Here is a 72,089-nt window from a genome sequence, read left to right on the forward strand (position 1 = left end):
ATTTATTTTCTTTCTCCCCCTGTCCACAGTTGTGCCTCTTCATTTTTTTCTTTTTGAAAGGTTTTGGGAAATGAATCCCACTGTGTGATTATTTATCAAGGTTCGTGGTCAGGAAAAAATGTGAGGTTGGAGGTTGGGGGGAGATCTAATTAAGCTCAAGTCTGTCTGGTTCTCAATCCTACTGCCGTTGACAGCTCACTCCTAGGAGAAAGAGGTCCCAGTTGGTCTCCACCACAAAAAGGTTTTTAATAAAATATTCAAGATAGCCGAGGACCTTTAGAATGGGTAATTTTATTCAACATACACTATGATCTTCCTGCTGGTTGTGGGCTCTGGACCAATACCCAGGAGCTTCTGTGGAAGTGCATGACTATTATGCATTATGTCAGAGAATTCTGTGAAAAGTCAATTTACTCGGAGTCAGATACACCATATTTTAACTTTGAGACTAAAATTGTCTCTGGGGTTTAGTTTGCTGCCACGATTAAATTTTTATTCTTTTGCAAATCCTAGATTTACTTTTAACTGTTTCAATGCTATGTTTTTAAGACAAATGAATGGTTAAAAAGAAAGAGAAAAAAATGCAAAAAAAAAATCGAGGATTCAGGAAGAATACTCTAATAAAGTTCAGGCTTTCATTAAATACTGCCTGTAGTGAGTTTACCTGCCGTTGGCTTTGCCTCTGGTTTTGAGAGCCTGCCTACCCAGGACCAGGACTTAATGAGATGGCTCCCTTCAGTGTCACAGGCCCTTAGCTCTCAAAAATCTCTATCTACAAACCAATTTTTCCCATCCGTTACAAAACGAGCAAGAGAAATTGAATGCATGGGTTGAAATCCCTGTTAATCAATTGGACTACTCCCCTTGGGCTGTGGTTAGAGAACAAATTTTCATTATCTCCAATAATTAGCATCATCTTTTTTGAAATGAGCTGGATGGACTGCCACAGTAATCTGCGCTGGAGATGGCATATGCCTTTCCGTTATTAACTTTTTGGAGGGGGTGCGGGCAGGAAGGAGTAAGTAGGGGGAGAAATGGACTTTGGGAATTTTTTTTTTCTTAACTCAGTGGCATTTTAGAGGAGCAGGTAGGGGGCGGGTAGGTATCTGTTTTAAATGATCTGAAGGTGTCATGAGTATGAGCTTTGGACACGTCATCGACAGCTCGGGTCTTGTTCCGACAGCTTACTTGGTGAGTGAAATTGGACAACTTCCTTATGTCCAAGCTTTTAGTACCTTCAGAAAATGAAGGAGATCATAATGCCTTTCTAGTAAGGTAATCATGAGAAGGAGAAGGTTATGATAAAGACTGAATGAGAGACTGTGCATAGAGCACTCAAGTTACCAGTGCATTGGTTATTGTATGATTATTCCGGCTTTTTAATTTTATTTACTTTTTTAGTTTTTGCTCTAGGCATTGTCCTGTTCTATGGAAATTCTTTGCTGTTTATTAGATCGTGATGGCTTCCGTTGACCATAATACTAAAGAGTGGCCAGGCGCCGAGAGGCACATGGGGTGAACCCCTTGTCCACACAGGGAGTGGGTCAGATGTCACCAGAAGTGATGGTGGCACAAGGTGGGAGGTGACAAGTGTGATGGAAGATGAACAGGGTGGAGTCTGGCACAGGCCCGCTGATGGGAGCTGCTCTTCCATGGAGAGGCTGCCAGTGGCAGAGGAGGCAGTACCCTTGCGAGGCAGCTCTGCTGGGTGATTTGGGGTGTGGTTCCTGTCAGCAGAGCTGCTTTCTTTTCAAGGAAGTTACCACTAAACGTGTGTGTCCATCCAAAATCCATATGTTGGAGCCCGAAGCCCCAGTGTGGTGGTGTTTGTAGGTGGTTAGCTTTAGATGATGTCACAAGGGTGGGACCCCCACATTGGTATTAGTGCCCTTGTAAGAGGAAGAGAGCCCAGAGCCTGTGAGACACAGCAAGTAGGCTGTGTGTGTGAGTTACCAAGTGAACTCTCACCAGGAACCAGTCTACTGAAATCCTAATCTTGGCCTTCTCAGTATCTTTCTAAAGCTCTGAGAAGTGAATGTTACGCTGTCCAGTCTCAAGTATTTTGTTACAGCAGCTCAGCTGACTAAGACACGGGACTTCTGTGACCTTCCTGCTATCCCTGAAAGAGCTCCTTTTCTCTCCCATCAGCCAGAGTCTGCTGCTGGTTACTGGGAAGCCAACCATCACACCCTCAGGAGCAGGATCCCTCCTCAGCCTGTGGCACAGGGCCAGTCTCTGATCCTCCCTGCCTCCCCGTTTTCATCCTGCTCCAACAGGTGCCTTTGGGGTCTCCATTCAGCTTTGGGAGAGGGGGGTCAGATCTGCCTTGTTAATCACTATTGGATGGTGTGACATCAGACCACCCTGAGGGGCTCCGCTCAGTCTGGAGATAGGATTGCCCTTGCTCTGATGAGGAGGAAAGATGCACTCTTTGCACCTGGGCCAGTGCCAGCTTTCCTTAGCATGGGGGCAAGAAAATGACAAGTCCTTGGCAAGGCACTGGAGTGAGGTAAGCACCATGACTGCCTTTGCTAGAGCAGCCTCTCCAAATATTATAAAGCAAGGTGCAAGCTCATGAGACAGAAGGGAAAATCCAGGGCTGGCAGGGAGTCCTGGGAAAGGTTATCCGACAGGAGCCAACGCCAGCTCTTCCTCAGATGTTACCTTAGTTCTGATGGCTTTTCCTGGCAGTGTGCTGTCAGCTGCACTGCCGTAGAATACTACATATTTTTTTACTGCATAATTCTCATATTCGACTTATGTTATTATCTGTCTCTACTTTCCCCTTTCTGTGAATTCCTTAGTGTTGGGAACCAGTTCCGAGTATGGAGTCGGGTTTGGAAAAGCTCACATGAAGTGGGAAGTTGACAGCCCTTGTAAGAAAACCCTGGTTACTGTGACTTAGAGCGTGGGTGGGAGTTTATTTCCCACATAAATGTCCTGATGGGAGTTCCGCCCCCCCTTTAGGCAGGAACTGGGGCCCCTCTAGGAGCCGACTTCACTGCCTCCCGCGTGTGCCTCTGAGGCTCATGCCTGTCTGCCTTGGAGTAGGAGAAGGGTTCTGCGTGTGCAGCTTCACAACCTGGCCCTGGAGATGATCGCGTCACTTCCACTTCACACGTGATTGAAAAACATGTAGAACACAGTCACAATTCAGGGAAATGGGGAAGGGTCAGCCTCACCTGAGTGCAGGAAGAAAACGATGCGGGCTTGGCACACATCCTCTGGAATCTGGGCGGGGCCTCAAAGAAGAAGGAGGATTTCAAGGACAGAGCCGAGGTGATGACATTCCAGAGAGAGGCCGGCATACAAGAACTGCAGCGTGGAGAACAGGAGTGCAGGCGGGTGGTGAGGGGCTCAGGGCAAGGCACTCGATCCTCCCACCCTGGCAGTTTCCGCTCTGATTTCAGTACCTCAGGTGCAGCAGAGTCCAATGGGCCCCACTCACCTGGCCCAGGATGCCTGGTTCAGCTCTCAGCTCAAGCTGATGAGCAGTTCACTTGCATACTCTTCGTGCTTTGGTGTCCTCTTCTGCAGAAACGAAGACACCACAGAAACAGAACCACAAAAGTAATTTTTAAAGGTGGGATGATAGAAATAGTCCCTACTGCATAGGCATGGTGGAAATTAAATGAGTTAAAGCCTATAAAAGATTTAGAGGTGTGCTTGGCATTTGATAATTCAATAAACATAGTACTTTCCCTCTTTCCTGTATTCTATAGGTGTGTGCTCGTGAGTGTGCAAATTATAACAGCACCAGGACAGAGATATAGTAACATGTGGGTCAGAGTAAGAAGGGAGGAAGGTCAAGGGATTTGACTCCAGCTTTGTATTTTGGCTAATAATGTCCCAGCGCTCTTATTAATCTTAGTTAGCGCTTTAGACAGTAGTGCTGTCTTCTGATTGCCTTGCTGTCCCACCAATTATCAATCGGCTCTTCAGTGACATTTGGTTTTGCGGTTTGTATTTTGTGTTATGACGTAAATCTTTTTTCTCTCTCTCTCTCCTACCTTTTGTCTGAGATCTGGCTCCTTGGCACGAGGACCACAATGACACTCATTAGTATTGGTAGGACCTCGCCGGCTCCCTTAGAGCACAGCTCTGCTCGTGTGGGTCTTTGTGTCAGTGTGTGCTGGCTGTGCATGCAAGGTCATTGCCAGTTTCTGCATTATTTCCTCCTTGCTCTCTGTGTCCCTCTGGCTGCCCATGGGTTGCTTCCCACAGTCAAAGGATACCTGCACCCACTCTCCGTGCACCAGGGCCGCAAGTTCCTGGGGTCCTGTGGCAAGGTCTCCCAGCCAGCCTAGCAGCTGCCCCACGTACCGAGTACAAATCTGGCGGCCACTCCCTCTCCAACTGCTGGGACAGGTGATGGGTAGTGAGCGCTGACCTTTGATGAACTACCTCTGCATTCTTGCTTTATGGAGAGGCCAGGTGGGGCGATTTAACCAAGTCGCCAAATAAGAAAACACTGCACTGCACTTCGCAATCCAAAGAAAACTCGCTGGGCAACTTCTTGCATGGGGCTCACGCACCTTGAATGTCTGTCCTGGTGCTGGTAACTTGCCTGGCCAGTGATGGCCACTTTCAGCGGCATCCTGGGGGACAGGATTTGTTCCGTGCCTTGAGGGCATGCCGTCCCAGGTCAGCAGATGGCATTCTGATTGCTATTTCCAGCCTGGCTTACCTGACCATTCCTTCCCAGTATGAACAGCTGTTTCTTTCACTCCAGTTGCTGCCCGGCCGGATTGGTGATTTTTCTTCTGCCCTTTTGTTTGCGCGGAACATAAATCTTTTTCTGTTTCTGACCTGGCCTGCAGTTCCGTCCACCTGTGCCTGCCTTGAGCAATATATAACTCTCGCCAGGTTCCGTTTCCTTTGCTGGCTTCAGCCTATAAACCAAACTTTTTCTTGCCTTTCCTCCCTCTTCTGGGCTGATTCAGCACTCTCTCAGCACCCGGCTGCTGGTTAACACTTAAACACAAAACGTGCATTATTTTATGGGCCTGACCTGAACTAGCGGCTGGCAGAATGAGATGCACAGCAACAGACAGCTCAGTCCCATTTGTCTCCTTCCTCTCCTCTCCTTCAGTCCAAGGAGGCTTACTTTACACTAAGTTAGCAGCAAGTGTGCAAAATGAAAATGAGTTAATTGAATAACTGGTGCTTACAAAAGATTTTGTGCTGTCAAAGTACAGCCGGTCAACGGAGTCAGTCCAGTTAAATATTTAACAATGATCACAACAGTTGGATATGAATTTAAGAAAATCGTAAGAATCTGAGCTCTCAGGAAGTCACTCTGAGGATTCCAGGACATCACTAGTCAAATGCTATCGAATTTGCTAACTGTGGCAGCTGTTTCTCTGGTGTTTGGTTTGATAAATTTATTTTGGCTTTCTGGATTACAGAAGAAGTTCTCTATATGTTTTTCTTTTGCCTGTTTTAAAGGAGCGATATGATATTCTTAAATCACTATGGCTCACCTCTGGCTGGAAATCAAGATTAGCAAACTCTTCATGCAAGAAAGGTTGTAGCAAAAATTTAGGCAGAACGAGAGTACTCAGCTAGGGTTATAACAAGCTCTGTAGTTAAATGAATACTATCCTCATTTTATTAGGGTCCAGAGTCTTTTAAACACACACACACACACACACATACACACACACTCATGTAACTTGTATGTTATAGGTGGTAACTGGTGGGGAAACCTTAGCTATCTTCCCATTTCTTTTGAAAGGCAAGCTTCTAGGCTTGCAAGAAGGATCTCTTTCCTACCCTCCCTAGGTTTTGCTTGCGGTGGGTCAAGATTTGGTGTGTAATTAAAACCTAGGAATCTAAATGATGCGGAGAACCTATGCTACATACGCGATGTCATCAAACCGACGTAGGCTGCGTCAGCAGGCCATCAGACACCTGGATGAAAAATTCTGACACTCCAGCCCCTTTCAGAGCTGGCATGCTGAATCCCTTTTCAATTAACGGATCATCCCATTTCTTTAACAGAGCAAAGTAACACTGCGTGGTATTTGTATGCTGGTTTGTATCTTTTAATGTGTTTTCACATCTGTTGTCTTCTTTGATCCTCACATCAAAAGAGGATAGGAAGCATGGTGCACGGGACAGATGGGACTTGCCCATTTGTAGAAGAAACAACCAGGCATGCTTGGTAGTAGAGTCTGAGGGTTTGTGTCTCTGGTGCTGAGCCCCTGGCACCCTCCAGATCCTAACGTGCCATCCAGGCACTGAATCAAGTGTCCATTCTGCACCATGTAGCTCTGGGTGTGAATTCCAGTGCCAAGAACCTCTTTTCCTTGGGTCTTTGTAGTCCATCGATGGTACTAACCCTGTTTGCCAAGGAAATAGAGCATTTGGTTACTCCAAACACCTCATTTTCAGGAGTGTGGTTGTTAGTGGGTAGGAGTGTTAAAACTTGAGATGGCCAAGAGGAGTACCATCTACAAAGAATGATCAAAATACACACTGAATACTAATTTAAAAAATTTTTACATTAAGAGGCAATTGACATTAATCCCTGCAAGTACTCTCCTCCCCCCACACACACTTTAAACACACTTACTGTATCTAGGCATTCTTGCAGCTTTCTCAAACAGTTCCAGATTGGTCTTTCAGGATTGTCTTTTTTGGGTAAAATAAAAGATACAGCGAGTGCTGCTAGCAAGTGCCGTCCAACAGAAGGGCCAGCTTGTGAGAACATGGTGCTGTGTCCTGATGCACCTCAGTCACTGGATCTGGAACCCTGTGACTTCTGGCTTCCCCCAAAAGCCAAAGGGAGCATAAAAGGTAAACGTTTTTAACTGACCCAGGGTGCTGAGACACGAAAGAGCACTTCCAGAACTGCTTCAGACAGTGGCAAGGATGACGGGATAAGGGTGTTGGAAGTAAGGGGGCGGAGTTTGAGGCTGACTAAAGGCAATGTGTCCTGTACTGTAATATAGTTTTAAACATTTAAGGATTCACCATACTTTGCAATCACACCTCAGAGCTGAGTCTACTCACGTTAAAACTGTGTCGAAGCCCATTGGCTGCCTGCTGGTCACAGGGTTACGTCAGACACGTGAGGCCACACCCACCGCAGGGAGGGCGGTAGGAGCCTTCCCAGGGAGCTCTCTCACAGCGACCTTGCAGATAGATAAAGTCACGTTGTCTACATGGCTTTCAGCAAAACTAAAGACCTAAACACAGGTGTCCTTAAAAAAAAAAAATATGTATTATAAATAAATAAATAAGTAAACATATATATCTGTTTAAAAACATGAAATTCAGAGAAATGATGCATTCTCAAAATATTTAAAATAATTGTAGAAGCAATGATATTCTTTTCACCTGACTCCTCTGTATTGAGGCTTATTTAATAATTTGTGGATTCTTTAGGAATTTAAGACCAGTAAACAATTGGTTTGGGAGTTGGCCTCCTGAACCCACTAATCGCATTGTGCTTAAAATAATGGCAAATCTGGAACAAGAGATTGTTGCAGTGAAGCACTCTAATTACTTTTTTCCATTGATTCTCTCAAACTCCTTAGAAAGTTGGTATCATTGTGATCTCATTTCACAGATAGCGAGGCGGAGCCTCAGGGAACCTGGTGGCCTTACCCTTTGTGAATCAGTCTTGGTCTAAACAAACGAACAGAATCTGAGTCCAGAACCTGTGATTTTAAACACTGCTATTCTGCCTTCTTGTTCATATTTCATGATGAATGTTTGTGCGTTTGGATTTCTCGGATAAGCACTGAAATGAACTTCCAATTAAAAATATGGTAAATTCCTGGGCATGGTGACACATGCATGTACTCCCAATACTTGGGAGGCTGAGGCAGGAGGATCACTGTGAGTTTAAGAGCCTGGGTTACACAGTGAGTTTGAGACCAGCCTGGAAGACATAGTGAGCCCCTGTCTCTACAGGAAAAAAAATAAATGTACATATGTATATATAGTAAATTACTCGAAGTTTTCTTCTAAAAACATCTGGATTTGGTAATTGTGTAGCGCCTTCCTGAATTCATGTGAGAGGGCTCTCCAAGGTTGCTGATCACAGGACATGCCTTTAGAAGGACTCCTGGGTATGAAACTTCTGTAGCGAGTTCTATACCTTTAAAGAAAATTCTGAGCCTGCATAAACTCCTTCATAATTTGGGCTTTCGGACTAGAGCATAATGAAGATATATACTTAAAAAGATAACGAGCAGTGAGCAAATGATTATTAAACTGGGTCTGAAAGCCCGGTTATGTTTTCGCTTGCTTCTGGGTGATGAATAGGGTAGCAGGTTATGTTTTTTCCCTGCTCATCCATTCTGTAATGTCACCCACCAAATTTCGCTGGCTGATCAGTGCAGATTGAGTGAGAATATCACGGCACCAGCAGGCTTTCCTCGGGTGAAAGAACTTGGAATTTTTGATTTTTGAATCTGCCCCCTTCCCCCACTTAATAAAGGTGAACCCATGGAGAGCTTAAATGACCGACCTCAGGATGTCTCCTTTACAGCTCCTTCTCCCCTTGACTTAGCACGGGCTCTTTCAGTAAACAGCAACTTACCAAAGGAAATGCTACATAAAATTTTATACTTATATTCTGTTTCCCTTTTTAAGTTGCAAACTGTAGACCTTACTGCACTGCAATGGAAAGACCCCCTCAGGCAAGATGCATACAACGGAAAGCTATTTATAAGGTTTAAATTATCCATATTAACATACTTCAGATTCACCAGAGTGGCTCCTTGATGCCAAATCCAATCCACAGTGAAGCCTCCACACTGGGTCGTGTCGTCCACTACACAGATTCTCCCAGGGAGAAAGCGTCAAGGGAAACCACAGCACTACAAGATCCCTGCAGGAGTTAACCAATCTACCCCCTGCCTCTGGCAGGGCCAAAAGCAAAACCCATTTGGGGATCTATAGAGGCCAGTGTTGCTGCCTTGTTTGTAAAATCTGATTGGTTCCATCTCTTTCCATTTTTTAAGCGAAAGCTGTAGGCAAAGTATGAGAAAAAATGATTTATATATAGACATCCGTGTCTACAGCTGGCTCTTGATCATTAAGTATTTATTAAAATTCTCCCATATGTAAAGGACAGCATTAAGTTCTCAAGTTAACTCAATGCAGGGAAAAGTATGTGCACAATAGAGTTTGGTTAAGCGGACAGGATGTCCACCGGAAATGTTTATATTCCCACGGAAGGTGACACTTGATCGTGTGGACGTGAGTATCAGAGGCCTAGAGGACACCAGCACACGCAGTTCTGGTCACATTCCCCTGGACTTCTCGCTCTGTGCTTGCACATGCAGGGAATTTATTCACAGCGTTTCCAAATTATAAAAACTTAATTTTAGGGAGGTTAGAGACATCTCATTTTCCTATCTTGAATTCTTGCCAAAAACATATCTGCTGTCTGCTGCCGTTTGGATGTAAAACCCAGAGCGGCCGAGCTAAAGACTCCGCGCAGGGAAGAGGAGCTCAGCTTTCCCCTGAGCTAAGGGGTGGGCTTTCTCAGGGGAGAAAAGGGCTTACTGGTCCCTCACCCCCAGGGCTCCCCAGTTACGACTCCTGTATGAAATTAAATAGAAGGCTGGGTGGGACAGTCGTCTTTCACTCACCTGTGCCCTCAAAGAACTATTACGGGTTTCTTGTCCTGAAGCAGTATGTGACAGGGGCCCTTGTTTGTGAAGAGCCCCTGGTAATCAAGTCCCCAGCGTGTGGTGGTAAAGGGCAGTAATGGAGGCAGGTACAAGGTGTGCGGTGGAGGCTAAGAGGGGAAGACATCACTCAGCCAGGAGGTGAACAGACTGTTTCATCATTTGTGACATCTAAAGTGGGCTTTGGAGGATAGCGGGGTGCCCCAGATGGAGAAAGTGTGAGTCATTCTAGGCAGAGGACTGCGGTATAAACCGGTGGCCCCTGGAGACGAGTGGTTATAGAAGGACAAAGTGGAAGAGGGCCCATGAAGAGTCCAAGGAGAGGAGGCTGGGGTAGCAGCTCGATGCCACATCAGAAAGCCCCGTTGGTGAAACTAGGTTTGGAAGTTCAGAAGATAGAGGCCACGGGGGTCAGCTAGCGACCCCAGGGAAGGACACGCGTGGCTCAGGTGAGAGAGTGAGGGAATCCCGAGGTGGGGAAAGCAGAAGGCGGTTAGTCCGGAGGCCACGGTTGTTGTCCAGGTGGCAGAAGATGAGGGTTGGCCCTCTGTGGGGAGAGGGGGACTTGGCGATTGTTAGCCACAGAGGAGATGATTGGGACTTAAAGAGTGGGACCCTGTGGGCAAAGGATGGAGCAGCTGGGGACATTCTGAGCTGCTTTTGAGATCAGTGCGGCTCATGAACCTGAGAAGAGTATCACATTTAGAAGGAGTGGGGTCCGGAGCCTGGGAGTTTTTGAAACGAGTCGAATTGTAAGCGTGTTGTGTTTGTGGGATGAGCAGCCACAAACATGTTGTGTTTTGGGTGACCGGGTGATAGTTTTGAATACTACCCCTGATGATGGGCAGTTTCCCTGTCTGCACCCGCAAAGATAGTTGTGAGACCACTGACCTTGGCCACACTGTAGCTGGGTCACTCATGTGACCAGGCTTGTCCAACTTGCCATCAAGATGCCTCTAGCGGGGAGACTAGGTCTGGGGGCCAGGAGAGAGTTTCTTTCAAATGTCTGTTTTATCTGAAAAAGATGTCTAATGTCTGAATTCAGCTACATAAAAGATGTGTGTGCGTATATAAAGTTTTAAATTATTTACCAGTAAAGTTATGTGTATTAACCACTCCTCACCCAAAGGTACACATGTCCAGGGCTCCGAGCCCCCAGGTCTGCAGCTGCCCATACTCCTTGGAGTGCAAAGCACAGATCTAGAGGAGATCTGATTGTTACACTGTTGGATGTTCAGAAAGAGCCTCCTGGTCCTGCATGTTGGCCTCTTGAGTTTTGATATCCCAGAATTCCTTCGCTAAACCCTTGGGCAGAATCTGAACAAATACCAACTTTGTAAAAACAAAAACTAAAATTCAGAGCTGGTCTTCTTTCTTTCTGGAAAAAAACAAAAACCAGAACAGCTCCCAATACCAAATTAGATTCTTTTTCTTTGGCACTGGGGATTGAACCCAGGGCATTTGACTTTTATAAATTCACAAAGATAGGACACAGTAGGAAAAAAAAATCAAAGAATACACAGGTGCATAAAATATCAAGCAGGCGTTCACTGTCCTCTGTCTCCTTCCCTCCCCTCCCACCTCTCCGCAGGGCACCTCCTGGGTGACTGTTCCAAGGCCCTGAAGCTCACGGCAAGGCCTGGGTGCTGCCATAGCAATCTCTCCTGGGGGAGGCTAGGAATGCAGGCACACGGCCGACCCTGCTGGGTAGACAACCCACGTGATTGTTATCACCTTCCAGTCTGAGGATCAAACTTCTTGTACAACAAGGCGAAGGGAAAATGTACCTCCTCTCCCTTCACTCTAGAAATTAAAGTTTTTCTGTATTCCCCTTCCTGCTCCCCTGCTTGGTGTCCGTGCCTCACTGCTGAGGGAGGCAGTTAGTTCTGCATGCCTGGTCATGCAGACTTTGCTCTACCAGGATCAGTTCCCCTCTGCACTGAAGTCCCCAGCTCACCTGGTTCTTTGCAGAACCTTTCTGCCCTCAGACTTCCTAGAAAACTAAACACAAAATGCAGCACCAGGAAGAGTGAATCCAGATTCAGTGAGCCCTCTTAGCACCCTTGGGTGTCACTCTGAAGCCACTAGGGAAGCAGGCATGCTTGCTTCTTGTGACGAATAGCTCAGCTTCTGGGTGCCACTGATTGAGCCCCCCCACTTCAGGCTGTTGGGAGCCCTTGCTGGATGAGGAGATGTGGGTGGAGATATAGAAAAGACAGCCATGTTTTTTTTTTTTTTATAAAATTGGGCATACAAAACCAGTGCAGTGGTGTACATCTGCAATCCCAGAACTCTGGGAAGCTGAGGCAGGAGGATCACAAGTACAAGCCCAGGCTGGGCAACTTAGTGACTTAGGGAGACCCTGTTCCAAAAAAAATATACACAAATAAAAAAGAGCTGGGGAAGTAGGTCAGTGAGAGGGCCCTGGGTTTAATACCCAATTACCCCCCTACCCCCGCACACACAAAGAACAGAAAAAATGCATACCAGAAATGTTGGCCCAGGCCCAGGGCACCAGACACTCAAGCCAGCCTTCAGGTCTGTTACTCAGGCAGGAGAATGTGCTGGTCACACTCCTAACAGGTTTCAGAATCAGGCACTCTGGTCTACCTTTCTCCTGTGAGGAGGTTAAGTTTCAGGGAAGCTGGAACTTTCCAGGGGGCTGGAAAACATTATCAGAGTTAAGTTATGCCAGTGTGACCATGCCTGACCCTGCGGAGGTAGAGGGGAGGGATGTGGATATAAGTACACGTGTATTCAAACGACTGTGTGAGCTAGCTCAGGCTGCCACAGCTGGTAACACAGACTGCGTGGCCTGCACGGCAGACGCTTCTCACTGTTCTGGATGCTGGAAGTACAGCATCAGGCCGCACGCTGGGTCCTGTAAAAGGCTCCCTTCCTGGCTTGTAGGCAGCCCCCTTCTTCCTGTGTCTGCACACAGCAGAGAGAAAGATCATATCTTGTGTCCCTTCTTCTAAGAGGGCCCAAATCCTATTCAAGAGGGCTCTGTGCTCCAACTTCATCACCTCCCAGGGTCCCCTCTGAGGCCAGCATTCTGGGAGTGAAGGCTTCTTTCTACACAGCGGTTGGGCTGGGGATGCACTCACTCACTCCATAGTGACTACTAAGAGGATTATGTAAATTAGACACATTGCTTTGTTTACTCACTTGACATATAAATCGGACAGGGGACAGCTTAGTGTTTTCCAGTCTAAGCTTCATTTTGATATATCTGAAACTCCCCCCTTTGGTGCCGGGATTCTGATGCCTTTCTTATCTCGCTCTCACCACCTCTGTCTCCACTGCACATCAGCTAATTTTTAGACTTTAGTTTCTATATTGTGAAAGTAATGTTTTTTTTTTCATTTTCTGCTATAAGAGCATTTGCTGAATATATTTTCTCAAATGGCACACTATCTCCAGGCCTGAGGAATTTGATCCATCTCTTTGGGACAATGTGCTCCTGGGAAGGAATATCTTAGGAATTTAGTGCAGGGGCAATTCTGGAAATACACTGGTACCTCTGTTCACAGAGTTCATTCTTCAGTTTGCGACCACAATTCTAGTCGCAAACTGAATTGGAGGAGAATTGAATCACATTCAATGTTTAGATTCAATGTTGATGTTATGGAGAAATCTGATTCAGTTCTCCTCCAGTTCAGCTTGTGACCATAAACGTGGAAAGAATTAATCTCATGAATCAAGGTACCACTGTAATTATTTTGCAAAGATCAAGCTGGAAATGTGGGAAAAACAAAAAGGTAGCTTCTTCTGTGGGAGGAGGTGAGATAAAGTAGCAGGCAGGACAATGGATTTGGGGATATGATTGGTGTTTCTTTGACCATTTCTCAAATGTACTTTCCCGCAGATCTCTCCATGGGTCAGATATGATTCTGAGAAGGTATTTGGCTATTTCTAATTTTAGATACAGTTTGGAATTTCTTTAATAAGGAACTAATTTTTTTTTTCAGTGAAAATTAGCCTTTTTAGAGACTTGGGAGATGCCCTTCAGACAAGAAATTCCTACCAAAGTGTAGAGAATTGATGTGGTCATTCCTTAAAGTAGATTTTGATATGGGGTGGAGAAAGAACATGAGAATTTCACGGCCCTGAAAAAAATGGGGTGAAGAAGCCATAGGCAGGGATGGTGCTGATGTGGCTGCTTTAGCTGTTTTGCAGGAGTTTCAGTGTTTGAATGGCCTTGGACAGCTCCTGTCCATGTAAAGGTGGTGAGATACCAACGTGATGTTTCTGCTCAGTATCCCATTGGCACTGGACACATAGTAGATGCTCAGTGATGTTGGCTGAATAAGTGAATTCTTAACAATATTACTTGGTATTCTTCTCTAACTCTTGCTGCCCGTCACAAGTGAGGTAATGCCTGGTGGGCAGGTGGTTTGTAACATCCCAGAGCCTCAGTCTGCTGTATGCCTTACATCTGGACATCTTAAGAGAATGTTCTAGAAAATAATAGCTTTTGCACAATATCTGTAAGGCGCTACAGCTGTTATGAGCAAGTGTTGCAAGCCTGATCTTAAGTTTGTCAATATTACCTCGTGACAGTCTTCATGCCTTGGTTTCTCACCTGTCAAAAAAGAGATATAAATGTCTCATAGAGCTGCTGTGAGGATTGAGTGAGATGCGTGGGGTTGGAGGCCCAGGCAGGGCCCTCTGTGGGTGTTAAAAAAAATCCAGTTATCCTAAGTCTGTGATAGCAAACCTTTTAGAGCTGATAGAAGCAGCCTGCTGCGGGACTCGGGCCATAGCTTCTTCAGCACTGTGACCTAAGTCAGTGATGGCAGGCCTACAACTGGGTGGGGGTTGACATCTGCTTTTAGGTCTGTGGATTGTTTAAAAGTGGTGCATTTTAGAAGAATGATGTAGTCCTTTATGGAGACATTGCCTGGTTCTCAGGGTAGGGTGGAATTGCTGGGCTTTGACCCAACCAGAGATGCGGTTCAGAGTCTGTTCCCCCTGAGAAGCCTCTTAGATCCATGGCAAATTTTGTCACACTTTTCAGGAGCAATGGACTCTTTGGGTTGGCCTGGTGGCCTCAGAGCTAAATGTTCAGGTACCCGAGGCCTGGACATGAGCTTGACGGAGGCCAGGGCCTGTGACTTTTTCTCTGTAGCTGAAGTTTCTAGCCAGGGCCATGTAGGGGCAGGTCAGCACTTGCTGAGTAAATGGATGAATGAAGTAACACCCAAATGAAGTCTAGCCAGAGAAATGAGCCAGAAAAGTGAAAACAGCAGACCTGGAGAGTCGCACGCTTGTGTGGATGGAAACAAGGTTGGAATGTCACAGATGTCACAGGCAAGGAGCAGTGCGGATGGTAGGCCAGTGCAAAGGCCATGCCCTGGCCAGTTCCCACGATGTCTCTGTGTTGGTGGCACCCCAGATTGCACAATCTGTAGGCAAGCTATAGTTTTCTTAGTGGATATCCCGTTAGGCAGCTTGGGCCAGGCCTGAGAGCATGCTGGGCTCACCTAGGGAGCTGACTTGAACAGAGAGCATGGATTAATCCATTTTCTATGGTCAGTAACACCCTATCACAAACCTCGCAGTAAGGATTACATTCCAACCTATGGACCCTTGAGGGCACTCAAACCTGATCCAAATCAGAGCAAGCTGAGTTGGGGTCACCTTGGGTGTCACCTTGGGTGACAATATGATAAAAGTCTTAATCTGACTTTTGCGAGTGCGCACCTCCTGGTTGGAGTGGGGACAGAAAGTCTAAGGTCTTGTGTGAGACGCCTTCAGGCTGCAGCTGGTGCTTTTCTGCATGGTGATCCAGAACTATTGCACAACGCACTTGATCAGGTTTTTAGCAGTCCATTTCTCCTCCGCCTCCTGCTCCTTCTCTTGGTTCTCCTCTTCCTATTCTTGTTCGTCTTCTTCTTTCTCATCCTTTCTTCCCCTCTCCCACCCCTTCTCTTACCTTGAGACCTATCACTTCGCCCTGGAAGCAGCCCTTGGCCTGGTTTCCTGGGTACAGGAGACTGGTGAGCTAGGACTTGTGTAACATTTACTTGTTTATCCTCAAACACATTCTAGTAGGGAAAACACGACCCTCCCAATACGCATGAAATAATGATCTGTTCCCACGCATCAGCTCTTCCTACCCTTTGAAGCAAATCTAGACGCAATATCATTTCATATTCTCGGGGTTCAAAATGGTCATACCTCCACCATCAAAGTTTCTTCCCTTGACAATATGATAAAAGCTATGGATTTCTTCACCAGAAATAACGACCCACCTGCTTGCACTCCAAAGCCTGAGTATTAGTACAGGGGCATCCATGCAATGCATGAAACCCTGCCTGGACACTATGTTAAGTTCCCTGCTTTGAACTGAGGTGTGAGCTCTCGGGTTAATTCTTGGGCTTCCTTCAGTCAGAAGGACGCTTGCTAGGCCAGGGACAGTGTGGTGTTGTGCAGCAGAGCCCTGAAGCAAAGGTCTTTGCAAAGATAAAGTCAACTCTATCCTGGCTTATTATTTTAGTCCATCTCTGAAGAGTCACTTGCATGATTCTGAAACCCTAATTATTATTTTCATTGAAGGTGGAAGTAACTCAAACCCTTTAAAAGTGACACTTATGAATGTGTTATAAAAAGTTAGTCTGGGTTTATTGAAGTAGAAAATACTTTCAATGACTGTTAATGAAGGAATATGAGACTAAAGAGATATAGGGTTATAATACCAATGAACCAAAATTGAGAAAGATAAATTTTGACAAAAATGATTAAAATAATTGACACTAATATAATTTTTATATGTTCCAAATTTTTAAGGGACACGAAATTGCTTTGGAATTCAAGGTCAGCAGATTACGTGTTTAAATGCCAGCTCAGCTCCAACTCTGCCATTACTAACTTCCACGAAGCACTGAAAAATCTATGTGGGGTCTATTTCGATTTCCCAATTTTGCTCTTTCCAGGAGAGAGAAGTTAAAAGGGGAATCCATCACCAGCTTGGTATTTAAGCCCATAATCAAGATGACCAGCATAACATTTAAGGTACAGGCTGCTGAAAATAATTGATTGTCTTATGTGCAGTCAGTCTCATTAACATAGGACAAAGACTGCATGCATGGGGGAGTCAGCACAAAATCCGCTCGGTCAAAATTACTGAAAACCACATCATCAGGGAACTAAAGCAATGTCTTCTTTTCAGGGGCTGGGAAGGGACTTCCTTCATTCTTGTCAGCTGCCTTCACCCTGCCAACCCCAGCGTCCCCTCCTCCTCCTCCAGCCTATGCTTAGCTGTTAGAGAAGTGGAGCTGGGTGATCACTTTATTAACGGCCACTGATTAAGTCACTGTTCCCTGGGTGGCTTGACCTCATGCACCTTTGGGGATCCTCATCTATTTTCTGGAACTCTACCATTTTCAGCCTACTTCATTTAAAAGGATTATGGATAAGCCTGCTAACTTCTGACGTCTGTGTACCTCTCTTTCTCTACACACACACACACACACACACACACACGCACACTCACTTCCCCTCTGTGGAAGTTCAGAATTGCATTAAGGAATAACGCATATCCAGCATTTTTAGATATTTTGGTAGGAGGGTTTTCTGCTTGTCTTTACTTTGCCGTCTTTCCAAAACTACAAGGTTAGCCTAATTTTCTTCTCTCTCTGTCCAGCCATGTGTAGCGTTGGCTTCATCCGCAGGGTTCACAGCATAGTTTTTAGAGGGTTCTTGGCTTGCTACCAAGATGACACCAAGTTCCAGATCGGCCCTGCGATGAATCCAGAGGGAAAGTGATGCCCCCTTGTGGTAGCTTTACTAACAAAAGAAAGCATGTCACTTGTCTAGAAGCGCTTGGAGCCTCACTCACACACATTTGGGTTGATGCCACATTTGAGCTCTCCCTTCCAGTTGGGGACGGTATATACCAAGTGGCTGAAGGCTTCCCCTCTACCTACAGTGGTGGCCTAAACAGCCCAAGTCACATGGATGATTATGGACAAAAATTCAGTGTTGTTGTCCAGGACCAGAATTGTGCAGAGTCACCATCAGATAATACCTCAATTTCCTTTTTGCTCCTACCTGGCTCTATGTTTATTGAGATGTGTCCAATTCTTATACAAAAATATGGACTTTGCAGTGTGGGGTCAGCAAATGGGGATCAGAAAGAGGATACTGTTTCACAGTGTGTTTATTTTTATTTTGTGGCACAGAAGATAGAACCCAGGGCTTTTACATGCTAGGGATTGTGTTTCCCCTAAAATAAGACCCAGCTAGAAAATCATCAGCCTTGAAAACTAGAGTTCAAAAATGCCAGCCTGTCTTAGTTGCTTTCTCATTGCTGAGACAAAATACCCAACACTCAAAGTTAAAGGAGAAAAAGCCTATTTCAGCTCATAGTTGGTAGAGGGTTCAGTCCATAGTTGGCTGGTTCCAAGACAGGGTGGTATGGCAGAGGGGCATCACAGAGGAGAAATAATACATGGTGTGGCAGGCAGAAGGCAGCAAGCAGCAAGCAGCAAGCAGAAGCAGCAGCAAGCCTGCCTTCTTTCTGGTTTTTGGTTTATTTTTCCGGTACCGGGAACTGAACTCATGACCTTGCGCTTGCCAGGCAGGCGCTGTGCCCTGAGCTAAATCCCCAGCCCCTCTGCCTTCTTTCTGTCCCTTGATATTCCATCCAAGCTACAAGCCTATTGACAGGTGCCATCTATACCCGGGCTGGGGCTTCCATTAGCCACACCCTTAATCCCAGCATCACCCCCTTAATCCACATTCACAGATCATAATCCAGTCACCTTCGAAACTCCCCAACTCTGAGCCCATGAGGCTTTTTGGGGCCATCTAGATAGAAACCCTAACAGCACCAATGGCCTATCCTTGCCTTACAGAGAAGCCACCAAGCAAGAGAATAATGGTGTCAAGAAGTCTTTGAGGGGGCTGGGGCTTTAGCTCAGCGGTACAGCACCTGCCTGGCAAGCGCAAGGTCATGAGTTCGATTCCCGGTACCGGAAAAAAACAAAAACAAAAACAAACAGACAAACAAAAGAAGTCTTTGAATAAGGAATAAGTCTGTTATAAGAATTTAAAATTTTCTTTTTTTTGTTTTTTTTTTCTGGTACCGGGAATCGAACTCACGACCTTGCGCTTGCCAGGCAGGCGCTGTGCCGCTGAGCTAAATCCCCAGCCCCAGAATTTAAAATTTTCAAAGCCTAAAAGTCAAGATAAACACCAGGGAGTTTTTAATACCAGAAGTTAGTGATACTATTATAAATAATAACACTAATATAGTTATATAGCAATTTACCATTTACAGAACATTTTTGCACTCACTTGCATTTAATGGCATCTGTGAGGCTGCTATGAATTTCATTCCTAGTGGCAGAATCTCCGCAACCCTACCAAATAATCTAGTGATTTGTAGAAGTAACAGCTTGCTCTAAAATTAAAATGTTATTTTGCCATGTAAGTAAATATGTGCTTCAAATTACAGCACCATGACCAAAAATTTTATGTACAAAGATATTTCTAATAACAAAAAATTAGGAACTGCATGCATATACAACAGTATTAAAATGTTAAATAAGTCATCGTGTATCTACTGCATTGTATTGTGGGTGGATGATTTTAAAACGATGCCCTCAAAAATGTCTAAAGACAGGAAAAGTTCATCATTCATATGTGATAAAAATAATTTAAGAATCTGAATGAAACTGTGTTTGCAAAAGTAAACACATAGCGATGAGTAGTATATACAGTCATGTGGGGTAACGTGAAAAACATTTAGCAATATTTATGACAGATTACCAACCAAACAGAATGGCCACCATCTATTTTTAATTGGTGTGGTCATGTTAATGGTTGCAAAGTCTTTATCCTCAAAAGTTGACACTGTTTAGATGATGGGGGTAATTTTTCTTTTCCTCTTTTTTCTTTTAAAAAACTTGCCTCTTTCTCTGCCTTTAAATTCTAAAATAAGGGTGCTGAGGATACAATGATATGTCACACTTTCATTCACACACAATGCATCTACCACATGCCCAAAGGAATTAAATTAATGCTTAATAGGTGATAATGATATTTCTGATTTTGAGAGGTGCCAGGGTTACAGGTACCTTGGCATTAAGCTACATCTCCAGCTCCTTTAAAAAATTTTTACTTTCAGACAATGCCTCATTAAGTTACTAAGCTGCTCAAGCTAGGCTTGAATCTGCAGTCCTCCTGCCTCAGCCTCCAGAGGCTGGGATTATAGATAGGCATGCACCATTGTACCTAGCAAAGATACTTAATAGTATTCAATACGTGTTGCCATTTAAAATCCTTCAGGAGACAGTATCCGTGTGCTTGCTCTCTCCTTGCAGCCAGAGCTGTGAACTTTATGCCTCAGTACTATTCTCCTCAAATGGGACAGGAATGATCCCTACCTGCGTGAATTAAACAAGGTAAGGCACACAAAGCCCTTAACTCGGCACAAAGTAAGAACTCCATAAATATCAGTCGTCCCTGCATTTTGTTGTAATTATTTCACCTAGAGACAGAAATGTCTGCTACCAAGGAAGCCACAGAAAGAGGCCTGGGCTTGGTCATCAATAAGGCCCCCAAGATCTGTGCTTTAAGGGTAGAACGTGGGGACTTTGTCATTATTTTCATCCCATACCTGGTATTTACTGACACTGTGTATTTCAGATTTTCCTCAGGGAAGACCTCCTCCTGCAGACGCTGCTTTGCTCTGTAGTTCTGCTAAACCCCTCCCCAGTGGATTTCACATGCACTGCCCTCCTGTTGCGGACTTACGGTGACTCTGGAGTGCGTTGTGATTGGTGTGGATTTCCCCGGTGCACTGCGTGTTCAGCCCCTTCACGACATGGCTGGAGCGAAGTGCAATCTGTCCAGGGGTTTGAAGTTAACAGGGCGTGAGGCTAATAGGTTACTAATTGAGCAGTGAATGGCTGATTAGGAACCAGGGCGGGCTTGTGCCGGCAGTGCGGGTGCTGAACGCTTCCAGGGAACCCCATGTTGTGGTTTTGGAAGGAGTAAGCTCGCTTTGCTCTTTGCTGCGGCCCAGTGGGCCTCTGTCCTAAATTTTCTTTGCAAGTGGCAGCTACTGGGAAAGAAACCCCGATGTGTGGAGGGTAAAGAGATGGTGAGGGAAACCGCTGTCCCCCTCCCCGTCCCTGTCCCTGTCCCTGTCCCCATCCCTGTCCCTTCAAGATGGAGAAGGCCAGCAGGTGATTTCCGGGCAGCCAATCTCAGAGCGCTGGTGTGCACCCTGATAATTTGGGAAGCTGCTAACGTTTATGGAAATGGGAATGTATTTAAAATTCAAACATATAATTTCTACTATTTCCAACCTCCCATATGTGTATCACCAAAAGCGAATTTTGAGAGCAGTAGTGGGAAAATACTGCCCGGGGATAAAGGACAGTTACGGCAAGAGCCTGGTTTCTATAATAATTTATTTCACAATTCGAGCAAATTCCTTTCCCTAGGGGAGTATTTGACAGAGTAATTGCACTGGGGAACAGTCACTGTTTCGTTTCATTTTCTCTCTCTTTTTAAAACTTTCTTTGTAAAACAAAGTGTTATAAATCTTCCTGAAAGAACAATTTAAACAAGATATGTGGGCTGCGAGATATTGTTTTATATGTGTGTGTACATATATAATGGAGATACAGTTACCACTCATTAATTCATTCACTCATTCATTCCATTTTTGGGCTCCAGAATGACATTTGAACAAGGAAGAGAGAAAATTAGAAATACTCGAGGGTAGAGATACAATGAAATGCATCTTGGGAGATCTGGGGAGAGATCAGCAGCAAAAACCGTAGCCCTGAGATCAACTGGAATTGCACCTGACCAAGTTGTAATGATTTTATTAGTTGTAAAGCCTTTTGAAAAGTTAAAATTGCATTTATAATACAAATTCTTAAGCAATAACCTTCTATGAATGTGTGGGTTTCAGTGTTTGATACCTGTCCAGTGTAGAAAGCTGGGCTTGAAGGTAGAAGGATTTGGGAGGTTTGTGTTTCTCTCAATTTTGTCCTGTGAAACTCAGCAGCTACCCAGTTCTGGTTCTGGTTCTGGTTCTGGTTCCTTCTCGCCATCCTCAGGGGCTTGGAGCTGTTACAGACTCTTGTGACTTCCAGTAACCCTCTAATATGCTCAGTTGCCCCAAGGTTTGGGGTCTGCTGCTGCTGTCCCTCCTAGGAGCAGGTGCCTGTTGGTTACTTTCTCGCTGCTGAGACAAAATACCCAACACCCAGAGTTAAAGGAGGAAAGGGTTATTTAGCTCACAGTGTGTAGAGGTTTCAGTCCATAGTCAGCTGGCTCCAAGGCAGGGTGGCACATGGCAGAGGGCTGTCATAGAGGAGAAACAGTTCATGGTGAGCAGGCAGGAGACAGCAAAGCAACAAGCAGCAGCAGGCTGCCTTCTTTCTGTCCCTTTCTATCCCATTCAGGGCGCAAGCTTATTGACTGGTGTGCCTGCACCAAGGGTGGGGCACCCTTAATCCCAGCATCCCGCCCTTAACCCCAGCATCACACCCTTAATCATCCACATTCACACACCCTCTTCCAGTCACCTTTGAAGCTGTCCACCTATGACCACATGAGGCTTTGCAGGGAAATCTAGATAAAAGCCATAACAACATATAACTGGAAAGACAGCATAAATTAGAGGGATGGATTCTAGGAGTGGAAGAAATGTGGGGTCTGATGCATGATTCTTTAGTCATGAGGAACAATTACTTCATGGTGGGAAGTTTATTGGCGTGGACAAAGCACACCCACAGTGTTCACCTGCTGTATTCTGCAAGGAAAAGGAATATTTACAAAAATAAAAGCATCAGCTGGATTTCATGGCATACACCTGTGATCCCAGCACTCTGGGAGGCTGAGGCAGGAGGAAGTTCAAGACCAGCCTAGGCAATTTAGTAGCTGAAGGAGGTCCTGCCTCAAAATAAAAATAAAAAGCGGCTGGGGATGTAGTTGAGTGCAAAGATTCAATTCATAGTATAGCAATTTTTAAAAAAATTAAATCACAAAGAATTTAAAAAGTAAGAGAGAGAATTAAAGCCAATGGGAAAATAAGAAATAGTAATTTGGTTCTAAAGGAGAAGATTAACACTTCAAATAGAAGTTAAATCATTTATTATATTATTACTCTTATTTTCATTATTCTAAAGACAACATGATAGTAGAAAATTGGGAAATTGACCAAAATAATTCCCGTATTCCTTTCTTCAATAAGAAAAAATTTTTAAAAAATATGTGTTTCAATTGTCTCGTATTACAGATGAAATTAATACTTAGAAAATTTAACGGGCCTGCTTACAATGCCACAGCACACATAGGACTCAGGAAGATAGGGCATACTTTGAAGGAAGCCTGAAGAAAATGTTTTGATAAAAACTGCCCCACTAACCTCTGTCTAGTAGAGACTCCGTGACTGGAACTTTCTGTTGGGTCCCATTCTTTGTCTTGCTTGTAAGGATGAAAATTCTGTGTGCACAGCCTTCCAGTTGTAGAGCAAGCTTTAAAAGCAGAACAGAGCCACTGTCGGGTGTGATGGCACATTCTTATAATCCCAGCACTCTGGGAGGCTGAGGCAGGAGGACTGTAAGTTGGAGCCCAACCTGGGCAACTTAGTGAGGTCCTATCTCAAAATAAAAAATAATAAAAAGAGCTAAGGATGTAGCTCAGTGCAAAGGCCCTGAATTCAAAGGCCCGTACAAAAAAGTAAATAAATAAAAAAAAAATAAGGCTGGACTCCAGGATTCCTGACTCAAAGCCCCGTCGTTTCCTTGCTTGCTATTTTCATGACTGAACTGTTGGTGCTAGAATGGATACTGTTAGTGGTTTTTGCCTGCATGATTTTTCCTCTCAGATGAGAGTGGCAGCATCTTTTTATGTGATGGTAAATTTAGAAGGGAAAGAAAAGAGATGATTCTACGAGGTGTTTATAACAATCGCCTTCTAAATAGTAGTTGAGAAATCCAAGGTTCAGAAGCTTAAGTAAGGAGAGCAGTCAAGACAGGCCCTAACCCAGGTCCATGAAGTTGCAAGGCCTGTGCCATCAAACACAGCTCCTAGGCTGGGAAGTCTCGGGGAGTTGCCCTGCTTACTCTACAATCCTGCTCTACAATCTTGGACTTTGCTAGCCAGTGCTGATTAGGACCCTCCTTCCTCTTGGGGTCAAACTCTGCCTCAGAATCTCCTCAACTCCTGTTTCCAGGGAGCTGAGCACAGTGTGGAACCTTTCTGGCCCCTGAAATAACCTGGAAAAATACTCCTCACACATTTTTAGAAATTGACAAGGCCTGAATCATTAAAGAATAAAGTTAGGGTACTCTGAAATAATAATCTATCCCCTGCTGACTCTTAAACACTTGTGTCAGGCCTGTTGTTTTTCTCTCCTGTGAAAATTTAACTTTCTTATAAAGTTGTTTGCAAACTTCCCACTTTTGACTTGAAAGCTCACCCTCTGACTCATCCATTTATACGCTGCAGTTAGACGCCACTCCTGTGACCTGAGCATTCACCACCAGCGGCGCTTACACATGAGAGTGGGCCTGGTGCCTTAGGTGTCGGTCTCCCAGGCTTTAGGGGGTCTGGCCACGAGAGCAGAGGCAAAGGACGCGAGGAAGGATCAGCTGATTGAGATCTTCTTTCCTCTTGACATACTGGGGTGACCCTAGAGGTCTGGTCCCATGGCTAGTGCTACACCATGTGCATTTCCCAGGGCCTCTTGGGAAGTGAAGATACGACAATAACTATCATCTATCTCCAGGGTCAGACAGGGTTGATTTAAGTCTGGGCCTTGTTGTTCATCGCTGGCTGGCTAGTTACAGATTTTCTTGCGCTTTTGAGCTTTGCTCTCAGGGACCTGAGTAGAAGAAAGGGCAGCTTCCATGGTAGACAGGATAAATGAGAAGTGAGGTATGAACCCAAGATGACCCTGGGACGGTTCTGGAGGTTACAAGAGAGGGGTGTTTCCATAAACACCCTCTGGAAACATTCACATATTTGTGAGCACCACAAAATTCCTGGGAAGATCTCACTCTTTGCACACGTGAGCCCTCCCGGGATGGGCACCCTGGTTCTCTGCACGGGCACCCACTGACCAGTGTAATGGGTGAATCTTCTAACTCAGTGTTGGGCACACTCCGGCCACGGGGCTAAATCTCACCTGCACCCCTGTCTTTGTACGGACAGCCTTGGGGAGCACAGCAACCCTGATTCTTTATCTCCACACCTGACCCTTGTTCTAAGAGGAGGGAGGTTTGGGGGCCAGTGGCTGATCTGCTCTGCTCTCTTGATGAAGCTGTTCATGGTGGTTCCCCTGCTCCACGTCCCCTAGCAGCACCAGTGACTTTAAAACTTGTCTTTGTTTTTTTTTTTCGGTACCGGGAATCGAACTCACGACCTTGCACTTGCCAGGCAGGCGCTGTGCCGCTGAGCTAAATCCCCAGCCCCAAGCTTGTCCTAGGAAGGATGCGCTGTGGACACCGACAGCAGATCAGCGGGGTGCACTTGGGATCAGTGGGGTGTGTCCATTCAGGTCCGGCTGCATGGACAGCAAACCTAGAGAATGCACTGTCCAGGTCTCCGTCCTGGTCACCAGCAGCTGCATCTCAAATGCAGGGACTCTGAGGGCCATAGGGTGGCTTGGGGGCCACAGTTTACTAACCCCCCCTTGGGCCTATTGCCTGGCTCAGCTGAGCTCTTACTCAACCTGGGGGCCAGGGAGTCCTTCAGGCTAAGAACAGCTTAGTAAAGAGGGCTCCTTCCGGCAGCCTCATGAGCCAAATACTAACCAGATCTACTTGTCTGCTTGGGGACCTCACTGGCCAGAGCACCCCGTGGGGAAAGCTCTGCAGCCAAGTTTGGGGGTTGACTCCCCTCCCCTGAGCATAGCCCCTCAGCCTGGGCAAGAAGGACGTTTCCCATCCTCCCCTGCGCCCCAGCCCCTCTGCTTGTCCTCTGCCTGCTTCCCGTACGCTTCCCTCCCCTGGGCACACTGTTCCCTCTGCCCGGGCCTTCCCTGGCCCCTTCGTCTCTGGCCTGCAGACCCTGCTTTGTCCCTCAAGTCTCCGTCCATCCTCCGTGGCCTCTGCTATGCACCTTGGCTTTCCCCACACAGAATCTCTTTTCTTCCTGCGACGTGAGAATATATGTTTTACTCCGTTGTAGCCTCCCTCAGGCGATGTATTTCCATTTTTACGCCTTGCTTCCTCAGACAGTGGGCAGGGACTGTGTCCCTTTTATTTCTGTGTCCCCAGTTCCTGGCACAGGGTCTGGGACACAGGAAATGCAGAGCGATTGGGCATCCAGGGGACATGGCCGAGTTAGAAGCTGCGGGGCCCCGGTACGCTTCCTCACCGCTCCAAGCCTGAGCTCCTCTGCTGCCTGTGGGAGCAGTAACGTCCCCAGCTCTGGGGTCAGTGCGGGGGTAAGTGGCTGGGTTAGGTACAAGCCTCACCACGGTTGCCGCGACATGGTAACGATTCAGTCAGTGCTCACCGCAGCCGTCAGTCCGTCCCCCAGTGCTGTGAGTACTCATACAGTAACCAGCAGGACCGACAGCATATAGGTGACTGAATGACTCCACCGACAAACTTGACTTCATTTCCGTTCACTCCCGAGTGGAAGCCACCGACAAAGATGAGAGTCCGTCCTAAGTGGAAAAGTGGCCCGTGGCAGGGAGAGGGCCTGGTTTCTCCCAAAGCCATTCTTTTTCTGGAAGGCCTTCTCCCTACTGGGGCAAAGTTTGGAGTCTCTGGACTTTCTTTTGCTTCAATCAGGTCAAGCAGGCACGGGCAGGGAGGGAGGGACACCAAAGGCCAAGGCACGGGCTCTCACACCCCAGCTCATTAATATCACCAGCATCCTGACAAATGGGAGGCCGGAGAGCCAGGCCGAGCAGCCACTTGGTCACATGGCGGGGGTCTGCCCCGGGGCCCTGCGCACATTGAGCGGCCGGGCACAAGTGCCATCTATATTTCCCCGCGCAGCCCCGGCCCCCACTGCCCTGTCAGCCTGCTGAGCGAGCTTGGCTGCGACTCTTGTACTTCGCAGAGAAGATTTATTCCTCAAGACTGACCTACATGGACGCATGTATCTAAATTCACAAAAGCTTGAGTTTGATGGCAAGCAACAAAAGGTCAGAGGAAAAACAGGCACGGCATTTAAATCAAAATGATGAAACTGGGTAATTTCATTAGCAACAGTTGTATTTACTGGAAGTCACAGATGGTGCAGTTTAGCTCTTAGCCAAGTTTTTAGGACAAAATAAGAATGAAGAAAGAAATATTTCAAGGGAGAGGTGGTTAAAAATTAAATAGGCACCAGATGGCTCAAGACTGTCTTTCCTATAAATTTGGTGAACAATCCAAAGGCTTTCTGAATGGGATTAGAGTTTAAAAAGGAACTTTAAAAGTAATAAATAAGGCCTTTTAAGAGAGCCATGTTAAGCGTGGAGTTATGTTGAATAGAGGTTACACTTAATTATATAAACCAGATTAGTTTTGCTTAACTAATTGTTGTGCGTTTATTCCTTTATTGGGTGTCTGTTGAGAACCTACTGTGGGCTAGATCTTGTCTTGAATGTCTGTTAATGGTGCAAAGGAGGGTACACTTCCCTGGGATGCTGGGAAGCGGCTTGCTGAGGCGAAGCAGGGGGAACTATGGCCTTGAGATGCATTTATCCCCGCAGACTCACTTATTTCGGCTCTGGTACATGTGGTAAGAAATGCCCCAATGATTCCCTATCTTGAAGAGATTAAAAGCCAAACTCCGTATCATGCAGGAAGCCCCCCCATGAGCTGGCGCTGTCAGCCTCCTGGGCTAGGACTTCTCAAAGGAGTTAGGCATCAGGCCGTCAGAGAGACCTGCTTTGAGCAAGAAGCCATGCTAAGGGTGGAGGCTGACCTGGCTCTCTCTCACCTGGTCCCCTCACACCTTCTCTTCCCCCGCGGGGCTGCCTGGATACTCCCTGTACCACCACACCTTGACTGCCTGGATACTCCCTGCACTCCCACCACACCTCACTCTTTTACCTCCTTCTACACGATGTCCAGTGACTGCCTGCTTCTGCCACTTGGTCCTCATTTTCACCCATGTCTCAGTTTAAGAAGCGCTGCCTCTGGCCTAGATCATCTTTCCTGCTACAACCGGTCCGGACCATGTAGATCTATTTCGAGCACTCTCCCTCTGACTGTGGCTGGCATGGGATCTTCTGTGGGGCTTCGAGCAGAGGAGAAACAAGATCTAGCATTTGTTTAACAGATGAGAGTTTGGCTTTATACTAGGGATGAAGTGGTTTTTGTAGGGCTATCCCTCCCGTGGAAATAAAGTATGGACAGTAAATATCCACAGCCACTATAGGCACTAGAAAGCGATGCATAGCAGCCAAAGCTGGGGCACTCTGACCTTGGAAATCCGGCAGCGGTATTGGGTGAGGCCACGTCACGAGGCTTTTCTCTAGAGGACATGCCCCAGTCTAGCAGGTATACAGTGAGGGAGCTCAAGTGGAAAGCTACACTCTCCATAGCCGTCGGGCCACCAGCAATTCAACAGGATACACCAGGCAGCGAGAACTAAGAAACATACAGATGAGTTTCTTGCAATTCCTTCAGTGACTCCTGAACTATGCACATCCAGGAAGATTCCAGGACCCCAGAGGAGAGCTGGCAGGTCACCGTGAGGGCCAAACAGAGCTTTCAGCAGCGCCGAGCACGGGTAAAACAGTGAGATGTTGAATCCAGCCAACCTCTAGAAGGGTTAGGTGAATACCTCGGGCTTTCCATTCGAGCTCCCAGGGCCCTCGCACTGGAGGACAGACCACGCTGGACATCAGCCTGCCCTCACAAAGTCTAAAACAAAGTCTCTACGAGGTCAAGGCGATCCTGGTAATTAAATGTTTGCAGGAGCAAAACTTGCCACTTCTCAGTGGAAAATGTACGTGTTGAAATAATAGAATTTCCCCAGCAGAGGAGGCTGGGAATGTACGCACTGAAAGATTTTATAGTTTTGTCTGTTTACTTGCTTTCTTATACATGAAGAAAAAAATCTTGATTTTTAAAAATAGTTTCAGATTAACACCACACTGTAAGTGCTTTAATTGTCTGAGTTCCAAAACCCAAATAACTAGTGATACTTTCAGCCACTCCAATAACTATGTCTAATGCAGCGGGAAACCATCCTGACGGGTCATCATCGTATTTTGTACACAGTTTTAGCTCTGTCTCCATTTGCATGCTGCAATTCTACTCTTTAATTCGCAGAAATTTTACTCTAGATATACACGATGCTGCTAATATTTTGGCCTCTCAATTCCTTGAATGCTTCCTGCTAGTGATTCTTTCCTGCTCTAATTGAGCCATTTACTTTTAAGGTCAAACCTCAGACCTTGTTATTACTAAGAACTGCAATGCCTCCGATAACCTCCAGGCCAAACCTCCACCTGTGATGCCTACCTGCTCCCTCCCCAGTGCACACCCTTTGTCACACCATCTCCAGCAGCGCTTCACTACCGGTATGGACCCACACGTGTTCCGTCTCTCCTTAATCTCCTCTCTTCTACCATTCCTTTGCCCTGTTGCCCCCTCCTGATTCTTTATTCAGGCCTGATGAATCACAAGCCCGATTAAACCCAGTTCTTAGTCTCCCCCAGACCTCTGACTTTGCAGCTGGAGAAAAACTCACAACCAAGTGGAAAGCTTCCAGGACCCCTTATGGAGCTGGGGGAATAGCTCAGTGGTGGAGTACTTACCTAGCGTGTGTGAGGCCCTGGATTTGTTTACACACACACACACACACACACACGCATGTGCACACCCACATGCACGCAGAGGAACCCCTCAGGGTGAGTTTCTCGCTCACTCTGAGACAGCTGTTTTCCCCTAAACTCCTCAAACCTTTCCTCCATCCTTCCACCCAGACCTTGCTTCCTATTTCAGTGAAAAATAAAAAATAAAAGGAAGGCATCAGCAAAGGGCTTGTCGAAGTCCACCCCCACATATGCCCCCATCCATGCGGTGCCCACTTCCTCTGCCATTCAGCCTGACACTGTGGACAGAAGCCTGGCATCCCTCACCACTCCCTGCTCTACCTCTTGGGGTGGCGTTCCCGCACCTGCACCTGCTCCTCTCCTTTCCCTCCTAGACCTGCGCCTGTGTTTCTCTCCACTGGCTCCTTCCCTAGCTTAAAATTCCAACTCTTTGCCTTCTCTTCTCCCATTAACTACTCATGCCCCTCTCCTCAGAAGCGCTGTCCCTGCTGCTGTGCCCTGTAAACCCCGACGCTTATCGGGCTTCTGACACTTGTCAGGACCAGATCTTAGGCACCTGCTGTAGTGCTTCACGGTCCGTGTCTTTTTCCGTTAAGTAACATTATTTCTCGACGGAGCTATGGGTAATCATGATTTTCTTCTTTTTACTTATTTGTTCTTACTAAATTTTCTATGATGAATATGCAATACTTTGGATAAAATGGGAAACAATAAAATTATATAAAAAGAAACACCATATTTTATGAATAATTTACAATCAATTGCATTTTTATAGCAAAAATTGGCAGTGGGCAGGAGTGGAGTGGGCAGTGGGACGGAGGCCAGTTCTGCTCCTGACTGGCTCTTGAGCAGCCTCTTAAATGCTCTGAATTTCAGATTCCTCAGCTGCGATGGGGGAGAAACTGCCACTTTCCCAGCCTTTCTTTCAACAACATTGTGAGGATCTTAGAAGAAAAATGGATGCGAATATACGTTGGGGCTGTGGAATCGTAAGCCCTTAATGCTCCTGACCCAGATATTTGTTGTGAGCTACAGGCTAGTATCTTTCCTTTACTAATGAGGAAACGAAGCTCCCGAGATGCGGCAGGTTTAAAACCGCATCAAAGGAGAATACTCATAAGACCAGCTTTTCATACTTCTTGGGCCAAGTTCTTCTCTGTGTCCCAATTTCTTCATCTGCCCCACTTCCAAAATATCTAGGGAGATGAAGCCATCCTCCTCCTATCAGAGAAGTTTGGAGGATGGGCTGGATGAGAAGGGGTGCTTTGAAAGCATCTTGGACCACCAGATGCTATGGAGATGTTGGCTGGAGACCACTGAAAGTAACTGGGTTGACATCTGCTGGAGAAGATGTTTCCTAGCCACATGCAACCTCTGAGAAGATCGATCTCATAGCTCTGCTGTGTGCCGAAGTTCAGCCTGGGATCTCTGACAGCCAGAGCTGCTTTGGTGTGGGAGCTCCGACTTACGTGTCTGCAGACCCTGGAATATTTATGGTTCTTGCTTTACTTCTCATTTTTTCTTTTCTTTTCTTTTTTCATTTTCTTCCACTGACTAGGTTTGGTTTTAGTAAGCAAGGAAGGGAAATCCCACTGATAACTGAGAGGGAATAAATTTAGTTTGTCCCCAGGACACGACCCAGTCTCTGTACTAATCATCTGCTAGGCAAAGAAGTACTTCCATTTTTTTATATGGCCTTAAACTCAGGCCTAAGGCCTTCTAATCCAAGGCTTGAGGAACAAACCCCAGTACCCACCGAGGAAGGGAATTTCCAAACATTGAATGAACGAATGAATGAATTCCTTTGTGGCTCAGCCTTCTGCAGTATGGATTATAGCTTGGTCCCAAACTCCCAGGAGAATACTTGATTCTTGCTTTCTTCCAATTGCCACCCTCATCCTTCCCAAGCAAGGAAAAGCATTTGCTAAATGTCTGCCTCACACCAAGGATGTTCACCTACCTTGCTTCATCTGATCACTCGGATAACCTTATAAGGCACACACTGGCCCAGTTAACTGAAGCTCTCTGGCCCCGCTGCATGGAGTCCATCTGTATAGATGAACCACAGGTCAGAAAGTAAGAAGCCTCCGGGCTGGGATTAGAACTACCTGTCTGTAATTCCGGAGTGGAGCTCTTTCCAGTGCCCTAAGCAGTTTTGCCAAATCTTTTCCTCTAGAAAGTTTCCCTTCACCACCCTTCCTTCTCTCCCCCTCCATGTGAATGCAACGGTTTGCTTACTTGCTTCTTCAGCCTTCATCTTCCCTTACTGAAAAGCACAAATATTTAAAACTTTGTCCTCAAGTGTGCTGGGATGCTGACCAAATCCATCCAGACAGGACCACCTGTTCTGTGATGAATGGGAGAGTTCCATGGGGGGAGGAACTCTCTCCTCCCTCCAAAAGGCTTAGAAATGACATGTTGGCTTTCTTGATAATTGGATAGCTAGAGTTTTCAGGGAAAGAGTCTGAATCCAGGGAAGTACAATCTAAATGTAAATGAATGTTTACATGGGTGCTTGGAGGGGCTCTGGGGTTGGAATACTGATGTGGCAGTGCTTCCTAATGCGCAGGGAGCTGCTGTTGGAGGCGCAGGGGTAGAGAATCACTTCTTTTTCACTAGCCCCTTAGGGACAGGGAGAAACCGATCAGCTCTCGCTTCAGGTCCTCTGCAGGCCTGTTGAAGCTTGTTGCCATCAGCTGATGAAAACTGTAGTGGCAAAGTGTTTATTGGGCTATAAAAGGAGTGACAGAAATGCCCCCCAGCACTCAGTGGTTATAGACCAGCTAGACTGCCCTTAGGGAACTTGTCTTACTGTCCCCGCTACCCTGTCCTCTCTATCCTTGACCTCCCTGCTGCACCTCATGCTGTGGGCTCAGGGAGCCCAGGACTCGAGGCTGCAGCTCTTGCTCTTGGCTCTACCTTCTCTCCTGGAGATAGCGCGTCTGTCCTTTTGGCTCCAAAGGCTCCTCTCCACCGTTGTTTCTTCCCAAAGACCGGACTTGTGGTTACAGCACCTTCCTGTCCTCTTCGAGAGGATGACCTCGTCTCCTTGCAGGTGGAGAGCTCGGCTGACACAAGGCATGCCTCTGAGGGGCCAATGGTGGATGCTCAGAGCTGTTTGTTTTTTTGATTCACATAAGACCAAATGGAACATTCACTTTCAACAAACACATAAAGATTGGGTGTAATAAGGAATGATTTTAAAATTAACTTGCTAAAACAGATAATGTCATCTTACTATGCTACTGTAAGAGAAAGCCACCCATGGAGTAAATTATAAACAATAGACATGTATTTCTCACAGCGGTGGAGGTTGGGAGGCCCAAGGTGCAGGCCAGTGCAGGGCCTCAGGAGGGCTGGGAGGCCCTCACATGGTAGGAGAGACAGAGGCTGAAGACATTGTGAGGCCTTCGTTCCATTCCTGTGGGAAAAACCCCTGAAAGCGGTCACCTCCTCAGCCCCTACCTCTTCATACTGTGCTGGGGACTACATTTCAACAAGAATTTTGGAAGAGACACAAACATTTGAACCACTGAGATGTAGAATCACATGGCTCCTCCCCACCTTGTCTCTCTCAGGCTAAAGGCTGTAGGAATGGAGCAGAAGATTTTGCTTCATAGGTGCAGCATACGTATAAGATTAAGATTCAAGTCACCCAATTAAAAACTATTTATTGGGCCTCTCCTATGTCCCAGGGCAGCTGTGGACGGGGTACTCAGCCATGACTATAAACTCTCCACAAGATGATCTTCTAGGAGCACAGAGGCCAACAGGAGTAGAAGTGGACAGCACAATATAACAGGGATAATTGGAGCAGAGGGGAGCCCTGGAAGGCAGAGGAGACTGTCACTACAGAGAAGCAACAGAGAAAGCAACATTTGAGCCTTGTTTTAAAGATGGAGTACAGCTTACTAGACAAGGCCAAGCAAGGAGCTCATCAGGCAGACAAAGATATAGAAGGTGGTAATGAGCCCAGGCGGCTGTTTAGAGACCTGTGGGCGGTAACTGTCACCAGAGCAGGATTCAGGTGCCAGGGAGAGCAGAGCAGAAGGGACAAAGGGAGCGCGTAGACCCAGAGGGACCCATGGAGCCCCTCAAAAGGTCTTGCTCCATGCTCTGCACTGCTGTGTGGGACTAGAGGAGTGCTAACCCGGTAAAACCGGAAGTAGAGTGCAGGGCTGCCCCCGCCCCCGAGACGCCAGTTCCACACTTACCAAAACCATCCACTTACCAAAACCATCAGGAGAATGAGAGGGGAGAGAGGAGAGGGATTTGACAGATGGAGGTTTGCTGCGAAAATAAGGAAGAGGAAGATAATGAGCTCCTGATCCTGTGCTCTCCACCTTCGTTGCAAAGAAAAGCGTTCAAGGCATGGTGAGCTCTTAATAAACGTGGAAATGAATGAGTAGCTTTGCCATTGTTTTATAAAATCGAACCACTACAGTTTGTTTCCAGAACAGAGCTGGGTCTTTATGCAGCACGAGCTATGTCACCTGGAAGAGAAATGGATTAATTCAGACCCAAGTGTATTACTTGTAGTGGAGCGTGGAAGTACACCTAATTTCCAGATCTAAGGTGGGGCGGATACACTTCCTGGTGGCACTGCTGTGGTCAGCGGCAGGGGATATGTATGTCCAGGTACATTTTGGACCCTGTGAAGGCTTTAAAAGGTTACTGTCTAGAAGGGGTTCTGGATAGTGAGTGGGGTACTGGCCAGCAGGACTGAGCTGCAGTCTGCCTGCCGCTCAGCGATGCCTGCTCTGTCCAGCAGTGGCTGGTCCCTGCAGAGCCTAGAATGACAGCAGCTGCAGTGCATGAAATGTCTCCATCCGCTGCCATGTTCCTTTTCTTGTGTCTGCTTTTCTTCCTGTCCCTGCCCTTGGCTGCCCAGCCTGGAGGCCCCTTCATGGCTGTCTTTCTTACTTTCTCATTGCTGGAACAAAATATTCAACACTCACAAGTTAGAGGAGGAAAGGTTTATTTTAGCTTAGTTTATAGAGGTTTCAGTCCATAGTCAGCTGGTTCCAAGGTAGGGCAGCGTGGCAGAGGGACATCGCAGGGTAGGCGAAAGCAGCAAAGAGGGAGCCTTCCTTACCTTTTTATTTCATCCAGGCTACAAGCCTATTGGTTGGTGTCACCGTACCCAGGGTGAGCCTGCCCAATATCCATACCCAGAACTATACTAAACCAATCAGTGGACTGATGCAGTAATCACACATCCATAACTCAGTACTGCACACCCACAATCCAGTTTTCAGCATGCTCCACCACCAACCACTGACATTCACCAAGACCTTTGAGAAAGAACCCTCACCATGGCTGTCTGTAGAAGTCAGGTTAGTGGCCAAGCATGGCGGCACACGCCTTTATCCTCAGCAACAAGAGAGGCTAAAGCAAGATGAACACAAGCTCAAGAACTGCCTGAGCAATTCAGCAAGATCTTGTCTCAAAACAAAAAGGGCTGGGGATGTAATGAACTCAGCGGTAGGGAGCCCATGGCTTCAATTCTCCATACCACAGCAACAGCCGCACCACCAATAATAATAGTAAGACAGGTAGATAAACTACTCCCTTCCCAGACCCACACTCTGGCCCTGGGATGTCTCCAGGGCCACCTTCTCAAGGGCCTGCTGTTGAGTGCATGATCACCCAGGCTTACTGGAGGCAGCGTAATTTTTGAGTAGAGGAAGGGTTGACATGATCCCGGATGTGGCTCATTGTTATGGTTTGTATGTAGATGTCCCCCGAAAGCCTCCTGAGCTCATAGGTGGGGCTTCTGGAAGGCGATTGGATGATGGGGGTGCTATATTCATCGGATTCGCCCATGGATGAGTCTAGGGCTGAATGTGCTTGTTAGGAGGTGGGGCCTGACTGGAAGAGGCGGGTCACTGAGGTGTGACCTTAAAGGGGGTGTTCTTGTCCCAGTGGCAGCAGATGGCTCGTGATTCTAGGTTTTTTCTGTCCCTCCCAAAGAATTGGTCAGGATGCCGGATGAATAGGTAAATGCAACCTTATTTAAAGTAAAGGAAGAAAAGGGAAGAGCAAAAAGATACATCGCACAAGCAGAAGGAGGCACCTGAGAAACAGGAGGCTAGCAGAACAGCATGAGCACGGTGGTGGTGAAGTCTTCCTAGTGCTGTCTCTTGTCACTTCCCAGACCTGATCTGCTGGAAGTTGGTCTGGCCATGCATCCTGGCTGTGACTGACAGGTGGTATCTCATTGTTCAGTCTCCATCCTGGATCAGGTTTCATCCAGCTTTCAGACCTGGGTCCAGATCTTCTTGACTGACATGCTGCCTCCTGTGTTCTAGCCAGCCTACCACACCCTAATCTGCTACCTCACTGGTTCTTTCTTCTCTCTCTCTCTTCTTGCTTCCTGGTTGCCACGGGTTGAGCAGATTTCCTCTGCCACACCCTCCTACCATGCCATTTCTACTTCGGAGCCAGATGATCATAGACTGAAAGATCTGGAACCCGGCACCAAATAAAGCTGTTTGCCTTTAAGCTTCAGGAGTCAGGTATGTTGTCCCAAGTGACTAGTGCATCCCCCATGCTGTGTTTCTTGTGATAGCTGGGTGACGTGGGGACTGCTCTCCCTATTTGTACAAAGAGGACACGAGGCTTACCATAACTCATTGCAGCCAGTGGCTGGAAGTGTACAAGCCTCCACAAAGCTATCTGACTCCTTCGCTTTTGGGCATTTTGTTGCCTTTGATGGACGGTTGCAGGTAAGAGCAAGCCACACTTAGTAGGCGTCTAGGAAGAAAATGTTTTGAAAGTGAACATATTTTTCAGGCATCATACTTGTAAGTCCTTATTGTAGAAATTATAGTAGCACAGAAAAGTCCAAATAGAAAGTAAAAATTAATCAGAATCTCACCATCCAGAGCAACACTTAACATGTACCAAATTTCCTTCTGGTCTTTCTTCTGTCCTTCTCTTCTCAAAAGCTGAGATTGCATTTTATGTGCAGTTGTGGATCCTACTGTTATGTTTGGATCTTAAATGTCCCCCAAAGCCATGTGCTAATGGTCTGATTGCCAGCCTCTTGCACTGCTAGGAGGTGATGCAGACCTCAGGAGGTTTGGCTGGGTGGAAGGAAACTAGGTCATGGGTAGATGTGTCCTGAAGGGGCCATTGGGGTGTTGGCCCTCCTCCTCATCCTCTTTTACCTTCTTGACTGCCATGAGGTAAGCTGTTTTGTTCTACCATGTGCTTCTTGCCATGACGTTCCATTTTATCACAGTCTTAAAAGTCAGAAGGCCAAGTGACCATGGACCAGACCCCTAAAACCTTGAGCCAAAATAAAACGTTACTAGTCATTTATCTCAGGTGCTTTGACAGGACAGAAAGCTAACGTGTGTGAGCTTTTCCTTAACATTACAGGGTGTTTCTGTATCAACACCCTTCTAAAGTGATTTTTACTGACCATGTATTATTCCTTTATAAAAGCCTACTGCATGTGATATAAACATTCTCTGTAAGGGGTCAGTTAGCTTAGAGAGAATTTCCAGTTGATTATTTTTTTCAGCTCACAGAGACAGCAATGCTGACCCTGGGTTTCACAAGTTGGATTCATCCCACAGATTCTTTGCCTTTTAGATGGAAGCAGTATATTTTTAAATAATGTCACCATTTGTTGGTTTAACACAAGGCAAACCTATAATTCAGTGAAAAATATGGGGTCTGAACTGGAGGAAGAGAAGGTGATACATGAGAAATCACTGCCTTTGAAGAGCTTACCACGTCATGAGGCTTGGGGACAAAATAGTGAGAAAAAGCAATTGCAGGCAAGTGCTCCTGCCAGGATGTGGCGTGCATGCTGGGCAGTCGCCGAGCGGTTCTGCAGAGGCGGCGATCAGCCTGTTTCACACTTCCTGTTACAAGCAGTGGCTGTCACAAGATTCTTCCTGGAGTGGGTCACTTGATCTGTCTGGACACATCCACCAACTTCTATAAAGCTTGTGTTCCTTGTTGCAGAACCTGTGATGGCTCTACGCCTCCCATTTATTGTTTTCTGTGTCCCAGGCACTCTGTGTACCCGAGAGCTCTGCGCTACCCAAGAGCTCTCCCTGTCACCCTTTTACAGGGAGGCAGTGTGGGGTAGTGGCTCAGGACTTCACAAGAACCATCATGAAACTGCTTGCTAGCTGTGTGACTTCACACAAAAGACATCACCTTTCTCTGCCTGCCTTTCCTCAGCTGTCACACGGAAAGAGAAGAAGTTTACCTCACCGGTTGTGGGGGATCAGACACACAGGTGAAGTGTTTAGCCTTGTGACGGATGCAGAGTACACCTGGTGCACAGTGGGGAGTCTTATTACGCAAAGCCCCATTCCTGGTAGGTGCTGTTTATGGAGGCTGAAATGGATGTACAGAGAAGTGGGGCACCTCCCCCCGAGTCCAGGTGACCAAGTAGGACTCCTGGGACTGCACTCTGAGCTCTAGGCCTTGTTTCCTGGAGGGGGATTTTCCATGGGATGTGGGAAGCCCTGTAAGGCAATGTCGGGCCTGCTAAATTTTTACGTGGTCAGGTGTGGGACAGTAAAAGTAGATCCTGAAAAGGAAGTGGGAGACTAAAGATGCTAGTTTGACAAAGTCCCAGGCAACCCAGAAGAATTCTTATGGCCACCAGAGGGCGGGGAGGCCGCCCGTAGTCTCTGGGTCTTAGGAACGCAGATGGGTGGGACACTGATACTATTCTAGCTCCGCCGCGGGATGCCGGCTGAGGGCTGACGTAGCAAAGGTGAGATAAGTGCAACAGAGTGAATCTGGGGAAAGACAGTGCTTCCCTTGCACTGGCGTCCCGGGCAGACCTCACGGGGGCACCGGCCAGGGCAGAAGGAGTCCAAAGGATCTAGGTTTTGTTTCAGCTTTTCTCCTTTTTCTCAAGCCAAATCGAAGTCTTCTTGCACTGCACCTCAGTTTAATTCTCCTGCCCTCTCCACGAATATGAATTTGGTGTGGTGGCCCTACAGCCACACATTTCCTTCTCTGTGGGACACTTAGCCACCTATTGTTCTACACCAGCATGTCAGATGAACGCTTATGTTCTCTTTCTGCTTTCATTCCTTGTGTGTTGCTGCAGTACATTCTTGCGGATGCATAGCCCTCTGGTTGACTCATTGTAACTGCTGCGTACTAGTCCATCCATCCTGTGAACCTTCTCTAATGCACCTGGTTCCTTACTGGTGGACCTTTCCATTTTGAGGATATATTTTAAATAATATAGCTGTGAATATTTTTTGTGTAATTCTCCTTGAGAATATGTGTAAGAATTTCTGGTTTTGATACCAAGATTACCTTAACTTTTGTAGCAAAACTATCATACAAAATGGATGCAATTATTTTTCCTTTTCCTGTTCCCCTAGTGCACTGAAACTTTAGGTAATATAAAAAAATGAGGATATTTTCTTGAGGGGAGGGAGGTTTTATAAAACTCACTTCTAAAGCTATTTGCATTAGTTTTCTTTTTAAGTGGGATGAGGTGTGGTGAGTTTGGAAGATATTTGCCTGGGAATAGAATTGCTGAACAATTCTACACCCTTGAATTCTTCCTCAAAATTATTGTTGCAACTTATACTTCTACCAGCATTGTATGAGGTTGTTTTCTTTTTTTTTTTTTTTTCCAGTACCAGGAATCGAACTCATGACCTTGCACTTGCCAGGCAGGCGCTGTGCCGCTGAGCTAAATCCCCAGCCCTGAGGTTGTTTTCTTATATTTTCTCTGACCGTGGTGTTGTTTAACCAACTTGAAGAAATCTTGTAGTTTTTAATTTGTATTCAATTAATTATTGGGAACATTATATTTCCTTTTTTTATGAGTTGTAGGTCCATACATTTTGGCTACCTTTTCAAGTGTCTTTATTTTTTATTTATTTAGTTAGTTTTTTGAGACAAGATCTTACTATGCAGTTTATGCGGGTCTTGAACTTACTATGTAGCCCAGGCTGGCCTTGAATTCACAACAACTCTCCTGCCTCAGCCTCCCAAGTGCTGGGATTACAGGCATGTATCACCATATCCAGCTACCTTTATCTTAATAATTTTAGGAATTCTTTACATAGTCTACATTTAAATCCATATCACCAGCAAATATCTCCCTTCAGTCTGTTACTTGGGTATTAAACTATCGTTTGGAATTCAGAAGTTTTAATCGACGTGTTCAAATTCATTAACTTATTTCTTTATGATTTTTCCTTTGTGGGGGTCTTATTAAAGGTATCCTTCTTTACTCCAAGTTCTTAAAGATAATCTTCTATGTTTTATATAATTATAAAAGTTTTTTTTTTTTAACATATTGACATTTCATTTACCTGTAGTTTGTGTGTATGATATGATTCAGGGATTCAAGTTTAACTTTCGCTACAAAAAGTCAATTGTTTAGAAGCCAGCCCCTTTCGCTAAGACACAGGACATCTTTCTGCTCCCTCACAGGCACTTCTGCACCAATGATGGCCACCTTTGTAAAGCTCAGCACCAAAGCCAACATGCCCATTGTGGGCCTGGGCACTTGGAAGTCTCCTCCAGGCTAAGTCAAAGAAGCTGTGAAAGCTGCCATCCATGCAGAGTATCACCACATCGACTGTGCCTATGCCTATCAGAACGACAGTGAGGTGGGAGAAGCCAGCCAAGGGAAGATTCAGGAGAAGCTCCTGAGGCGGGAGGACCTCTTCACTGTTGGCAGGTTGTGGTCCACGTTCTCTGAGAGAAGCGTGGTGAAGAGGCCTGCCGGAAGACCCTGCTGGACCTGAAACCGGACTACTTGGACGTCTACCTCATTCACTTTCCACAGGGACTTCAGGCTGGGAAGGAACTCATCCCAAGAGGATAAAGGCAATATCCTCCCCAGTAAAGTAACATCCCTGGATGCACGGGAGGTCATGGAGGAACTGGTCGATGAGGGGTTGGTAAAAGCCCTTGGTGTCTTCAACTTCAACCACTTCCAGATTGAGAAGCTCTTGAACAAGCCTGGTCTGAAATATAAACCAGGTGGAGTGTCACCCATACCTCACCCAGGAGAAACTGATCCAGCACTGCCACTCCAAGGGCATCACTGTCACTGCCTACAGCCCCCTGGGCTCTCCAGATAGACCTTGGGCCAAGCCAGAGGACCCTTCACTACTGGAGGACGCCAAGATTGAGGAGATTGTTGCAAAGCACAAAAAAACCACAGCCCAGGCTCTGATCTGGTTCCATATACAGAGGAATGTGGCAGTGACCCAAGTCTAGGACACCAACTCGCATCACTGAGAACTTTCAGGTCTTTGACTTCAAACTGAGTCATGAGGAGATGGCGGCCATCCTCAGCTTCAACAGAAACTGGAGGTCCTGTGTTATACCTGGCATGTCGCATGTGCAGGAGTATCCTTTTGATGCTGACTATTGAAGCTGAGTGCGTGATTAGCTGACCAGAAGGATGCTGTCTCCTCACTGTGTGGAACTCACTCCCTGCGAGACCTATTTCAGCCACGCTTTTCAGAACCCATGTCGTACCTGAGCTCACTGCAGGCAGACTGTAGGCAGCGCTGTATTGGGAGAGCCTGTGTTCCATCAAGAGCAGACATCATTACAAAGCGTGACTCATGACAATTTTTCACTTACTTGATCTGTCCAGATGTTTGTTAAATGCCAGGAACTCTGCTAACATTGAGGATACAATATTAAAACTAATAGAAAATAATAATAGTAAAAAGAAGTCAATTGTCAACTAGAAATTTAACTAATTTAATGGTTATTCATTTGTTTAGATGTTCTAACTTTTTCTTGGGTCAATTTTCTTGTGTGTTCATGTGTGTTTTTGTGTATATGCAAGCATATACCTATATCTATGTCTATGTCTCTGTATCTATCTATCTATATATATCTATCCATCCATCCATCCCTGTCCGACCTACCTAGGCGAATGAATAAAAAAGAATTTGGTTTTTTTTTTTCAAATTATCCTCTTGTACACGTATAATTCATCCCCTTTTCTCTTTTTATTAAACTGACTTGCGGGAGGTTTTCCTTTTTGGTCACTGAAGTACCAGTTTTTAGTTCTGGAGATCAATAATATATTTTTTCCATTAACTTTCTCCTTTTATTTGTTCACTTTTACTTTCTTTGGTTTTCCTCTGCTTTTGTTTCTCTTAATTCTTGGAATAAATACTCAACTCAGTTATTTTCAATATTTAATAGATGAATCTCAGACTGTAAATTCTTCTCTAACGCTTGCTTTCATTGATTCCCATAAATTTGATAAATAGTGCTTTCATTGCTGCTCTGTTACAGATATTTCATAACCCTCATTGTGATTTTTTTTTCTTTAACTCATAGGTTACCTAAAAGTGCAGCTTTTACTTTTTTGTGTGTGTTATCTTTGTATGGTTTGCTTTTAGTACATAACTTGGTAGTCACACACTGATTACTTTAGATCTAGGTTTTGTGGGATTCTAGGATGACCTTCAGAACCTGGGAGGTGGTCAGCCTACTCCTGCTCTGTATGTGTGTGGGCAGAATACACACACTGCACTGCCCTGGTCACAGGATTTGTGCCGTTATTAGATCAAGATGGATGTTGGTGCGGTTCAACCATATTCCTTTGCTAACTTTTTAGTTACTTGATTACTAACAAGGGCATGAAAACAAATCCACGTTCTGTTTTGATTTGTAAACTTAGTGTAATTCTTTGTCTTTGTACGAGACGGTAGTATTGAGCACACGTCATTGATGGATGGTTGGTGTGCCTATCTCCTTGGTGGGTTTCCCTGATTATCATTACATTTTCCCTTCTCTGTGGCAGAGAGTGAGCGAGCATTCCACCTTTCGGCTGTTGGGTCGGGCCGTTTGACCAGTTCTGGAGAATAAATTGTGGAAAAAAATGCCAAGTGTCACATCTGGGGCATCTTCTTAATCTCTTCCTTCTGCTGGCATGGTGATCTTGAAGGTTTTATGTCCCAGTAGCTACAATACGGAGACAGATGTCCTGATGCTAGATTTTATATGAGTGAGAAAGAAATCATTATGCTATTAAGCCACTGGGCTTTCAGAAATTTATCAGTCATAGCAGCTAGTGTTAATTATCCTGAAAGATACCTCTGTGCTTATGACTTTTACCATAAGTTCTATTCTCCTATTTTGTTAGTATTTCCCCTCTTTGCTCAAATTGTATCAGTCTATGTTTTTAAAATCTGAGTTTAACCTGGCTTTAAATGTGCCTTTTAAAAACAGAATATTGCTAGGTTCAGAATTCATCTAGATATCTGTTTTTAAATTAGGAATTTAATGTGTTGTGATTATGTAGTAGCCTTACCAATACTGATATATTTGGTCGTACTTCTGCCATTTAAGTTTGCATTTTCTGTGTACCTAGTTTATTTGCTTCTCCTTCCCTACTTACTTGATTTCTGATGGATTGCTTTGGTTTTCTCTGTTTCTTTGTTACTGCTCCTGGAATTTTAATATGCAATCTTTCAAATGTATTTCTGTTTCTTAACATTCATTCTGGTTACAAACATAGAGATTCTAGTATGTCCCTTTTCATCCCCGGGTGTTAGCAGCTTACTTACACAATCACGGTAAAATGATCAAAACTAGGAAATTAACACGGATACAACCCTGTGAACTAATCCTTATGTCTTATAAACATTTTCCCCATTGTTCCCTGGTGTCCTTTTCCTGCATCAGGAGTCCGTCTAGTATCACTCATTGCATTTATTTTTTTTTATTTTTAATTTTTTTTTCCCGGTACCAGGAATTGAACTCACGACCTTGCGCTTGCCAGGCAGGCGCTGTGCCCCTAAGCTAAATCCCCAGCCCCCCCTTGCTGCATTTAGTTGTTTGATGTCCTTAATTTCTTTCAGGCTGGGAGAACTCTTCATTTCTTCTTCACCTTTCTTGACCGTGACATTTTGATGAGAGTTAGCCTAATAAATTATATGGAATGAATTTCACTTTGCGCTGGTCTGATATCTCATGATGAAATGGAGGTTATGCGTTTTTGACCAGGAAACCATGGATGTGATGATGTCTTCTTCTTAGTACTACCGGTTCATGATACCACTTTTTGTCTCATTACTGGAGAGGTGAACTGCTCAATCGGTTGGGGTGATGTTGGTCAGGTTTTTCCGCGGTAAAGTTACCATTTTTTCCCCTTTGCGTTTCAGTTATATATTGCAGGGAGCTGGTCTGAGATGTGTAAACACTCTGATTTCCATTAGAATACCCTTCCCTGAATTTTAACATGCACGGATGATTCTTATCTGCAAGGCTTGCTATTGTGTTTGCAAAGTGGTGATTTTTTTCTTTTCCATCATTTCTTTTATATTTATTAATTGATACATACTTAAACACACTAGTTTATATATAAGGAAAGGCTGTTCATTTTCTGTATTAATTGATTCAAATTTTTTATTCTTGTCTTTATGTACTCATTCCCTCCTATGTAATTATTTCCATTTTTACAGCCGGAGTTCAGAGCAACTTCTTCCTGTTTCCTCAGCTTTCTAAATGCGATGAATACTTTACTTTTTAATTTCCATTAATCTGATACTCGGGAAGTAGCATGTCCTTTTAATTTGTATTTCTCTCAGTATGAGTGATCTTAGGATCTTTTTATCTTTGAGGGTCATATATGACTATATACGCACATAGATATGCATATATATGTATATTCGTTCTATCTTTTGGTAAGTTGCCTGTTCATATCTTTCCACTATTTTTCTATTGGGCTTTTGGTACAGTACTTTGTCTCTTAATTTAAAAATATTTATATATTAGGGATATTTTTTTTTGTGATATCTGATGCAAATATTTTCTCTGAGTTGGTCAGTTGTTTTTACCTTTCCCATAAAAATGTCTCAATAATGTGTATATTTATAAACAAATTCTCTAGAAAAATTTGTCTGTCTTTTCTTTTGTTACCCCTGGACTTTCAACCACAGTTAGAATGCTTTTCCCCATACTGAGTTTAAAGGGAAACTCAGCCGTATTTTCTTTGAGTACTTACCTGGTTTGGGTCTACAGTTGATATTCACAATCCGTTTGGAATTTATTTATTTATTTTATTTGTTGGAATTTATTTTTATATATTGCATGAAACACGGATCTAATTGTGTGTTGTTCTAATGCCTGTCCAGTTTCCTGGGCAGAGCTTATTCAAAAAGTCATCGCTTACCCAGTTACTTTAGATGCCATAGGTATCACATAATAAAATTCCACATATACTGGGGCCAACTCCATGGTTTTCTACTCTCTTTGGACAACCTATCTGTCTCAGAGCCAATACCACACTGTGGTAACTGTACAAGTTTTATGTCATGTTTTAATATCTGCCCGAGTTAGTTTCCTTTTGTGGTTTTGCTTTTTCATTGTTACCATTGTTACTGTATCTTCCTGACATTCTCGCGTGTTTTCTCCTTTGTGAACTTCAGTAGTAACTTGTCTGAGTACCTATGAGGGCCTGATGAACTTTTACTGTGCTTGCATGAAATTTATAAATTAAAGAACTATTTATAATGTTGTCATTCTATGTAAAAGTGGATTCTTTTCATTTGTTTACATTTACTTCTGTGTCTTGTAGGAATAGTTAACGTTTTGCTTATGTTAGTTTTGTACATTTCCTGCTAAGTCTTTCTGAAGTATTAATTTTTGCTATTGCCAGTATTTGTTCTGCCATTACTTTTTGTAACTGATTGTAATGTGTAAAAGGTATTTGTTTCCATATCAACATGCATTTTTATTTAGCAAATGCTCCAAAAACCTTTGTTCATTATGCTCACTTTCCTCCTGAATAACATGACATTAAACTTTAACCTCTACATTGACATCATTCCTTTTATTTCTTTCCAATATTTAAGTTCACCCTTAATTTCTTCTCTTATTATTACTATGATAGGCAGTCAATAGCAATCAATCTTATTTGATTGCGTTTGCCATACGTTTGCCTACCATTGTTTTCAAAAGCTTTTTCTTTTTTGCATCTCGAGACAGGGTTTTATTATGCAGTTCAGGCTGGCCTTGAACTCATTTTGTAGCCCAGGCTGGCCTCAAACTCACAGCAATCTTCACGCCTCAGCCTCCAGAGTGTTGGCATTACAGGTGTGGGCCGCCATGCCTGGCCTTGAAGGCTTTTTTTTAATTCTATGTTCCCTTTCTTTTTAATATGCTGTCAGTGCCTCTTTAAGAAAACAGTCTTGTGTGGTAAGGTCTCTCAGCCCTTTTTGGAAAATGTCACTGTTGAGTGACAGGCTAGTGGAACATTACATTCTATCGTCCCTAGCACCTGCTTGTAGTGGTTAAGAAGTCCTCAGTCAGCCAAATCATTATTGCTGGTTAATTTCATTTCATCTCTCCAGTAGTTTTTGAGGTTGTCCTTTTAAAAGTAATATACCATTATTTTGAACGATGGCTCTCTTTTACCCCTTTCAGAAATTTCTTGGCTTCTGCCATGTGAGAATATCTCTGTAAAATTCCTGAGGATTATCTCATTGAATATAAACTCTTCCCTATTCTTTCTATTCCACGTTCTAGAATTGCTAATACGTATATTGGACATTCTGATCATTTTCTGTTACTAGGTTGTACTCTGAACAGTTTCGTTATGTCTTTTCTAATAATTCTCTTTCTCTCTCAGGGTATCTGTCTAGTTTTCTGCCCAACTCACTCACTGTTTTTTGTTTCACGGACTCTCCATTTTTTCTGGATTTCATAGTTGATTCTTTTCAAATCTTTTCTTTTTCATACTGCCCTATTTTTGCTGTATAACTCGCACTCCTGCTGTTACTGTTTGAACGGGTGCAGATCAAGGTTTTGTGGACTCTGAAGCTTATACATTTTGGAAGGCCCTTTTTTAAAGAAACATATATATACAACCACAAATAAAAAAGTCTACATGGTAGTAAATTATTTATTTAAATAAGAAAGCACAACAAATTATAGATTGTAAAGAGCTGACAAATGCCACAAACATCATGCAAAATCCAGAAAAAAATTATGACATTTTAAATAATTAACTGCCTGATATATATTTATAGTTACTTCTTCTGACAAGTTGATAATATTGTTTTCTAAACATAAAATAGTTCAGTCTTCTATCTAGCATATATTTGATCAAAATCTACTTTTTATTATTTCATGGTTTCAAAAAAATTAGTTTCTGTTTCATATATAGTTATTGGCAATATCATAGTTTTGCACGATTGACATTTTGGGGAAATTGCTATCAATTTTTTTCTGTATGTGAGCAGTAAGAATCAAAAGAATTTTCTACATATAACCCTCTACATATATACATTTCAGGTTTTTCCTTCTCTTCCATTTGTAGTGTAAGATACTGTTGGACAAATGTGTGTGAAGATGGGCCCTGTACCCTCATGCCACTGCCTGGACTTGACCATGAACCACAGAAATGGTCCCACTAAATCTGAGCTACCTGTATCTCCAAAATTACTCCATCCTAAAAATGCTGATGTTCATTCTAACACCTTCAAATAAGAATAGAAGACTGATGGGGAAGTCAGAATGATGAATGTTGGTGATATTGAATGAAGTTGAATTATCTTTTGCAAATTTTGTAAAAAATCTGGGTGTGTGTATGTTGCTAGAGTCTCTCCCAGATTTTGTGATGACCCTCTGCCTATGATAGATGCTGAAGCTTTAGCCTCATGAGCTCTTTCAAGGCTTTTTTTTCCCTAAGCATAATAGTTGCATCAGCTGACTCTTCCCCATGGTGGTGTTTTACCTTGTGTTATCAGTAACAGTGGATTAGAAAGTCAACTTCCTTGAGGGTTGCTTTCTGAGTGAGCCTGATGAGTCTATGGTGGGTGGGTGGGTGGTTGCTCTTTTCAGGGTGTCCTGGGTCCCAATCCATGTCTGTGCTACTTTCCCCATAGCATGGGGGATATGCCATATGCAATCTTCAGTGTAAACTGTGCATTTCAACTTCACACACGTATGTGGTATGGACTGGGGCTGCCAGCTTCTTGTCTGGTACCTTCCTGTCTGTTTCTCAGACCAGTCAGTGCAGCTCTCCTTAGACCTGCTGCAGAGTAAGACCGTCCTTATGGGTCCTGGTGGGGTCAGTTCTATCCTTCCACAAGCGGAAGGCACTGGGCTCTTTCTCCCCAACCTGCACACATCCTCGTTAGGGCTTAAATCTAGGTCCAAGATTCCCATGGGTCCATTTTAGCTTCAGTTCTTGGTCATCAGACTGACTTTGAATTTTCTCTTGATATTTGTTACTGATCTTGATTTCAAGCTCTACTATGTATCCAAATACAGCAATTTTTAGTGAGACTCTATCCGACATATTCACACGCTTGGAATTGAGTAAATCTAGGCAGTGCAGCCCCAGCTCATTCGTTCACTGTATGAGATACTTCTGCGGGCCCTCTCTGCACCTGACATTGACCTACAGTAGTGGCTACGTATCAGGCACAGTTCAAACTTCCTGCCCACGTGGAGTTTGACTTTGAATAAGTCAAAATGATCTCTTTTATGCTGTTTTTTTTCTCTCTCTCTTTATGTAGAAAGGACAAAGGTGTGTGGCTTGCTTCTCTTCTCTTCTCTGGACATAGCTGAGTTGCAAACAACTTATAGAAGCCTAGTGGCTATGAATTCTGTCAGATTATTTGAGGATATTTAAAATAAATGTGAGGTTGTCCCTACGGTCTTGGTATCCAGATCTTTCTGCCACTGTGACCCCTTTTATTTAGCAAGGTTTTGTCTACCGTACTACATTGAGGTGATCATGAACCCCCCCCCCCCGCCAACTTCTCTTTTTCCAGGCTCTTCAATGCAATTCCTTAGTTACTAGAATACAATTTCTTCTTTACTTTTCATTTCCTTACCCAGAGAAAATTCACCCCTTTTGGCATACAGTGCTAAGACATTTGACAAACTGTATAGTCAGTCGTACAACCACCAGCACATTCATGATATTGAAGTTTCATCACCCTAAATATTCCTTCTTCACCCCCTTTGTGGTGAACCCCACTCAGCTCTTACTTCTAGCCCTTAGTAACCCCTGATGTGTTCTCCTTCCCTTTAGTTTTGTCTTTTCAAGAACGTCATATAGGTGGAACCAGACACTGTATAGCCTTTTGTGTCTGGTTCCTATCATATAGCATAATGTACTTGAGATCCATCCTCTTGGTCATATATATATCAGTAATTAGTTCCCTTGCTGTCATTTTTAGAAAAAAAAAAAAAAAAAAGACTTTAATGAAGACTTCTCATTTGTAAAGCTAATGATGACCCATAAGTATTGACATATGATACTGCTTGATGCTAAGATATAAAATTTTTATGTCTACTGTGTGCATGTTGTGGATTTTTAGGAGAAAAGAAACTTATGATTAAAAAGAATCTTAAAATGCGAATAAGCATGCTGCCTGGGTTTAGGAAATACAGTCGTGTAATATGAGCGCAAGCCGGAGGAACGTGGCTACAGTTTAGGAAATGGGAGAGCTCTGATAAGCGGTAAAAGCTGTCTTAGAATACCAAAGCTAGCAGGTGCCCAGTACATACTCATTGTTATGCGAAGCATGGAAAGATCGAGCCTCTATGAATCTTCGGGTCCTCCTGGAGCCTGCAGCCTCCCAAGCTGGCGATTCCTTGCCTAAAAGATCATCTGCTTTTGATCTCCAACTTACTGGCTGCGACGATAGTTCTCTGACGCGGGAATGGCCAGGGTTTTGGCACGGTCTCCACCTCTTGGGCATGTGCAGCTGGCATCGAACAGACAGGTCGTGCACCGCAGACTTCCAGCCGCTTTTCGGTAACTGGTGAGGGGTCTTCCCGCCAGCGGCACACCTGCTCCAGTTTGCCTGGGCACGTGGCCCCGTGAGCACCAGGTTCCCTCCCGTGAGGTGGCTGCGCACCTGTTTCCTTTAGTCAGGCAAGCACATAGGTCTAGGGCTTGAGCCAGATTTCTCCTGCGGAGGGTTGCACAGAGCCCCCATTGCAGGCGGCAGGAGGCAACCGCACCTCTGAGCTGGGATGGGCCCTGAGGCTGGCAAAGGTGATCTTGTCCCACACCTGTGTGCGTCCTACTCCAGCCAAAGGGTATAAAGTATACATTAAATACAATCACTGCTCTGAAGCAGCGGAGCGCAATCCTGGAAGCCGTATGCTGCGGGTGGGGGAGGTCTCATTACCCGTGACGAACGAGCTTTGCATCCTGTCTTGGTCAGGAGGCAGAGGCGGGCAAACTCTCGGTGTTGGAGAGACCCCATCTATTACCCAGGGGTCACTGTTGCTGTCATGGCTCTTTCTGACACTCTGTCTTTCCCCTACCACATTCCAGGAGGCAGCACAGACTGTGCCTTCCCTGCACATTGCTGGATATCCTTCTAGCAGGTCTCAGTGGCGCAGACTCTGAGCTACAAGCCACTCTTTGTGCACCTCCTGGCGGTAGAAGCAGAGGCTCTGGTTTTGTCTAGTGGTTCAGAGTTTGGTGGCCAACTTCCTGATGGATGCAGGTTTATTTAAAACTCCAATTTTTGGAATCTTATTTATGCTGGAGACAGAGTCTCGCTAAATTGCCAGGCTGTCCTCAAACTTGAGATCCGCCTGCCTCAGCCTCCCGAGCACAGTGCCAAGATTACAGGTCTGTGCCACCATGCCCAATTTGTAGGTTTTGCTTCTTGTAGACAAAATTTTTTGTGCATAAGAAAGATTTTCTTTTTTCCTCTCCTTTTCCATTTTTTGTTTTTGTACTGGACTAAAGTTTACTTACCAGAGTCTTACAAATAATTACTATAGTTTACTAAAAATTTGCTTCTGCAAGCTAAAATTGCTAGTTCATCCAAAGTTTGAGGCAGGGCTCTTCTTACCATGATGAACTTTCTGGATGTCCTTTGTACATGCCAAATTTGTTCCCATCCAAAGGCCTTTGCTCTTGTTATCCCTTTTAAGACTTTAGGAACATATGAGTATGAAGAATACCTATTTCTCATTAGGGCAAAATCTGTTTTCTGTCATGTTTTTCTCTTTGGCTATGTCTTTTCCACTGATACTAATATGCTCCTGTCATCTCCTTCCAGAAATAAGAGCTTGGAATTACTAAAACCTCCCTCATCTCTGGGTGCCTGGAATGTGTGAAGTCGTTGTACGTTAGGTGAGCGTCTTTCACTTATTTTTCAGACATTAATGTTGGACTTTGGTTTTCCTGGGGAAAGAGAATTCAGCAATTTAAGAAATTTGATTATGTGTTCTCTATGAACACCATGCAGATGACTCTATACATGGACTCTATGTCCCAGGGTTTATTTAACCTTCTCCTGCTTTGAAATATTTAGATTAAACATTTTTTTATTTGGTGTTTACAGACCTGTAAAATAGGAAATCCAGTCATATGCAGTTAAGAGACGCCTCCATTTGCTAGCTGCTGTGCGTTAAGACCCCTGAAAGCCACAGTCCTTGCACTCGGAAAAAGCTCGTCTGTGTTTTAGTTTAGAAATTTAAACTGTGGCTCAGCAGTGCTAAAAAACACAAATGGTATTTAATGAAAGAAATTCATAATATAGTTTAAGTATGCACTGAATCTTTTATTAAAATATCTTGGCTTATTAAACGCCATATTTAAGGCGGCTTTCCAAATACAGTTTGAGTGCTGCTGTGTGCTGCGTGCACCCATTAAAAGAGAGAAATGCTCTTACACGGGGTGGCCCTAAACCCTGTAAAGTGCCATTGTGTAAGTGGTGAAGAAGACCACTGCCGCAGAAAAGTGGACCTGCAGCAGCTGCAAGTCGAGGAAATAAGTTTTTAAACGCTGACACCGGTCATGAAACTGATATTTTATTTAGATGTCCTTGCAGCACGGAGCTCTTGGAGATCATGTTTATAGTCTCCATGCAAGAGAAATACAAGCAGCAGTGTATATTTTGGCAGGTAGTACCCGATTTAGTTGTAATAATTCACAGCACCACTTCAGGGCTTCCCTGTTGCTCCAGGCAAAACCCTGTATTATAAATTATCACTCACAAAGCTGAATTTGACCTACCAGTTGATGCATAATAAACTGACTTAATTCTGAATATTAACTACACATTGTGGCCTAAAGGTTTTATGCTCTCTAAATGTAACAATAAATTATACAAAGATCTTCCTCTTGGGTGTAGCCTAAATATAAATAAATCCCCAATCTTGTACTACGCCGGAAGACCGGTTACTATAGAGACCAGAGAGAATATATTAATCTTAAATAATATTGCAGAATAAAATAACCTTACCCTACCACTAAGTACCTGAACGAATTATAGAAACTTTAGGGAGAAGTTTCACTACTTTAATAAACCTCTTCCCCGTCTGCCATATTTTGTTAGTAATAAATCGAAAGGTATCACTTCATTTCTTCCATAATCCGCACGGGTAAAATGACCGATTTTTCCAACATTCTCTCAGGTCCCAAGCACAAGAATCAGCCCATACATGCGATTAACAAATACTTGTCAGTGAATGCGTGGGAATGAGTATAACTTCATGCAGTCTGTGCAAAGCAGTCTCAGGTTTGAGGAATGTGTATTTCTAGAATCAGGTGCTTTGCTTTGCAAACGACTTGCTGTGCGACATCGAGCAAATTGCTTAGCTTCTCTGAGCCTCCTTACTTGCTTGAAAAAGGGAGATTGATGAGATTAGAGACTAGCGAGTGGCTGAGACCACAGTCTAGGAAGTATTTTGAAGATGACCATCTCTAACGAAGATGGCTTACACAGGGGAGAAACAGTCCTAGTGGGGAGGTGGGCCCTGTTGCTGAGTTTGTTTCATGGCACTCCACCCTCTCTGGCCACAGCTCAAGGCCCCTGGTGTAGATAGAGTTTTGCTTTTGAGAATTTCGGATGAAAGGTCCAGAGCCTAAGAATAGGTGCAGTTTTCCCTGAACCCTCAAGAATCATGTTCTGCTCAGAGCTTCTTTCTATTTCCTACCTGGTTCCATAAGCGAGCTACCCCTATGCGGAGCATACAGAATCCCGCTAATACCCATCCTTGCCCAAGTTGTCTCGAACGGGATTCCACTTCTGGCAACCCAAGAGCTCCAAGACACTCCTGTATATGTCCCTTCTTCACCAATTTCTTGTCTACCATATTTCCCACTGAGGAACTTTTGGTTTGATATGGGGAGGACAAATCTAAAGACTATGACACGAATAAAAAACGCTAAAATACATAAAAATATGAGTGGTGGTTTAAACGAAAGAGCAGAGAGAAATAACAACTGCTTCAGGATGAGGGGTAGATGAGAAGAGTCCTAATAGATGAGGATCCTTGGATGTGTGTTCCTCTGGTTAATTTACAGTCTCTATTGTGCTGTAAGCCCTTGAGATGCCTGAGTAGACTGGAACCAGAGCTTCTCCTAGAGACTGTCTCTGTCCCCAGAATCACTACTACAATGACCCTTAAAGACGCTCCCACCTGCGTGTTCAAGTCTGAACTCTTATGTTGGAAACCACCACAGGAGCCCAGAGAATGTCCTTACACACTTGTGTCCACCCCTGCCGCAGCACTGTCCAGTCCTGACCTTGATCATGATCACTCCTGCCACTGTGCTTCGGCAGATGCCAGTCTGTCGCCTTTCCCTGCAAACCCACTGCCTGCTTAGAGATTCAGCTGGGGTGCTACTTCTGCTGAGTCTTCCCATGATCCTTTTGGGTAGCAGAATTAATTTTTTAAGTCATTCCATGCCTACACAACACTCAACACCTGCCAGCCGTGTGACTCACGTGTAAGTGTGAAGGTGTCTGTCTTCCTTCTTAGGAAGCACCCTGAAGGCAGGAGCAGGTCTTCCGTATCTTCTGATGACCAATGCACAGATGGCGCTCTTGGGAGGGGCTTGGGCGATGACTGTAATTGGCTCCAGATGGAATCAGAACTAGACCTTGTATAATGGTAAGATTTTCACAGGTAGTTATGGGGCCCAGAGGCGGTAAAAACCAGGGACCAGCAGCCCGAGCCAGAAGGGACAGGGGAGTGGAAAACTTGGTGCAGATTCAGGAGAGAACAAGTGTCCAGTCAGTCTGGAGCAAAACAGGCATAACGAAGACAAAGAGAATTGTGTTGGAAAGACCTGTAGGATCCTGTCATGAAGGATTCTCACTTTTAAAAACGTGAGTTTAATTTCATAGGCACCAGGGAGCCACATCTAAGCGTCTGAGCATGGCGGCGATGTGATGAAAGCTGCACTCTCAGGGGATTAACCTGGGAAGGGGAGAGGGTGACCCGGGTCCAGAGCTTTCGTGGCTCTGGGAGCAGGGCCAGCAGGGTCCCCGTTATTTCCAACTCCTTCACTGTTCCTTCATGTCTCGCTGTTCTCTTTTTAGACAAATTAAAAAAAAGAGTCAACCACCATGGCAGCCTCTTTTTCTTCTTCTCAGGAGTCAGGGGATTTGTGCGGCTTTAGGCACCTGACAGACAAGAACAAGAGTATATCGCCTGCATCTGATGCCGGCGTGCACGTTGGTTCATATTTAGTAACGCTGGGGAGAGGGTATTGGTTTGATCTTCAGGAATGATCATCAACCTGTTCTATTTTTGCAGCACTTTCGGCAACTTAACAAGAACACTGGGTCCCTGTGTGGACCAGGGAATTGGAAGGTTTTACTTTCCCTTGGTGGCTTTGGTTTCCTGTCTCACTCTCCAAAATCAACAAAATTCAGAAGCCACGACCTCCAGGTCTCAGCTGCCTTCCTTCCCAATGTGTCTTTCTCCTTGAAGCCTTCTTTGATTCCTCCCACACTCCAAGCAGAAGGAAGCCCACCTGACTTTATATCCTTTGAAACTGTGATTACTTATCCGATGACTTTATGTGTCTACTAGCCTGAAATCTCCTCATGGACAAAAGCAGAACTTCTTTATTTCAATATCTTTTTCAGCACTGCGAATTGAACCCAGAGCCTGAGCTACATCTCCCGGCTTCTAAACATATTTTAAAATTTTGAGACATGATCTTGCTAAGTTGCCCTGTGTAGACTCAAACTTGCAGTCCTCCTACCTCAGCCTCCCAGAGTGGTAGGACTACAGGTATGCAGCACCATCCTCAGCTAGGTGCTATTTATTTTTATAATATCTTAACATCCGTCACTCCCTCTTATGTTTCATGGCTGTTCATATATCTTGCACATAGCAGGTATACCTACCTTGTATTTGAGTAGTACTTACATGTTGTGTAAACTTTCTGTGTATCAAGAAGGGATGGCTTTATCAGAACCACTTCTACATTTTACATCAAAAAACCCCAGCTCCGAGTATTCGAATGATACAACTAAGGTTGCATAAAGTGACAAAGCAGATACCAAAGTCCCTTTCCCCTTCCAGGTTTGTACTTTTTCTCCTACCCTCCTCTACCCCATGCTGTCTGATGAATGAGTGAATTTGAGCTGTAGTTAGGTATATTTAAAATTACACAATATCTTTGTGGGGAAATAAGCTGTTGAGATGCCATCACGATCCCTGCAGTGCCCTGGTGAGGCACATAGGACAAGCTGTAGTGGAACACTTAAAATTCAACCTTAAATCACAAACTGCATCCTTGCTTCAAGTGATCAGCCGCTAATGGTTTCAACCATTCTGAGTTTTAAAAATCCCTGCTAATGGTCCTTTTAAAAAGTGAAGAATGAGGAATCTTGACTTCATTTGTGAAGAATCAGTTTCTCTCATTCTACGGATTGCTCTGCGCTTCCTTTTCCCCTTTGAACTCTTTTGATGTGAAGTGCATTATTTTCTGGGCCCTTGTTTCTTTGGGACTGAATTTTAAGGTCTGTGTGTCTGAGGTATCCTTTGGCTCCCTGAATCAGTGAGTGGGGGTGGGTCCTTGATAGCAGGTGCTTCTGGAGCGGTCACTGTTACCAGCTGGGCTTCAAACAGCCTTGCTGGAAGAGACAGCTCAGGGTTTGGGACTGAAGAGGGTGAGCATTCCCCAGTACTTATGGTGATAAATTTCTCTAAGGGAAGATGGGAAGATGATATAGCATTGAGGAAGATGATATAGCATTGAGATGATAAATGGGTATCTAAGTATGCATGCTTGCATATGTGCACATATGTGTGTACCTATATCATCCATATCTACATCAGTATGTGTAATCTCCCTTTGCCACTCCTAATGAGCTCCAAAACTCTTGGATTTTCCTAATCAGCCCCAAGGATCTTGTCTTTCCCATTGTTCATTTCCATTTCAGCCCATTAGCTGGCAAAATTTGGCACTAGTGTGAACGGTTTTGTATTCTGGTTTGGTGTTTTTCAAAATAGATTATTTTTTATCTTAACTGCCATACCATGGAGTCAATGTTCAATAAATCACCAGTGATATCAAGACTAATCCATTCTACATGGATGGCATTTTATAGTCATGGAGCAAGATGTTGAATTTTCTTTCCCATGGGAACACTGCGAGGATGGCTCTGTTATATTTCCTTTTAATTATTTGTGTTTTGGAGTTCGGTATGGACCTTGCGAGTTTGCTAGGGCTGTTATGACATAATGCCAACAAACTGAGTGGCTTAAACAACAGAAATTGATTGTTTTGCAACCCCAGGAGACGAAGCAGTCCAAGGTGAAGGTGTTCTTAAGGATAAGTTCTCTTGGAAGGTGTCAAAATAGCTTGTGATCCAAAGTACCAGCCTACCTTTTAGGGCGTGACCTTCCAGTTTGGGCAATCTCCCTGTAGGCCTCTCTCCCAGCTTCTAGTAGTTCCTTCACTGAGTCGCCTCCAGTGACTTCACCTCAGTTGACTACATTTGTTGTAATCCTCTTTCCAAATAAGGCCACATTTTGAGAAGCTAAGGGTTAGTACTTCAGAGTTAAAATTTTTGTAGTGGGGGAAAGTTTAACCTTATAAAGGTTAACCTGATGACCTTAGTTTAACCTTGCAAAGGTTTGTTCTCTGGTCACCCCCAAATTCATGTCCTTCTTACATGCAAAGCCCAGTGTCCCTCTTGTTCCTTTTAGCTTCTTTTTGGGGCCCAGGATCCTGCTCTTGAAATCCTGCTTTCTAGCTATGACTCTGCATCCATCCAGAAGGTCCTGCTTGGAGCGGGACTTGCCGGCAGACAAGTGCTTCTGCCACTCCCTGTAGGCTCAGCTTGGCTTGGACCACACCTCAAACCCTCTCTGTCCTCTTGGTCATTGTGGTGCTGCTTAAGCTTCCCTTAGGAGGACGGGGCTGGCAATGGAGGGAAACCACTATTGCTGGGTATTTCACTAGTTAAATCAATACTTTTGATTACCTATCGCTCCAAGACACCGTACTGCGTGTTAGTTTAACAATAACAAAAACCTTGGCCATGACTTCTGCCCTCCTGGAGCATCCCAGTTTCCCTCTGGTTCCAGGTAAGTCCTGTTTTAAAGATGGCATCCCTGTGCACTTCACAGCCATGGTTGTATGAGTTAGACAGAATGTATATGCGGGACAGAAGCCCCAAGAATAGTTGAAGTGAAATTTGAAAATTATCTGTGTTCCAAAAAATTCCAGATTGTAGCCGGACTGCATTACTCTCGCGCACATGCATTTCAAGGCTGTGCTGGTAAAGTGGTGAGATCCAGCCTCTGTGCTGTCTATGGCAGAGGCCAATAGTTGGAGACCCCTGTAGGGGTGCTTGTGGTGCATGTGGTGTTGGGGCGTGCCATCTCTCCTGTGTGCTCCGGAACAAAAGTTTGGTTATCAAAAGATCACAACAAACCCTAGTCACACATCTTTACGCCCTTCCCCGGAAAACCACAATGGGTCTCTTACCCATAAAATTCTTCTAAACAGGCCTTGATTCTATTTATAAATGGCCTGTCCCACCTCCAGGGTTAGTAAGCCCATAAGTTCCCACCTGCCGGGTGAAGTTCTATTTCTTTTCAACTTTTCCCAAATGGCTTCCTTCCAAGTTGGCGTCTGCTCCCTAGTGCGCATGTGTAGGCCACGCACAGCTCCCCCCTCCCCTTCCTCATTATCTTTAGAGTTTGATTGGGTTGTTTCTGAGTCCTGATCTTTCCACACTGAGGAACCAGTATCCTTTAAAACTTTTGTAATGCAGCGCAGGCTGCCTACCCTTGATCATTCTGGTTTCCCTCGCAATGGGGATGCTCGGGTGGTTAGATCTCTAGAAGGGTGCCAACCCAGGACAGCGGGGGGCCTCCCAGGCAGGACCCCGCACACACTTCGTAGCGGCAATAATGAAATCTCTTGGCCCTGTCTCCCCTAGTTCTTATCCTCCCCCGGATTCCTTCCGCCTATCCTACAGCGAGTTTGCTCTGAGGTCGCATCGTGTACTGTCATCCCGGGCTTCTGATTTGAGATTGAAGTTCAGAGGAGGGACAGTCAGCAAGAGGGAAATCTCTTGATGAGGGCTTTATTTAATGTAAGAACCTGGGTTATTAGAAGCTCTGGGGAGAAAAACTTACCCTTGAGATGTCTCACCCAGTTGAGAGAAACTCAGGAATGAAAAGAAACACTGTTGAGATCAGTCAGAATCAGCTAGCCACCTGGCTGGAGAGAAATAGCCAGGAGGCAAATGGTGAAGCCTGAATATTCTGCCTTGAATAAAAGCACCTAGCTCCCTGGGGTTTGGACAAGGATGAATGAAATCTTCTCTGGCTTGTTCTGACATCCAGTCCCTGGAGTGAATGGCGTCTGCTACGGGAGGCTGGGGATTCTGTTCACCCTTTCAGCAGCAGCCTTTGTGGAGCCTAGTTTAGACTCCCTCAACCTTGCCATCCCTGCTTCTTTTCAAGGATGGCCTGTCAAAACGGAGTGTGGGGTGAATCTTGAAAACGTAGTCTTTTTCTTGGAAAAATGCTGATGTAAATGTAGGTTTTACCTTCTGTTCTTTCAACTGAAGATCAACTCAGAGACTTAACTTTAACTGAGAGTGGGCTAATGAGGAAGAAAAATAACACCGTGACACCCCAGGCTTTTAGGAACTTTCTCCCAAATGACATAATCTTATGGTCAACCGCACGCAGGGAGGCAGCTCTGACCAGGGGAAGGGAGGGAGGCCAGGCAGAGAGGTTAGACACTGGGTGTTGCAGCTTGAACTTGGCTACTTGCTGGCTGCCTGGCTTCAGGCATGTTGATCTCCTGTGGGAAACGCCATGTCCATGAGCCACTCACTGACAAATGCTTTCAGTTTATGGCGACGCACGATTGGTACGTGATAAACGTTAGTTATTTTTTCACTTTCAGAGGCACCAACCAAAGTCTTTCCACAGTGGAAATGCTGGCCCTGTCTCCTGTTTGACTTCCTCTGTGAAGTCACGCTGTGTTACAGAGACGGGGGAACAAATTCCAACATGTGTGCTAGTGGGTGAGGATGTGGTGGTGGCAGGGGGGTGGAGGGTGCAGTTTCTGTGCCATTCCTCAGGGCGGCTGACACAGAAGCGGGGCAGGGTGGCCCTTGAGAGTCCATGGGAGATCTGGGCCAGAAGGATAATGGTCTCTCTTCCTGTGTATTAGTATAACAGCAGAGGAAATAATAGAGCTGGGTCTAGTTGGTTGTGTGACTGCTACAAATACGGAAAGTGATTGTATTTGTTTTTAAAGTTTTGGCAAGTGAAAACATGCCCTGGAGGAAATGACAAGGCTTGAAGTCATGGAGAGAAGGGGCAGAATTCAAAGGGCCTCAGTTACTTGAGGACAAAAGAGGAATTCGTGATGGTGGATGGAACAGAACCCAGCCACCAGTTGGTTCATAGATGCCTGGGTCCATCTGCCAAGGGCAACGTTCACTCCTACCTATTGTTGCACACTGAGTTGGGTCATCTTTGGAGACACTTGTCCAAATGTTCTTCCTGTCCTGTCTCCTTTCCTAGCTTCCCAGCCTGACATAAGACCCTTGGACTGACTCCAGACAGACACCTCATTGCGTCATTACAAGCTTTCTTGGTAATGTGTTACGTGTGTCGTTCTGTTGATTTTTGAAGATCCTCTTTAAGAAAGATAACAAAAGATTAGGCATGAAAACTTTGAGACTAAGCAAAGAGGTCCCCCTAACAAATTACACATTTTTAAAAGCTAGTAAATACTGCAGACATCAAAACCTTTGGGAAAATTGCTCATTGTTTTAAGCAATGATTCGACAGATAAACCTCTTTCCTTTATTGTTCACTTTTTGTTTCATGGTCTTTGATCATTTTTCTTATGACAATTATTTTGTAATACTGTTTACAGGAAAAGAGAAAGAGAATTCATTCTCTTCTCATAGCTGGTCAAAAATAGTGGTTTTTTTTTTTTTGGAATGGTCTTATTAAAGTTTCAGGATTTGTTCCTGGAAATTTCAGGTAAATTGTTAGGATGCTTGACAGGTTTGGGAGAACGCTGGTTGAGTTTCTTTTCTGTAAGAACAGTAAGATTTTGGGGGCATTGTACTTTTGCTTGTTGTTTGTAAACTAACCCTCAGTAATCTGAGAAGTGAATGTATGTATGAATGAATGTCTCTGGAAGCAAGTCTGGTGAGTGATAACTCCATCCTATTCTGAAGTGACCAAGTTCTACATAACTACATTCTACTAAACTTAAACATTTCCCTAAGTCAGCTTCCCAAGAGCTATATCTCCGTATTGCCTGAGACCACTTTAATGGCCTTTAGCTTTGAGGGGAAAGATATAGAGGATAAATTAGATTGGCAAGAGATAGCAGTAAACTAATTGAAGTTCAACTACCTTTTGCAAATTTTTAAACCCCTGGGACCTTAGGTTCCACTGGCACCATGGCTAGTCTGTGTCTGTCCCTGTGTACCCGGACCTGTCCACCTGGTAGGAGTCAGTCGGGTGGGCCGGGGTCCTCTGTGCTCCCATCTGCCTGCTTTCTTATCCTTCCCCCTGTCTGGCTCCTACTCACCCTTTGAGATCCAGCCCCACTACACCTTCTGTCTCACATTCACCTGGTCTTTCTCTGTGCCGGCCCCTCTCCCCTGCTACCATCCTATTCCCAGTGTGTGGCACTTGTCATCCTGGGGGCAAGAACACCTTCCACAAATAACTCTTGACAAATGGATTTGAAAACCCATCTGCTTCCTGTGGTTAACTAATTGGTGACTGACATCTTGACCCGGACCACTGTCTAGAACCAGATGTTTCTCCAAGTTATTTTGAGGGTTGCTTTATAAATGGGATTTTGTCTCCCTTTTTGCAAAGATAAAGGAAAGCCTGCTGGGTTATTGCTCTCTGCCTGCAGATTGTACAGCAGAGAAAAGCCTTTCATAGATGACTGATTTCTAAAACAGATGTGCCAAGTTCCTTGGGCTAAAAACTCTTTAGTTGGAAATGAACCAGGGCATTTTTAATATGAGTTTTCAGAATGTGTTCTTGAGCAATGCTAATAATGATCTCTGTGATGGTGATTTGGTGTAAGGGTTTTGAGGATTTCAAGTGCTAATAAAACTGCCCAGAAGAATATGAACTCACCTGATATAGCAGATCTAATGAAGGATGGAGGGTACAGAAGTATCTCTTGTCAGAGGGGAAGTATTTGTGCGTGGTCTCATCCAGCGACATACTTGACAAGGACAGAAATAGAAACCCGTTCATGGCCACCTGGCGGAGATTTTCCTGGAGCCTTGGTTTGTTATCCCTACTATTGTGCTTCATTCTCTCCTAAAAATCTTTTTTTTTTTCCCCCTCTCTGCCTTTTCAGTTGGCTTCAGCACCTTTTGTGAGTTTTCATGAGCACATTTCATTCTTTACCGAACAATGAAGAGATAACAGAGGGAGAAGTGAGGGAAATGAGTCTATTACTAATTGTGCTTGGAGGTAGAAGTGGATGGCGCCAGCCTCCCCGTGGTCTGCCCACACTGTGGTGTTAATTTTCTTTGACCATGCAAGAGGGAGGTGACAGCCCTGTGTCTCCATGAGCGACCCTGGACATGGGGAGGCCTCTCTGTAGTAGGATGAAAATTATTATTTATTGAATAATAAGAATAATGTCAGCCTCTGTATTTGGCACTGAGTGAAAATGGGAAAGGCAAAAATCCATTGTCCTCAGGGAGACCCAAAGCTCTCTGGCCTGGAGTTTCAACACTTCCATGTGTTAGGAAGGAAGAGGGCCTTGGAGAGGTGAGACACCTCGGCCCAGGGAGCGCAGGCCAGGCAGGGTGCGGCCACGCCCAGGGCAGGTAGGCTTTGAGTGTGGAGAGCAGAGGGACAACTCAGCTGGGTGGGCAGGAGCCGGCACTGAGAAGGGATGGGCTCTGTTTATGCTGACGAGTGCCCGGCAGCCCGAGGAGATGGACGTTATCCATTTAAAATAAGAGAAGTTCTGCCTCCCCGGATGACATCACAGAGCTGGATGTGGAGCTTCTTGAAGACTGGGAACACCTTACTTACTGTATTTCCAAATGTGGAGGCACAGGATCGATTCAGAATCAGTCCTGGGGGACAACAGAAGTAATGAGGTGCAAGAAGCAGCTTTCAAGCTCTGGTCTGTTTGACTCCAAGATCTGAGCTCCTTCCTCAGCTCTAGGGGTGTGTTGAGGGCTGGGGGTTCTGTGTGCAGAATGGGAGAAGTCAGTCATCCACTTGGAGAAACAGAGTACAGCCCATTTTCAAACCTCAGGATGCCAGAGACGGGGAGATTCCTGGGAGCCACAGGGCCATGCTGAGGAGTGAGCTCATGGCTGGGGAGAGGGATTCTGGCACCACAAGGAGTGGCAGCAGTGGCCAAGGAGGAGGTGCAGAGAAAGGGGGAAGGAGAGGGGCCTGGCACTAGGACAGGGCACCTTCTGAGCATTGTTGGAATGGCCCTGGTTGGGTGATGTCCTTGAGACCATTCAGGATGCTCCTCATTTTCCAAGCAAGGAGGCTTCGAATTGAGAGGCTCATGGCGGTCACATGGGACCATGCTGCCGAGCAGCTACACGTGCTGGAACCCAGGGGTGCCCGGCCCGGGATCCCCGTTTCTATGATCCCTTGTGATTACCCTTGAGCAAATATCTAATGTGTTCTCCAAGTCTTTCCCTACCCACCCTCCCTTCTTTCTTCCTTCCCTTCCCTCCTAAAAAGTGGAAACAGCGACCTCATCCCACAGTGTCTGGGATTGAACATGGCTCTCCCTTTCAATCATACGAATATTGCAAGGATCTGCTGGGATGATGCAGTAAGAGATACGCTGGGTACAAATTTGATAAGCTCTTAACAATATGGTACCTGACAGACTCTCATTTAAAGAGAAGACATCCTGTCAATCAACGCGAAGCATGCTAAAATCTCACTTTCGCAAAGTTCTTTCTGCCTCTGCAGCAGCTTTCTTCTCTGACTCTAAGTGTCTTTAATAGAATATTCCAGCACTGGAAATTGGAAGCATAATGAAGACTAACTTCCTTTCTTAGTCTCAGAAGCTGTAACTCCCACGAGCAAGACTCTGGCAAAGCTCCGGCTTCTGAGGGGTGCATTGGTAGAGGATGGTGCTCTCTACCCAAGTGGAGGGCAGAGTGGAAGGACCAGGCAATGATCAGGCATGTGCCCTTAGCTGTCACTGTGCCACGTGACTCTCGTTTACCCTCTGATTCTCATAGTGGTCTTGGAAAGGTGAAGGATGAGATAGGGCTCCCATTGTAGAGGTCAGGAAACTGCACAATATGGATTGCACGGTGACCCTCTTTTCCCCAGTAAGATTCTTAAGTGGAAGCCTGACCCTCAGCGTGACTGCATTTGGAGATAGGGTCTTTAAAAGAAATAATTAAGACTAAATGAGGGGAGTCACTGATGAGGTAATCCGCTATTTTTTGCAACCCTTGGGCTGTAACTACTTGTTGGATCTTTCTTGCATATCTTTGTTTTCCTGAGAAACCACTTGGAGGATGCCAACATGTATTGCAGCAGCCACTGATGATTTCCTACCAGTCTGTCCATAACTCTGTAATGTTTATATTGTTCCTATGCTATTTTGTAAATGGATGTATGTTTGTTACTATGTGTTTGCAACAATAAGCATTGAGAATAGTCAATGATTATTTCATTGATCACTCATGCATAGCTCTATTTGTTTTCCCTAGAGACCACTTTGGAGAAACCAAGCTATAGTACAACAACCATTGATAATTTCCTGCCATTTTTGTCTGTAACTCACTATTATTTGTCTATTTGTTTTCCTGAGAAACTATCTTGAAGATACCAATAGGTAAAATAACAACCATTGATAATGTCCTACCACTTTGTCTGTAACTCAGTGAATCCCCCTATTGCTATGTGGTCCTTCTTTTACTCTTTAAAATTAAAAATAAAAACTAAGTGAGATTATAAGGGTGGGTGCTAATCCAATATGGCAGATGTCCTGGTAGGGAGAGGGAGCAACGCCAGGGTACATGTGTGCACAGAGATGAGGCCGTGTGAGGTCACTGCATGTAGATGCCATCTACAGACCAGGTATCAGGGGAACCTCCATGCAACTGACAGCTCTGCTTTTAAAGCCACTCAGTGTTCAGTGTTTTGTTACATCAGCTTGAAAGTGGCAATGCAATGAGGCTTGGGGAAATTAAATCAGTAGCTTAGATACGGTTATTCTCCTCAGAAATGAGACCTCAGAGAAGCCCACGGGACAGAGGCAGGGGCTCAGGAGACTTGAGTTTGCATCCAGGCTACGTCACTCATGTGCTGGGTGAGGTAAGAGAATCACTGCATGTCTCTGGGCTCATTTCCTCACCCAGTAAAGATGACAACAAAGGATTGAGGCAATTGAGCCTGAGTATTGCTCGCAACTCTTCAGTTCTGTGCTTGTCAGCATTTCCATCTAGACCTGATTTCTTCATCAGTAATAGGGAATGAGAACACCTACTCTGAACAGCCAGAGAGCTATAAAGAAAACTGGGTGAGTGAGAGGGTGTTAGGAGGAGGAAGAAGGAGGTGGAAGGTGTGTAGCATACAGATCTGCCTGGCGGGACCTTTTCTTACCGTGGCCTCTTGGATAAGTGACCTTCCTACTGCTGAGCTTCTGGTAGCTCGCTGCTAGACACTATGCCTTATAGACTCTGTTTCCCCCAATAAGACCTAGCCAGAAAAGAATCATCCTTGAAAAGCAGAGATCAACAATGTGAGCTCTAATTAGTCTATCCTTGCCTTACCTGCCTTACAGAGCAGCCACTGAGCAAGAGAACAGTGACAGCGGGGGAAACCCAGGATTTGCTGTGAAAGTAGAGCAGGTGCTCCCTGGGACATGGTCCACACAAACAGAGCCTGTCCCATCATTCCCCGGGTTGCTTTGATGATAATGATTGTTGTTCATAAGGCCTTGAGAGGTGGGCTTGTCTACAGACCACCTGCTGGATCCTGTCTCAGTGTAACCCAGTCAGCAGGATCAGGCTTCAGCTCTGATCCAGCGCCTACCGACCGTGTGAGTCTTGGTAGGATACTGAGTCTAAGGATGCAGAGTGTTAGGTTCATGTCAAATGGGCAGATGATTCATTGAGCTAACGTCAGTTTTCAAGCTGGAGGTAAGCTCTGTGTATGAACAAGAGCCATTTGCTCTGTTTCCCGCCAACACCTTGTATGGCTGAGAACATGGCTCAGAGATACTTGAAAGACTTTCCCTGTGGAAGGAATGGCAAGGAAGGTCAGGGTAAAGCAGGACTCATGATGAACTTGGAGGAGGGCAGAACATATTCTAAAGTTGCCCTTCTCTCCCCAGTCATTGCTAAAGAATGTCTCAAAATAGGAAAAATTGTTTTGTTCTGTGGACTGAACCTAAGGCTTTCACACTGGCCCATATCCCTATCCCTTCCTAATGAATTTTTTTTTTTTTTTTTTTTTTTTTTTTTTTGGCTAAGTCACTAAGTTGCCAGGCTAAGCTTGATCTTGCCGTCTTCCTGCTTCAGCCTCTAAGAATGCTGGAATTACAGGAATGAGGTATTGTGCCTGGCAATTATTTTTAATTGTTGTCCCAAGGTTTTTGAAAATGTTACAGAGTAGCAGAAAGTTTCAAATGGCCCCACATGGTGTTCTGGAATTGTTGATATGACAAGATGTCTGCAGGTGCTAGCTTGTCTAGAAAGGGGAGAGGTACCACTGTTAAAGAAAATTAACACTTTTCTCAGTAGCCACCAACAAGGTCATAGGTGACAAAGGGGAGGATCCTCTACCTTTTTCCAGTCTGCTAGAGGAAAACTAGACTTAAGGAATTTGGGAGCTAGGCCTGTGGTTCCTGGTCCTGGAATATCCTGCAGGCAGGCATATTGTGAGATGAGAACTGTAAGGACTCTTAGGATCTTTGGAGAAGGTAGGGTCTGAGGCTCCAAAGCCTAAGGAGTCTGACCCAGCAGAGACTATCTGTTATGGTTTGCAACTGGATGTCCCCCCAAGGCCTCATGCAGTCAGAGACGGCTTCTAGAATTTATGATTGATCCATGGTCTAGTGCTGGAATTATGTGTGTGACTGCTACACCCGCCCTAGGGTGGGAAGTTTGCATAAAATATAAGAGAGGCAAAGAGCCTGTTCTCTGCCTTTGCCCCCTTTTGCTCTTGTTGCTTTTGCTGTTTTCTACTGCCATGAACAGTTGCCTTCTGCCATGTACCACCCTGCCTTGGAGCCAGCCAAGTATGGACTGAAGCCTCCACAAACTGTGAGCTAAATAAACCTTTCCTTCCTTAATTTTTGGTGTCAGGTATGTTGTCTCAGCAATGAGAGAAAAGTAACTAAGACACTGTCTTTACAAGGGAAGAAACTATTCTTCCCTTCTCCCAGAAACAGGGGTTATGGTGATGCTTTAGATGGAGATTGGATCTAGAGATATGGGGCTTGAGACCTTAACAGGAATTTTGGCCATAGAAACTCTTTTCAAAGCTTCTAAGTCAGATTGTTATAGGTATTTGCTGACTCCTACTGCATGTGGAAGGCCACAAGACCAATAAAGTGTCCCAAGATCCTGCTATTTCGTAGGTCTTCATTTCTATTACTTGCTCACATTTTTGAACCTCCTATACACATGCATTTTCACAAATGAGTGCTTATCGATGCTTTGTAAAGTACACTGTGCTATTTTCTGTTCTATTTCATTTTATTTCTTAAAAATTGTTGGTCCAGAACCTCCAAAGTCATGATACACAAATTTGTAACTCCCAGCTTGGAACCCCTCGGTCATGCCATGACCACCATACCATGGCCATGGTATTCTGTGGTTGGTGCTGAACCGTACCTTCATAATGCATGCACCTTCTGAGGTACCATGTCGCTGTGGAAAGATCAAGGTCTTTGGTGTTGGATCTGAGACCAGTACCATTTCCTACTAGTTCAAGCACCTGTTTCCTCACACTACCCATTTTCCAAAGGAGTTGTAAAGACAGATTGATCACAAAAATGTGACAATACCTAACATAGCCTGATCCAAAGTAGGAATTCAATAAACATGCATTCCTGTCTGTCTCATTTCTAGCCAAGTTGGAGATCCATAGTTTCTGACTCAAAGTTTCTTAGAATGTCTGGCCTTGCTGTGTCTGCCCCTAACCTTCAGATAGTCTTTGAAGAAAGGCAGAATTACTTCTCCACCCTGCTTGCTCTGAAGGACTTACTTAGGGCTGAATTTCAGTGACTTCAGGATTGCTCAGGGCAGTCATGTACTGTGTGTAATCAGGGAAGCTGGTGGTTAAGGTGGATGATCTACTTGGCAGGATTGGGAGCTGCTCAGAGATCAGTACAGCACACTTTTGGGTATGTCTGGGTGGGTCATAGAGGCGTGGCCTTGGGGTCTGTATGTGATCTCTGTCCCCTTCCTTTCTGATGCTGTTCTTCTCTGCTTCTGGCTGCCATGAACTACGCAGCTTTCTTCCAGCACGTCCTTCTGCCATGGTGTTTCTGCCTTGGAGCCAGCCATGGACTGATCCCTTGAAGCCATGAGCCAAATTAAAGCTCTTTATTTTAAATTGTGGGTGTCAGGTACTGTGTCTCAGCAATGGTGAAGCTGACTAATACAGGGAACTTGCAATGTGGAAAGATGACACATCTTTGCCTTGGTTGGTTTTCTTCTAGTTAAGAAGCCATTGAGCACACAAATCAGTGTTATCAGAGCATCCAAAGCATTGCCTATTATGACAGAGAGGTCTTCAATGTGAACCTGTGAGAAAAAGCCACTTAGGCAGCATCTGAGTCAATAAAAATAATATGGCTCCTGGTGAGAAGCAAAATGAAATGATTTGAGCACTCCACACTGATTTCAGATTTTTGTGTCCTGTGCTTGGTTCCCCGTGGCATACCCTGCTCACACTGGGAACTTAGTATTACTTAGTTTTCAGCACCTGGCTCCATCTAGACATATCCTGGCAGGGTCCAGCATGCACTGTATTTTGTGGTCCTGATGACTGAACCTCCAGCCATTGCAGGACTCTTGTAGACTTGACAACCAGAGATAACTACAGAGATGAGAGCTGGAGAGCGAGTCAGAGAATCTGTTCCAAACCCCACCTCTGGCCACACGCCATTCCTCCCTCAGGGCTGCCGTAAAGAGCCAAGGCTTAACCTCATTCAGAGCAGAGCCCTCCTTCTCCTTTTCTCTCTTACTGAAAAGGTCTGTCCCCAGGAGCTGCCACCCTCTGGCACTCCCTCTCCCACACATCCCAGGGAACCCTAAGCTCAATTTGTAATGCAATAGCTTCTCACCCCAGACAGCCTGCTTTATTATGTAGATCAGTTCTTTTTTTTTTTTTTCAGTCCCTTTCCTTCTTTGCAAAAAAAAAAAAAAAAAAATTGCACCGCAGGCCTTTAACCTTCAAAACTGTCTTCACTCTCCAGATACATTCATTAACCCTAGAATTTGGAACTGCTTCATACTTTGTTTTGGCATTGTGCTTAGGGTGGTTAGCAGTTGATGCTGTCTAAGTGAGATGTCTATACCAATGTCCAGGCCCACCCCGGAAGTTTCTTCCTAGGTCTCAGACTCTTTCAGATGCCAACTCTTTATTCCCAGCTGGCCAGCCCTGGAGTGGGTTGGAACTGCAGAGAAAGGGCTTTGTTCTACACAAAAAAGGACTGGGTCATGGTTCTAGCCAGAGAGAAAAGAGGTTTCTGAGTAAGACTGTAGCAGCCAGAGACTGGTTTCCATGGAGGACTGAGAGTCAAATGTAATCTTGCCCCAAGTGCCACCCTTCTGGTGCTAGGTAATCAGAGCTCTTAGATCCCTCATAAGGAAATATCCAAGGAGTAGAGACATGTGGCATATGTGAAGGACGTTAGATACATAAATATGTTACTAGGAGAGGATAGGAATATATATTCAAACCAAGGACTTGGCTGTTATCAGTGGGGCCTTGGGTGCATTAGGAGAAAAATTACCTTTTTCCTTGAGATGCACAGCATGTGTTCAGACCTGCGAGTCTGGTTCGGGTGTCACAAATGGAGATGCACTGAAGTAGACAGAAGTGACAGCTTCTCACATATGGAAAACTGAATAATACCAACAATTCCATTTGTGAAGAAAGGCTGGAAATTACGTTTTCAATTCTGATGCAGGAATCAGAAGAGACGAACAGATTCAAAGTGGAGTCTGTCTGGGCTGACAAATTTCCTTTTCTAAGTGACAAAGGAAATAGTGCTTGAGGAAGTTGTCTCCAGGGGATCTGTGAAAGATTTTTTTCTGCTATTTACAGAATTGATGTTTCACATGGGTGCTATTAATTACTACTAGCCATCTGACAAATGCAGTGTTAACTGATTTAACACTATCAAATGCTATATTGCCCATGCTGTCCAGAATGGCAGAGTTAAGTACAGATTTCTGATATCCATAAGGGAATATCTGCTTAAAAAGGCTTATGTTGGCTTTTTTCTTTTGATGAATGAGGCGATGGGGCTATGAATGGAAGTGAATAAATATATGTTTTGCATTAATTTGGAAAATTAATATCAAGTTAAAACTTGGTTTAAAGGGCGGGGGTGGGGGGAGAGCAGAATCTTGAGTCCTAATCTCTAAAAGGGATTGAATATTTACACAGTTATGATGTCTTGAAACTAAAATTATGTTTGATTTCAACCAGTTGTAGGAGAGCTAAGAGTTTGGGTTCTAGCCTCACAGGGAAATTGTGATGAGTCCATATTCTATCTTGGTTCACCCCTCTTCTCTACTAGCTTGTTAAATAGCTATTGGCTTGTACCTCTGAAATCAACCCTCGATTTAATCTTAGATCTGTAGTTCTCTACCTTTGGACTCACTTACAGGGTTTAAAAAATATTGATCCCTTTTTGAGTTCTTTATATATCATAGATATTAATCCTTGTCTGAGGAACAGTTGGCAAAATTTTTTTCTCACTCTGTGGGTTGTCTCTTCATTCTGTTGGTGGTTTCTTGCTATGTAGTCCAGGATGGCCTTGAACTCACAGCGATCTTCCTGCCTCAACCTACCAAATGCTGGGATTACAGGCAAGCACCACTATGCCCAGCTACTGTGTCTTCAAGAGTTCTACCTATTTTCTTTTTCGCAGGTTTAGTGTTTCTGTTTTAATATTTAGATCTTTAATCTGTTTCAATTTTAATTTAGTATATGGTGAGAGATATGGGTCTATGCTTAATCTTCCCATGTAGAAAGCCAGTTTTCCCAGCACCACTTATTAAAGAGGCTATCTTTCTTCCAGAAATCATACCCCTTCAAATTTAAAGACCCAATCCAAAAATGGGATTCTGAAATGAATAGATACTTCTCAGATGAAGAAGTACAAACAGCAAATAAATATTTAAAAAAATGTTTAATATCACTGATCATTTGAGAAATGCAAATTAAACCAACACTGAGATTCCACCTCACTCCAGAAAGAATGGCTGTCATCAAGAAATTAACCAATAACAAATGCTGGTGAGGCTATGGGGGAAAAGGAACACTTCTCCACTATTGGTGGGAGTGTGGACTGGTGCAACCACTGTGGAAATCAGTGTGGAGATGCCTAAAAACTAAAACTAGAGGTTCCATTTGACCGAGCTATTCCCCTGCTTGATATCTTCCTGAAAGAATTAAAAGCATTAAATCACATCGATAGATGCACACCCATGTATATAGCAGCACAGTTTGTAACAGTGAAATCTTGGAAACAGCCCAAATTCACATCAATGGATGAATAGATAAAGAAGATGTGGTTTATTTTTTTTAATACAATGGAGTACTACTCTGTCATAAAGAAGGATAAACTTGAGACATTTCTAGGTAAATGGTTGCACCTTGAGACCATTCTCTTAAGTGAAATAAATAGGACACACAAGTTTAAATATCACATTGTTGTCTGGTATGAGAAACTGAAAGGGTAAATAAGGGCCAAAATGTATACTGTATATTGGGAAATAGGTAGAAAATATTCAAACTGGAAGGGAAACAAGGGAGGTAGGAGGGGGGAAAGAAAGGAAAAGGAAAAAAGAGAATAGGAGGAAAAAATGGAAACAAAGCTTTTGGAAATAAGAGCAAATGAGAGGTTGAAGGAAATGGAGAGGATTCGAGGGGAAAGAATCAAAATACATTATGTACAAATTCCCAATGGTAAATGTGATAGTGCACCCATAAAATTAATAAAAAATCCTGGGACAAGAGACTTTAAAATAAAAATATATAGATCCTGATTTATGCTCTTGGTTTGGAGAAGAAAACATTTAAGAAGCCAGTTGTCCCATTAATAAAGACTATAAATCCTAGATAAAATACTAGACAAGTCCTTCAGGGCTTCAGAAACTGGAAAGACATCAGCAGATTCTGGAGGCAAGTTGAAGCCAGAAGTAAGCAACTTCCGTGTGGTAAAGTACATAGCTCAGGGGCAGCTAACACTGATAATGAGGTTTTGGACAGAGGTGTAGGAGAAAAAAGATCAGGTCAACCCGGGCTCCAAGAGTATAAGAGAAAAGTCTCAAAAAGGAAGAAGCTAGATAGGGGAACTCTGAATTTTGTGTTCAAACTCACTACAAGTTTCTGGCTAACCCCTGCATCAGGAATGCATGAGGAGAAGGCAGATAAGGCTTAAAGGATAAAACTGAGATCTGAACAAGATTTTGTTGCCTCAAATATGGCAGCTGTAGTCTGAGTCTCACCATGTTAATTGTCTACTAAAACAAAAATGCCAGTACTCTACAGAGAAATATAATGTAATCCAGAGCGAAGAATACATTCTAAATGTGTATGCAATCAATAAAATATCCTTAAAACAAACAAGCAAAAGTTGATAAAACTACAGGGATATATTGACAAATCCCTTACTGTAGTGGGTGTGTTCAGCTCCCTTCTTTTTCTTATTGAGAACTCCAGTAGACAAAAAGATTTGCAAAGAAGCAGATAGTTTAAAAAATAAATGTAACATGTCTAACCTAATGATGGTATATGGAATTCTACAGCTAAAAATTAAAGAAGATATAGGATACATTTACTGTATAGCTCTCTTAGTTACTTCTCTCATTGCCAAGACAAAATACCCGACACCCAAAGCTAAAGGGGGAAAGCTTTATTTAGCTCACAGTTTGTAGAGGGTTCAGTCCATAATCAGCTAGTTCCAGGGCAGGGTGGCATGGCAAAGGCAAAACAGTTCATGGAGGGCAGAAGACAGCAAAAGCAAGCAAGCAAGGGAGAGCGACAAGCCTCTTTCTGTCCCTTACATTGTATCCAGTCTACTGAGATTAGGGCGGTGCCAATTCAATCACTGATCCAGCATCACCCATCCTTAATCCCAGCACCCTTAGTCCCAGCATTGTGCTAAGAATCAATCACACACTCTAGAATCAACCTCTGAAAAAGTTCTATGATCACATGAGGCTTTGGGGGAACATCTATACACA

At 44.6% G+C, this 72,089-nt stretch overlaps 1 long non-coding RNA gene and 1 pseudogene across 2 annotated transcripts; one reads left to right on the plus strand and one right to left on the minus strand.

Annotated features, from left to right (window-relative positions):
- Positions 1 to 6,037: 6,037 nt before the first annotated feature.
- Positions 6,038 to 20,479, minus strand: LOC102007073. Of its 2 annotated transcripts, none has more exons than XR_262552.1 (4): positions 20,415 to 20,479; positions 12,138 to 12,312; positions 7,018 to 7,208; positions 6,038 to 6,344 (listed from the first exon to the last, which is right to left on the minus strand). It is a non-coding gene; the product is annotated as an uncharacterized LOC102007073 (long non-coding RNA). The 2 variants fall into 2 exon arrangements; XR_262551.1 differs by lacking the exon at positions 20,415 to 20,479 and adding an exon at positions 20,278 to 20,349.
- A 19,387-nt stretch (positions 20,480 to 39,866) lies between these two features.
- LOC102007392 lies at positions 39,867 to 40,801 on the plus strand (annotated as a pseudogene).
- The last annotated feature ends 31,288 nt before the right edge of the window (positions 40,802 to 72,089 follow it).

The sequence above is a fragment of the Chinchilla lanigera genome, unplaced genomic scaffold (assembly GCF_000276665.1).
Source record: "Chinchilla lanigera isolate Chin_1 unplaced genomic scaffold, ChiLan1.0 scaffold00049, whole genome shotgun sequence".
Classification (NCBI taxonomy): Eukaryota; Metazoa; Chordata; class Mammalia; order Rodentia; family Chinchillidae; genus Chinchilla; species Chinchilla lanigera.